Here is a 72,089-nt window from a genome sequence, read left to right on the forward strand (position 1 = left end):
TTAGGGTGTATTGGATGGGATTTAAAGGTATTGATGGTGTTGCCAGTGGAATGTCTTAAGATCCATGGGATTGGGATCAGATCACCGACTCTGTTGGGCACGCCAGTCCAATCCTGGGATTTAACATCCAATTCCTTCCAATACCATCCAATCCCTTCCAATCCGACCGGCCAAACGGGCCCTTGGAGGTTATGTGAAGCTTTGAACAGGCTGGATGGGAAATAATGCGGTAGGCTCTGGAGAGGTTTGAACAGTGGGCGTCATTACACGGCTGCTTCCTGCGGTGTGGTCAGCTTTAGCCTTCAATATACCTATTTTTAGGACCGTGCAAAATGACGTAGGGAAATGGATGGATAGAAATGTACGGTGAGCACTACATAGTCCACAAAGATGGAACATACTTTAACCATTATCCACCATTAGTTTTTCGTAGGGCCCACCGTGTTGTTCACAAAACATCCAATCCGTTCATCTAATATTTCTAGTCAGTTGAAATATCTGCTAAAAAATCGCAGTATTCAAAAACTCAGATGCTCCATACGACGCCAATATAAGGTTTTAAGCATAACTTTTTGGAGTGGCTAAGAAGATTGTTGAATCAGCCTCAAATATTTTTATAAAGATCAATCAAGGGATGAAATAGATGATGGATGGGGCGGATTTCATGTAATTTGAATTTCTTCCCTAAAGTTAGAGAAAGTAACCACGGCAAGAATCTTGCGCGATGTACACAAGCTTTTTCAGTAAAAATTAAGGAGCATTAACATCAGCTCCCTCCCCAACGGCCTAAAAAAATAAATAAAACAATGCATGTCTTGTGCAAATCATTAGTTTGCTCCTGCTTCACAACTAGACTTACGGGAGAGCAAAGCCTATGATCCAAACCTTTATCTTCTGGGCCCATCTTGGAGATTTGACCATAACAGAAATCTCATTCATCATACAATCCTAGCCACTTAGTTACATGACTTACGAATCGACGGCTGAGAAAGAAAATGGCTAAGAAATAGTGTAATTCCATGAGCCAAACGTCTAGAATCATCCAATCAAGAGTTACAAGGTATGATGCATCGAACCTCACTGTGTCCCACCAGATTAACTGTCATGATCAGCCCACAGCAGCCCGACATGTACAACGACCAAGCACCTGTTCAGCCCCACCTTACATCCTTAGGAGACATGATCATGTGCATATCTCGTGCTTCGTCTGAGTCACGCGTGTAGTTGGAGAGTATTGATGCTGGAGAAAAAAACATAAATGCTCTGCCAGAGTGTGGATCGATAAGTCCGGATCTATACACGTGGCATAGGTTGACATCAGATCCAACCGTCCAAAACCCACTTTATATAATGCATGGCCCTACAATTAGATGGAAAAGCAATGATTCTAACCTCGCATGGGAGATGATTGTTTATTTAATTAATTATAACCATTAACTACTTTTGATTTGATCCGTTCATTGTATGGCTATCGATTCGACGCTTATGATTGTTATTTCATTTTAATTTTCATTTTTCTAATATATTCTATAAGAGGTCCATCATTTCAACGGTTTGAAATGAATTAATTATATTCTACATATACTTAAACATGTTGCAAGTGTATTGTAATTTAAACTCTACCAATGTATCAAATACCTCCGCCTGATGTGCAGGTATGGAGTTCCCAGAAAGAGGAGTCTTTGGTACACGCGCACGGTATGAGAGCCATACGCCTGCCCTCGTTCATCATACACGTGGCATGCGCATACCTAAATCCAAGCCGTAAAATAGTGGGAACCACCATTGATGGGGAAAACCCTAGATCAGACTGAGCAGATAATCAATCTCTGATTAATTGACATGTGTTTGTTAATTTCAAGCCATTGGCTATTTCATTTCGGCAGTTCATTCAATGTCCACCAGTCGATAATTTAAGATCACCTGTCTGGTGTATGTTTTTCCTTACAAACCTATCTATACTTATGCCTAGGTTTTGGACGGTTTAGCTTGAGATAAGTAGGACAATGGCTGTGTGCATGAGTACGGAAAAGAAAAAGTCCGCCTATGTAAAGATTTCCACTCCCCCATAAAAAGCCAGCTATTGGAGGCTGCTTTGGACCCCACCACACATTCACACACATTCAATGCCACCAGGACCCTCGGCAACACCAGTTTTGAGTAAAACATCTAAGCTTGTGGGGTTCACCATATATAATATGTAAAATCTACTCCGTTCATCAGGTTCTATACTCGATTCTAGATCATTAGGAAAAAATTCAACAAGATGAAAAACTGGTATGGGCCACACCGCATGGGAAAAACGAATTGGGATGCCAACCATAGGTTTGTGGGTGGGCTCATCGTGGTGTTTATATTTCATCAAAACCGTTAATCAGATTTAACTAACAAGTATGAACTGAAATTAAAATAATCAGCTTTATCAAAATATGAAACGGGCCACACCGTGAAAACTTACAGTTTTTAGTAGCAATTTCACAATTTTCTCATTGGTATGGCCCATCATACTTTCTAATCAGTTTTATATTTTTAATGTACGGTTTAAATAATTATTCTCACGTGATGGACGGAGTGGATTTCACATATAGAACTTGGTGGGCCCCACAGAACTTTAGTGTTTTACGCGGCTACGTAAAACAGGTGTTGCAGACGATTCCGCTCCCATTCAATGGCATTGCTGCTACTGAGAGCTCTTTCTGTTTCCGTTGCACCACCACCACCACCACCACCACCTCTCCCTTTCTTTCACTGCCTCTATCATCATCACCACCCCCATCTTTTTAACAAACACTCCCTAAAAAAACACAAATACCAACAGCGACAGCAACATCAAGAAACCCTCCAAACCTTTTTCTTTTCTTCCATACATATATAAACATGTGTGATTTTCCTTAATTATATCATATCATTGTTATTATTCCCCTTGTTTGTAATACAAGCTTCTCAACATGAGAAAACATGGCCTTCTCTTCCTCTGCTTTCTCTGTGAGTATCTTTGTCTTCTCCATCGTGGATTTATCTTTCTTGCTTTTCTGCCTCTTTATCTTTTTTAATGTTTTCCTCACTTGGGTTTTCAGTGAAATTGCTTCTGGTTATGTGCTCTTATTGGAGTTTTGTTGATTTTGGGAGTTGGGTCTCTTAATTTGAAGTGTATTACTGCCTTTTGGCTCTTTATTTTGGTTTGGATTTGGAGTTTGTTAGTGCTTGGTAAAGGGTATTTTTGAAATTGTTTTCTTGGGTTCCTTCAATATGGTGGCTAGCTTTACAGTGAGGTTGAATGACAGGCACAAAATGAACATGAGTAATGCTAATATGAATGTAGCTGTTTAGAAGTTCTAGGGAGGTTGCTCCTCACAGTACACATGACAAACATATCTGGCAAAGGGGACTGTTGATCTGGTGGGCCATGGTGTGGATGGGCTATAGCCTGAATATCACAGTGATTGCTCTGGTTGTCCAGTTTTTGTGAGATTTGCCGGTTGAATGTGGACTGCTGCTCTAATCGTTCCTCCTGCGGTCCACTGATTGAATGTCTATTGCAGTCCAATTTCCTTGCCTTTTGTTGTATGGCAGCCCATTGGGATAACAGTTCTGATCTCCAGATATGTTTGCCATGTGTGCCACGAGGAGGGAGTTGTTATTTGATGGAGTCAGAAATGAAAAAGAAAGGGTTGAGCAGCATGACAATGTTGATATTTAAGGCGATATTCCCCCTTGCTAATGATCAAATCAGTTTACAGGACACATAATCAGCAAATCCTACCCTAGGATACAACACCCCAACCTCTTGAACAGAGAATTCTGCCCTTCGACTTGCGAAGTAAGAGAAAGTACCTACCAAACACAATAACCTCTATTATGACTAGACTTAGAAAAATCCGTAAATTCTGTTATATAATGGCAAATTAGAGACTAGCATGAAAAGAAGGCTTTGTTTAAGAATATGAGAGAGAGAGAGAGAGAGAGAGAGAGAGAGAGAGAGAGAGAGAGAGAGAGATTGGGTTTTGGTCAATGAAAGTTTTGTAGGGTTATGTTTCATATAGGCCTGGATGGGTTACTTTGGTGCCCCTTGAAGCGATTCTTCAGCCACCTTGAATAGTCACATTCTATTTTAGAAACCTGTTGGTGGCTTTCATGGTAATTATTCATCCTGGTTTAGATTAATTCTGGTAAAATTTCAAGGCTTTGGAGCTCCTTGCTATCATGTGAAGTGCAAAGTGCATGTCATGTGCAGCCGTGACGCCTGAAGCACTCAAGCCCTTGAAAACACACACATGTACATGGGGTTGTGAAGCACCCTAGCCACACACTCATCAGCAAAACCAAAGAGGGTCTTCTTTAAACTGCATTTTTTCTCACTATGTGAGGCTAAAATTTTGGCAAGGCATTGTGAAGATAAACACATGTAAGACAAAACAATAAGGTAACATCATTTTCAATCCGGCTTGAAAGTACTGTTGTTGTAATTCGGAGCCCAGGTCTTCAATATGAGTGCTAGGAAATTGTAATTTGGTGATTTTACACTATTAGTTGGTGTTTTGTTAGAGTACAAAATTTTAAGTGCACTTGCTTTGTAGTGTATACGAGTGTGAGAGTACACATATTCAGTTGTCTTGTGGTGCACCATATCCTTGGAGATAATGGTGCATCTTTTTCAATATGTTGAGGATTCCGTTAGTCATCCTTCGAGCCCACAAGGTTCTATTAAGTGTTAGGTCTAAGATTGTGCCATTGGCTTCATCTTCTTGGTTGATCTCCCACAACTAGGTCTCGACACTTATATAGATTGAATACAAGAAGATCGTCACATTCTTCCGACAATGATCATAGGTGCTCTCTCTGAGGAGCACACTAAGTGAGCCGCCCAAAATTCCTATGCATCTCGTTGACAATCTCCCGATTGCTTGACAACTTCATGAGGATCGTCGGCATCTAATCCATGAGGTGTCCATCATTGAGCATGTTCAAAACTAAACTTAGCAAGCACCTCATCTTTATCAGCCTTGAATTGTATTTGTCTACTAAACATAGGTCGAAGATAGTTGCAGCAACATACTTTTTAGTGATTGAATGGCAATTTTCTAAGATGCATGTAATAGCCTTCATCCCGTCTTGGTCACAATCATCGATCTTAACCTTGGTGGAATCGAGGATGGATAACATGAAAAGGGTTGCATCTTGACAACTTTTTGAGGATTGTCATCATCTCATCCACAAGATGTTCGATGCTGAGCATGTTTAGAACTGCACTATGTTAAACAGACTAAAGAAAGAGAGAACATACAAAGGCTTAAATTAAAAGAGGGGCTGGGGCACTCTTACTAGATTATAGCTTCTAGGTGCACGGGGTGCTACATCGCTTCCACACCTCTCTCACTAGACTCAATGACTTGAACCCCTTTATATAGATAGGAGTCAGTGTTCGAAGTATCGGTATCGCTACAAGTTTCGTTGGCTGGGGATACAAAAACAATATCAATATTGTCGATAATATCGCCGATAACTGGAAATGCAGGGAAACATGGGAAAAAAAGTAGATTTTTTCAATGGAACTTTAGGCACATATTTGCATATTTAGGAATAAAAAAATTGAAAAAAGAATGCATACATAATAAGTTTCCAATTAATGGGAGGCTAAAAGCATATGTTATCATAAGAAATTAGTCCAATCATCCCATCCATCCCATCTATCCATCCAACCATCCCATCTATCCATCTAAACATCCAACCTTCCATCCAAACATCGATCGATATTTTAGAATATCGACAATTCACAATATTTCACCAAGAAATCGTCAACAACTGGAATTTAAACAATTGAAAATATTGGCGATACATTGGTGATATCGATACATTAGCAATACAAGCGACAAATTGATTTTACACAATCGAAAATATTGGCGATACATTGGCGATATCAATACATCGGCCATACTTAGTGATACATCGCAAATACCTAGGATTTCTAATACTACCAGTGTTATCTGTTTCATTACCAGTGTTATTGGTATTGCCGAGCTGGAGATACAAATAATGTTGGGGGTACTTCAAACAATGATAGGAGTTAAAACATGTGGGACTAAAGTTATAAGACAATAAACATAAGACACAACACAAGAAAAGATTGAGTTCATATTCTCAACAATTCCCTTCAAACTCAAGATGGTGGGGTTCAAGATCCTCAATTGTAACTTGTCTTTAGAATGAGCTTTCAATGTCCATTTAACCTTTTCTTCAAATAATAGGCCATAGACAAACTTGACAATTGTTGAGCCACAAATGATGCAAGACAATTAACCACTTGCTCTAAAAGCTCGAACTGTTAGAGTATGGCGAATTAATCCCTTTGTCTCATAGCCCAGGCCCCACATCTCATGTATGAGGACCTCGGCCGAACCCCCCTTGTGGGCCCCAAATCACATGGGTACCGCCTTAGACGGACCGCCCACCCCAAGTGTGTCCCTGCATCTCGTAGGCTACCCCACTCGAGCCCAATGTGAACTGCGCACTAATCACCCTCGGTGAAGAGTCTCGAATACGAGACCTCCCTCGTGGGCCCCGCCCACCCCGAGTGTGTCCCTGCATCCCATAAACGACCCCACTCGAGCCCAGTGTGAAAATGCCCCTGCATTAACAAGACTGCTATTCACATGCAAAATCCTCTAAAAGACACAAGTGCAATACAACACAACAAATGAGTGAACTTGATGCAGGACATGGAAATTAAACATGATATGCAAAAAAAATTCAGGCCTAAGATCATACTAAATTAGAAACAATCACACAAAATTTCACACCCCACATAAAGTCAAGCACTCAATGATGGGTAATCTATGCGGGTCCACTCCAACGAACCAAAACGCAGTCCTCTAACTAGGACACTCTCCCTAGACGTCGTCATCGACCAGATCGATAGTGGGGCCCTCCTCTTCCTTGCGTACGTGCGTAGGGGAGGTGTGCGTGTGCGCATGATGTCCCCATCAACTCTCCCCGACTGCAAAGATTTCGCCACTGGCGAAACAAAACTCTTGAACCACTCCAAGATGTCATGATCAAGTCTTCGAAGTTCCTCCTCGGTGAGTCACGTACTGTCTGAAGCTGAGCGTGACTTCCACTTGATCGGGAACTTTTAAAATTTGTCGTCCGATGTTGATCTATCTGATGGTCCAGGATAACCTCTCTCTTCTCTGGGTATGGGAAGGGTAGGTATGAGAGGTAGAGGCTGGGAAGATGGGTCGAGAGGGGGCCATAGATCAAAGGAAAGGTCTGAAAAATCAGGATGGTTAGGTGAAAGGCCGGACAACATATCAGTGGTCCCCTGAAATGCAGCTAGATCCTCCACATTGAATGTAGAACTAATTCCCATGGAAGGTGGAAGATCTACCATATACGCATTGAGACCGTTTCGTTTTATAATTTTGAATGGTCCAACGCTACGCGCCCATAATTTACGAACGACTCTCTGAGGGTACTACTCTGGCCTGATGTAGACCATCATAGAGTCCCCTACATTGAATTCCTTGAATTGTTTATGTTGGTTTGAAGAAATTTTGTAATGTTCATTACTAGTAGTAATCTTTCACCTGATTTCTTGATGCAAGGAGTGAATATGATGTGCAAAAGACTCTACAGACTTTGATGGCCTATGAGACTGACATAGGGACAAGATCAATAGGTTTCCTAGGTTTATAACCAGTAACGACTTCAAAAGGATTTAGACCTATGGTATCGACAGAACTATTAAACGCAAACTCGACTATAGGTAGTACGGTGTCCCACGTCCTGGTGTGCTGTATATGAAAACAAAGAGAAGACAAATGATTTTCTTGTATTTGAGACAACCTTAAAGGGTTGAATATATAGAGATCTATAGTCATTTATACAAGGTAAATGATAAAAATAGAATCATCTATTTATGGAAATTAGCTATACATCATTTATCTATGAAAAGTAGCTATACATGGCATGTGGCCTGTCTAACATCCCCCCTCGAACTAATGCTGGTCATCGACAAGTAATAGTTTACCAACTAGAAATGAGTGACGTGCAGAAGTGAGGGACTTTGTGAGAATGTCTGCAATCTGATCATGGGATGCCACACGTGGAAGAGAAATGAGCCCAGACTAAAACTTCTCTCGGATGAAGTGACAGTCAACTTCAATATATTTTGTCCGTTATGGAAAACAGGGTTAGATGCAATCTGAATGGCACTTAGTTATCTACATGGAGTGGAGTAGGATTCTGTAGATGAACGCCCAAGTCGGAAAGAAGTCCACGTAACTAGACAAGCTCATACAAGTAGCTGACATCGCTCGATACTCGGCTTCCGTGCTTGATTTGGAAACAGTGACTTGCTTCTTACACTTCCAAGAGATGAGAGAAGTGCCGAGAAAAACACAGTAGCCAGTGGTAGATCTTCGTGTGAGAGCGCAACCGGCCTAGTCAGCATCTGAATAAGCACGAAGGTCTAGAGTTGCCGTGGAGGAAAAGAACAATGATCAATCTAGAGTTCCACGGAGGTACCGTAGGATGTGCAACACCGCAATCATATGAAGAGTCCGAAGAGCAGAAACAAACTGGCTGACTATTTGGACAGCGTAGGTAATATCAGGGCGAGTCATTGTTAAGTAAACCAGACTCCCAACCAAACAGCAGTATAATGTGGGCTGCGCAAGGAGATCACCATTGTCACGGCCATATTGAACGTTAAGTTCTAAAGGAGTCTGAACTGTTTTCTGATCCATCAAGGAGGCCAAGGTGAGAAGATCTTCGGTATATTTACGCTGGCTAACCAGGATCCCACGTTTAGAACATGAAAATTCAAGCCCAAGAAAGTATGTTAGATGGCCGAGGTCCTTCATCGTGAAAGATGATTTCAGAACATCCTTTAATGCCGAGATGCCAGTAGCATCGCTACTAGTCAGGAGTAGGTCGTCAACATATACGAGAACAATGACAATGTCAGGATCAGTGGTGCGCAAAAATAAGAATGGGTTATGACCACTTTGAGTAAAGTTAGCACCCATAACAACATCATGAAAGCTTTGGAAGTATGCCCGAGGTGCCTGTTTGAGGCCGTACATAGCTTTCTTTAGGCGACATACCTTATTGGCAGGGATTAAAGAGGCAGGAGGAGGTTTTAAATATACTGTCTCTTGGAGGTCTCCATGAAGAAAAACATTTTTCACATCCATCTGTGCGAGTGGCCAAGAACGAATGGATGATATTGTCAGAAGAGTATGAACAATTTTCATCTTGGCCACAGGAGCGAATGTCTCATCATAATCAATTCCGTGTTCCTGTTTGTATCCCTGAGCGACAAGCCGAGCCTTGTATCGATCCAATGATCTGTCAGATTTGAGCTTAGCAGAATAAATCCATTTACTACCAATTAACTGTTGGTCAGTGGGTCGAGTGGCAATGTCACACGTATGATTATCATCCAATGCTTCAAGTTCTTCTGCCATAGCCTTTTTCCAACAATCATGAGTGGTTGCCTGAGGGTATGAAGTAGGAATAGATACAGTATCCAGAGTAGCTTTCATGGCAGACAGAGTATATCAAGCGATCAGGTTGTTGATGTACACGAGCAGAATGACGTATCAAGGTGGGTGCTGGATCGACAACAGGTACAGTAGGGAGAGTAATAGGTGGTGGATTTGTACGTATTCGTCGTGAGTAAACCTGCAACGGACGAGGGAGAGTACTCGAAGCAAAAGGAATGTCAGGAAAAGCGGTAAGATCAGGAGAGTTTGGTGTGTGCGGAGGAGGAACAGATGAATGAAAGGCAATATGCTCAAGAAAAACAACATGTCGTTATACCCGAACACGACGAGAGACCGGATCATAACATCGAAAACCTTCTGAGTTTCTTCAAATCCCAAGTATATACATCTGATTTTGGGGGGAGTTTGTTACGTTCACGTGATGCCAGGTGAACATAACATACACAACCAAAAACACGAAATGTGGAATATATAGGAAGTAAGCCGGTGAGAACAAAGTAGGGAGATTTACTGTTCAGAACTTTGGTTGGCATCTGGTTAATCAAGTAAACTGAATGCAACATAGCTTCTACCCAAAAAGAACGAGGAACACTCATAGCTAGCATCAGGGTGTTGGCAGTTTCAACAATATGGCGATCTTTTCGTTCAGCCACCCCGTTCTGTTGTGGAGTATGAGAACAGGTGGTCTGATGAACAATCCCATGACCTTGAAGATATGTACGAAAATTTATTGAGAGATACTCTTCCTGAGTCAGAGCGGAGAGTTTGAATTTTTACCTGAAATTGAGTGTCCACCATAGAGTAAAATATCTTGAATTTTTCAAAAACCTTTGACTTAGAGTGCAGAAAGTAAATCTGGGTGTAATGTGTGAAATCATCAATGAATATAACATAGTATCGTAATCCAGAGAGAGACATAATTAGTGAAGGACCCCAGAAATCCGTATGCACAGTTCAAACTGATTTTGTAGTACTTAGAGGAAAGAGAATACACTTACTTTTTGAAAGACAACGGGAAGAACAAGAATAATCCAAATTACTTTTATTAAGAGAAATATTCCCTAACATGCCAGAAGAAAATAACTGAAACAACCGATCTGAATGTGGATGATCCAGGCGAAAGTGCCAAAGTTTCCACATTTTATTTGCCGAATAAATATCTGATGAAGATGGAGAAAAGAAACAACAAGCCAGAGTGACAGATTGGTTAAAGTCCAGCACGTACAGACAACCATGCCGCCTACCCATCCCAAGTACCTTCCCCGTTGCCAGATCCTGCACAAGACAACAGTTTGGAAGAAATATGACTAAGCAATTATTGCATGAAAGTTGACCAACATAAATTAAATTTGAGGAAAGTTTAGGGACATGAAACACATCACGAAGGGTGAACTGGTGATGGGTAGAAGGAGAGAGTCAATGAACCAATGAAGTGAATGGGTAGTCTAGTGTCATCCGCAGTAGAAATAGCCTGATTTCCAGTGTAGAGACGAATGTCGCGAAAATGTGATACGTCACCAGTCGTATGATTAGAAGCACCCGAATCGAAGAGCTATGTAGAAGATGAGGATATACCTGACATACCGGCAAAGGGCCTGCATGATCTGCTGGAGCATCATAGGAGTCAAAGGTGAGGAAAGTCCTTCAGCAGAAACAATAGATGCAGTATCATTAACAGAAGGCTCGGAAGAAATAATGGTGGAAGTAGCAGAAAGAGCACGACCACGGCTACGACCTCGACCACCACGGCCGAAAGAGGAAGCATGGGCACGTGAACGGCAGTCCTGAATACCATGACCAGTCCGTCGATAATAAGCGCACCAATCTTTGTACTGAGCAACGACATGTCCCACTTTGTTGCAACCGCAACAAATTAAAGGAGTAGAATCACGGGTTGGTGCAGAGGTGGATACAGCGGGTACGAGATCAGATGGTCCCTGAGTTGGGGACGTGGGAGAGAGAACTTGCAGTTGTTGTTCCTCAGTTAATAAATCATTAAGAACCGAATTCAATAAAGGAGTTGGGTTACGGTTCAAGAGAGCAGCCCTATAATGCTCAAATTCTGGACGCAACTTCATAAGAAACTGTCGAACTTGCGCATTATTTGGAATATCTTAAATTCATGAGGAAATTTCGGATCTATCATATCCATTTCCGTCCAAATTGCAACAGTTGTAGAGTAGAATGTTTGAATACTTTTGTCTCCCTGAGTAAGGTGAACCAGATCTTGCTCCAGGTGGTGTAATTGAGCCGCATTACTCTGTTGATAAATTGTCTGGAGATGCTCCCACATTGCCTTAGCAGTGTGATGTGGCGTGAGGCTAATAGCTATTGACCGATCGACCGAATCGAGAATCCAGGTAATATCCGTCCATTTTTTATTTCCCACTCTGCCATTTTGTCGGCATCTGTGGAAGTGGGGACAGTAATAGATCCATTAATTAGTCCCCACAAACCACGACCCTTGAGGAAACTCTGAAAGTGGATGGCCCATAGATTGTAGTTGGTACCATCGAAACTACATCGTGGGGCCTCTGGACGGAAAAAGTCTTTGTCCATATATCTGAAGTGAGGTAAACCACGCCGAGGAAGGAGGTACCTTGCAGCAGAAGAGCTAGTCGCAGCGACAGCAACAGAACAGCAACAACAACAGCAACAGCAACAAAACAACAACAACAACAGTAAGGGTTTGGGACGGAGGGAGGCGGTCGGACTGGCTGGGTGTGGTTGCAGGAGTGGTCGGACGCAACAGCAAGGGTGGTCGGACGGGGCTATGTGACGCGGCAAGGGCCAGATCTGTTAGGAGGTGGTGCCGGTGACGAAGGAGGTGCCGAATCAAGATTAGTATGGCTCAGGGTGTCCCAAAACGGTTACGTATCGGCCGTAACGGCCGATACGTAACAGTAACGGTGGTACCTGTTACACGATACGGGGCCGTATCGGCCGAGTCCCTTTTTTGTACACGTAACGGCCGTTACGGGCGCAACGGCCGTTACTGACCCGTAACAGCTGTTACGGGCCTTGGAAAAAAATAAAATAAATAAAAAACCCTTACCTTTTTCCTTTCTTTTCCTCTTCTTCTTCTTCTTCTTCTCTCTCTTCTTCTTCTTCTTCTTCTTCTTCTTCTTCCTCTTCTCGGCCCGCTACGGCTGCGGCCTCCTCCTCCTCCTTCTTCGTCTTCTTCTTCTCTCTCTCTCTCTCTCTCTCTCTCTCTGTTCTTTCCCTCTTTCCCTCTTTTTTCTTCTCTTCTTTCCCTCTTTTTTCTTTTCGGTTTCCCTCTCTCCTTTTTTTTTTTTTTTTTTTGGGCAGGCGTAAGCTGCGGTAGTACGTGTCACGCTGAGACGAGCGCTGACACTCCTCGAGCTCCGAGTTGTACGAACGGTTCAAAGGAGATCAAAGTTTTCTAGGCTCCACAGTGATGTATTTATTATATCCACACCGTTCATCTATTTTTAAATATTACTTTAGAGCATTACCTTAAAAATGAATCGTATCCAAAGACCGTCTGGACCACACCAAAAATAGCAGCGGAGATGATGATTTTCACCGTTAAACAATTCGTAGGCCCATCGTAACATTTATTTTCCATCCAATCTGTTCATAAGGTCAAAAAGACCTGAATGAAGAGGAAAAACAAAATTCATATTGAGCTAAAAGTTATGTGATCCCAAAAAACTTATCAATGGTAGACGTTCAATCCCCCACTGCTTTTTGCAGTGTGGTCCACTTGATAATTAGATCTGTATTATTTTTCGTGTCAAGCCTTAAGACGATCTCGTCAAATGAATGGACGGTTTAGATATAACACATTCATCATGCGTGGGGCCCAAAAAACTTTGACATGTGTGCTACACTTCACAGTCCGAGTCCTGCCTAATTTGGAGCCTTAAAAAATTGTACCGAAGACATATTAACTTAAAATTTACCAATTAAATTATAAACTGCAATTGCTAACTCACAATGCCAAAATCAAATTATTTGAATAGTTTTAATTGTTATTTGGTGTACTCTTATTTTTTAAAATAGGGCCTTTTGATTTTTTTCATGATTCACTATCCAATAAATGTCCACTAATACACAAGTGGGATAATGACAATAAATTGCATGAATTTGAGGCTAATTTGGGGCATAGATTGATCCTCCAAGTCAGCCCGAAATTGGCAACGCCATCTACCTGAATTTAATTTCATTTTTTTAAAGAACTACTAGGAGAAAGATATTAAATTGTTAAGTATATAAATTAGATATTTAGAAAATTAAATATATACATTTTGTAGTCAAATTCAGGTTACCTGGTTCAAAAATTAATCAGACAGTCCGATACAGCTTCTCACCTACACCACCATAAACATGTTCCAATTTATAAATGAATGCATATTTGGAATGCTTAGAATATTCCGGATTTAATACATATTTTTTTATATTTTTTTGACAAAAATTTTTTTTTACGCCGTTACGGGCCATTACGCCCCCGTATTGCCGTTATGACCCCGTATCCGTATCAGTTTTGGAGGTCACCGTTACGCCAACCGATACCGATACGGGACACCTTGGTATGGCTTTGATACCATGAAAACAAAGAGAAGATAATTGGTTTTCTTGTATTTGAGACAACCCTAAAGGGTTGAATATATAAAGATCTACAGTCATCTATACCAGGTAAATGATAAAAACAGAATCATCTATTTATGGAAATTAGCTATACATCATCTATCTATGGAAAGTAGCTATACATGGCATGTGGCCTGTCTAACATCCCCCCTCAAACTAATGCTGGTCATCGACAAGTAATAGTTTGCCAACTAGAAATGAGTGACGTGCAGAAGTGAGGGACTTCGTGAGAATGTCCGCAATCTGATCATGGGATGCCACATATGGAAGAGAAATGAGCCCAGACTGAAACTTCTCTTGGATGAAGTGACAGTCAACTTCAATATATTTTGTCCGTTATGGAAAACAGGGTTAGATGCAATCTGAATGGCACTTAGATTATCTACATGGAGTGGAGTAGGATTCTGTAGATGAACGCCCAAGTCGGAAAGAAGTCCACGTAACCAGACAAGCTCATTACAAGCAGCTGACATCGCTCGATGCTCGGCTTCCGTGCTTGATTTGGAAACAGTGGCCTGCTTCTTACACTTCCAAGAGATGAGAGAAGTGCCGAGAAAAACACAGTAGCCAGTGGTAGATCTTCATGTGAGAGTGCAACCGGCCCAGTCAGCATCTGAATAAGCATGAAGGTCCAGAGTTGCCGTAGAGGAGAAGAACAATGATCACTCTACAGTTCCACAGAGGTACCGTAGGATGCGCAACACCGCAGTCATATGAAGAGTCCGAGGAGCAGAAACAAACTGGCTAACTATTTGGACAGCGTAGGTAATATCAGGGCGAGTCATTGTTAAGTAAACCAGACTCCCAACCAAACAGCAGTATAATGGGGGCTGTGCAAGGAGATCACCATTGTCACGGCCATATTGAACGTTAAGTTCTAAGGGAGTCTGAACTGTTTTCTGATCCATTAATGAGGCCAAGGTGAGAAGATCCTCGGTATATTTACGCTGGCTAACCAAGATCCCACGTTTAGAACGTGAAAATTCAAGCCCAAGAAAGTATGTTAGATGGCCGAGGTCCTTTATTGTGAAGGATGATTTCAGAACATCTTTTAATGCCAAGACGCCAGTAGCATCGCTACTAGTCAGGAGTAGGTCGTCAACATATACGAGAACAATGGCAATGCCGCGATCAGTGGTGCGCAAAAATAAGAATGGGTCATGACCACTTTGAGTACAGCCAGCACCCATAACAACATCATGAAAGCGTTGGAAGTATGCCTGAGGTGTCTATTTGAGGTCATACATAGCTTTCTTTAGGCGACATAGCTTATTGGCAGGGATTAAAGAGGCAGGAGAAGGTTTCAAATATATTCTCTTGGAGGTCTCCATGAAGAAAAACATTTTTCACATCCATCTGAGCGAGTGGCCAAGAACGAAGGGATGATATTGTCAGAAGAGTACGAATAATTTTCATCTTGGCCACAGGAGCGAATGTCTCATCATAATCAATTCCATGTTCCTGTTTGTATCCCTGAGGGACAAGCCGAGCCTTGTATCGATCTAATTATCCGTCAGATTTGAGCTTAACAGAATAAATCCATTTACTACCAATTAACTGTTGATTAGTGGGTCGAGTGACAATGTCACACGTATGATTATCATCTAATGCTACAAGTTCTTCTGCCATAGACTTCTTCCAACAATCATAAGTGGCTGCCTGAGGGTATGAAGTAGGAATAGATACAGTATCCAGAGTAGCTTTCATGGCAGAGAGAGTATATCAAGCGATCAGGTTGTCGATGTACACGAGCGAAACGGCGTATCAAGGTGGGTGCTGGATCGACAACAGGTACAGTAGGGAGAGTAATAGGTGGTGGATCTGTACGTGTTCATCGTGAGTAAACCTGTAACGAACGAGGGAGAGTACTCGAAGCAAAAGGAATGTCGGGAAAAGTGGTAAGACCAAGAGAGTTTGGTGCGTGCGGAGGAGGAACAGATGAATGAAAGGCAATATGCTCAAGAAAAATCACATGTCGTTATACCTTGTTTTCCATATATCTGAAGTGAGGTAAACCACGCCGAGGAAGGAGGTACCTTGCAGCAGAAGAGTTGGTCACAGCGACAGTAACAGAACAGCAACAACAATAGCAACAATAAGAGCAACAACAATAGAAAGGGGCTGTGATGGAGGGAGGCGGTCGGACGGGCTGGGTGTGGTTGCAGGAGTGGTCGGACGCAGTAGCAGGGGTGGTTAGACGGGGCTGTGTGACGCGGCAAGGGCTGGATCTGTCAGGAGGTGGTGCCGGTGACGAAAGAGGTGCTGAATCAGGATCGGTATGGCTTTAATACCATGAAAACAAAGAGAAGACAATTGGTTTTCTTGTATTTGAGACAACCCTAAAGGGTTGAATATATAGAGATCTACAGTCATCTATACAAGGTAAATGATAAAAACAAAATTATCTATTTATGGAAATTAGCTATACATCATCTATCTATGGAAAGTAGCTATATAAGGCATGTGGCTTGTCTAACAGTATATCCCTCATAGGGGGAACTCATCCGATAGATCATTAGGAAAGACATCATGAAACTCATCCACTACCGGAATGGCCTCAGTGGGTAACTCTACACTAGCCTCTAGTGCACTCTCTCTAACTACAAGGCCGTACATGTCGTACCACTCAAAATAGTGGTCCATGTCTACCAACAAATCTAGAAAACCTTTCGGGTCCAAGTGGCCATCAAACATAGGGGCATCTACTCTAAATCCTTTGAGAAGTTGCGCATCGGGGTCATAGTAGTCTTGATGTCCCTCACAGGGTGGGTGCACCATAACTGATTCCTTGGTCACCTTCATTCCTTGTTCTATCCTCCTGACCACCTGCCTAAGATTGGGCATCTTCCCCAATGGTGGGGTTTGCCCTGGCGGAGGCCTCTAATTGGGTAATGCGCACATCATGCTGTTCAAAGCATTGGTCCATACATTGTTCCAAGCGCCTACCCAAAGACCCAAATTGTTGGGTTAGCTTATTCATTGACTCTTGCAATTGCTCCATGTTTAGTGTAGGGTGCAAGCCAAAACCACGACCTGTACATGTAGGCCTACAACTACTAACTCAAGGACCTAATATGACTAGATGCGCCTAGATGGGGCTAAATGCTCCTATAGGACTCTATATGGATGAAACAACACAATACTACTCAATTTCCAGCAACCTATCTACCCAAAGAATCTATCAACAGAAAATCCAGCAAAGAGATATGGGGATTTTCTAATAGCAGAAAATTCAACAGCTTGTATTAGGAATTATGGACCTCTAAACAACTCTATATGATGATACTTGATGCATAATGGACACAAATAAACTAAACCCTAAACATGCAATGCATTCCCTTACAAGAACCCTAAGCTCTGATACTAAATTTGATGTAGGACATGGAAATTAAACATGATATGCAAAAAAAATTCAGGCTTATGATCATACTAAATTAGAAACAATCACACAAAATTCCACACCCCACATAAAGTCAAGCACTCAATCAAGGGGAATCTATGCGGGTCCAGGCGTACACATGTTAGGGCTGAATCAAAGGAGAGTAAATTCATCCACACATGCACAAAAATATTTCCCCAATCCAAGGGATTCACGGATTCCAATACGGGGAACCCTAGGGTTTAAAAAGGGCATAGAATTAAAGATTTAGGACAATCTAGGGTTAGGGTTAGGGAAATAAGGTGAGAGAGGAGCAAAAGAGAGGAAAGAGAGAACTTGGAATCGATTCCGCACGTGTGGACAACTAACCCGCCGGACGCATGTGCGCTGGTGGTGGCCCGCACGTGTGTGGGGCTCGCAAATCAGAAAAAGGTCAGCTTGGCACTGGTCGGCCAAGGGTGGGCCACCTTCCATCCAAGTTTCAAGCCAAACGGATGATCGGTTTGATCACAGTGCTCCGCTGAAGTTTCGGTCCTCTTGCAGGGCCAGATTTCGAAATTCTGCTGTAGGGGGGAAATTGTCCCCGGACGTCGTCATCGATCCAGATCGATGGTGGGGCCCTCCTTCTCCTTGCGTATGTGCGTAGGGGAGGCGTGCGTGTGCGCGTGATGTCCCCATCAGAATTGTACTCACTCCCAATAGCACGTCAAAACACAATTGTGATACTATATAGCATGTGAGTTAACTACGCCCACAACTGATAACAGAGGCCTAATAAAAGAAGAAACAATGAATGAAAAAGGAAATCTCCAATGCCTATAGAAATCTTCCAAGTTAGGTTGGGTTGAGTATATTGTTAAACTGTTTGTGTCCGTCTTAGTTACATTGTCCTTTAACTAGTGTTGCTCCTTTGTATCGCAGTTTGAACTTGTGCCCTGCTTCTTCTTCCTACTGGGTTATACTTGAAACCATTTTGAAACAGACACATCATAGCTCCTGCACCTTACTCTTCCTTCTCACATGTGACATTCTTGTATGGCTATTTTGGCCATGTAAATTGTGGGACTCATTGTGGATGGAGCGTATCTCGAAATCACATGTCCAACTAATCCTAACCATCCAATGGATGGTTGAAAGTAAAATAGTGACTGGTTCAAATTCTGAGGGCAAAATCAGGTGGTTACTATCGTTTTCTCAGTTGAATTTTTGGGTTATGCTCCATCCACAATTGGGCCTTTTATTTAGACAGTGTGGATTGCCATACAGCTATGCCATATGTATGATGGAAGACTTGCAAGTACCTTATACAATGTTGGTGAACTATCTTATGGGTCTTGCCCAAGCACAGATATAGGTGGAGGTTTGCCAGCCACCCTGGGACTCCTCTCCATGTACTTTGCCTGCATCACACTTGCCAATGTGGCACACTTGTAGGATGTGTGAGGCATCCATTAAGGGGGCCCCACTACAAAGTTCAGTTCTATGTTTGGCTGGCCACTTTTTATAAGATGAATTTTTACATTGACACTCAAAAAATATTGTAAGAGAACCAAAAGAAAAAAAAAAAAGGAAAAAAAAGGGAACAACATGATCCAAATGATGATAGAATTAGTTCTGGAAAATGCATTCTCAAAACAGCATTTCCCTATAATGGAGTTTTCTGAAACTAATTTCTGAACTATCATCCAAACATAGCCTAAGTTGTTTAGTTATTATTATCTTTTGCTTTTTTGTATATATATATATTTTTTACGTATGAATAATTTCATTTTCTGATAGAATATTAAAAAATAATTACTATTTCTTGGTATTCTTGTACATCTAAATATGATGAACTATTAAAATATGATTTGTATTATTATTATTATTTTTTGTTGGTGAATCCGACTGTTAATGCCATCATATCTTACACCCTGAATCCGCCTGTGTCTGACACTGACACACGTCCCATGTCCAAGTTACATGGCTTAAAGCTGATAACAGGCTGTTCTGAACCTACATTCTAATTTTCATCTATACAGTGATAGAGTTGTCATTCCAGAGTTTTAAACATGGGATGGCTGGGAAATATATATTGGTTTGTCTCGTAAATGATTATTTATCAAATGCATAAAGAGATATTTTAGTCACCTTTATACACACACACACACACACACACACACACACACACACACAAGTTTCGCGTAACTTAGGAGTTGGAGTGGCGATGGACTGACATGCTTGGAGCACTTTTGCATCTATGGGATTATTGACTTTGATATGTACTTCTGATTCAGTTACAGGCTTGCACGAATCTTACTGCAATGTATTGCATGCTGCTGATTTTAGGAGTCATAGCCCACCACTACCACGGCATCTTTTGTTGTATCAGCAAGGTTCCGCCCTAATGGAGGAAAAGGCAACTGTTCTTTTGCCCGATACTTCTCCCAATGTGTCACCTCAACCCTTTATTCCTCTTCTAGCACCTTCACCACTTGCATCTTTTAAGAATAATACTATACCAAGGTTATCAGGTATGGTGTGTATATAGCTAAATCATATCTTGTAAACTCGAATAATCATAGGGTCCTTGCCCTTAGCTAATGTTCAGTTTGCTGAGGCCCCCAATTACATACATGTGGGGTTTGGTGGTACCCATTGCTTTGATGGGCCTCACCATGGATGAAGGATGCATAAAAAAATGTTCCAGATTTGAAGATCCTCTTAAACCTTCGTCTGTTGGCCTACAAGTAGATAGATATTTCAGGAGAAGAAACCACAACGTTCCACATTCAATTGCTAAATGGCCTAGGATTGAAGGGTTAGGATTGATCTTCCAATCTGGTCAAATTTTGGGGTCTCCTACGAATGGTGGGGCGCATCAGACCCACTGGCTGGATCATCAATGCATGGGTCACACGTGTATGGAACAGGAGACTCAGAAAACTGTATATTTGCTGAATCTTTGGATCCTATGATTCGTTGTAAGTCCAATTGAATTTATTCAGTCAGTGCCGCTTTCTTTCTTGCAGGACTTTGTACATTAAATTTTTCTGCTGTTGAAACTATGATGAGCACGACAGCAGTTGACTGCTGGGCTTTCTTTGCTCCTTTTCTGGCCAATGTAATTTGCTGCCCGCAGTTGCATGCCACTCTTGTGATTCTCATTGGGCAATCCAGTAAAGATACTGGGACCCTTGCTTTGGACGTGGATCAGGCCAAACACTGCCTGGCGGATGTGCAGAAGATTCTGGCAGGCCAGGGAGCAAATGAACGTCTTCAGAGGATTTGCTCAATTCATCCATCGAACCTCACAGAAGGCTCTTGTCCTGTCAAAGATGTTAATGAGTTTGAGAGTGTTGTGGATTCATCTAAGCTTTTGGCTGCCTGCGAGAAAGTCGATCCTGTGAATGAGTGTTGTAGCCAAATTTGCCAGAATGCTATATTTGAAGCTGCAAGAGAAATCGCTTTGAAAGATGGTGGTCTCTCAGGCATGAGTGGTATCCGTGTATTGCCTGGGTACTCATCTAGACTTGATGATTGTAAAAGCATTGTCCTGAGATGGCTTGCAAGTAGACTCGATTCACTTTCTGCGAAGCAATTCCTTAGGCGGATTTCTAATTGCAACTTGAATAAAGGTATGTTTGAAACTCTTATGCAGTCCGTTGTAAGGGGGAAAAAGAAAAAAGAAAAAAAGAAAAAGAAAAAGAAAAAAAGAAACTGGATAACTTTGCTTCATTCCTGCATGATGACTTCTCAATTGTGCTAGTAGCTGCAATTCAATGCGGGAAGAGATTCTTGGTCACGGGATTGATTATAATCATTTTCAAATGCCATTTGAGGTCCTAAAGATGCTATGTTGGGTAAAAACTGAGATGTTCTTCGAACTCCAGATATCATACTCCTACTAGCTACTGCAATGAGGAGCCAGATACTTTTATTGGTTTATTTTCAGTTCTCTCCTGCAGAGCTTTTCTCTAGGAGTTTGGAGCTTGACCAAATCATGAATCATGCTCAATAGTTCTGGGAATATATCTCGCTGAACTTATAAATGAATTTTGATGGATTTTGGATGCCATTCTTGAATAATTTGCATTGCTGGCAAAACATTTTTTTAAAAAAAATAATAAAATAAAATAAAATTAAAATTAAAATAAAAATTAAATTAAATTTCATTACCATCGGAGTATGTACCTTTTTAAATCGTCAAGAGGTCGGGTCCAGTGTGCTTCCAATACCATTTAGCAAATGGTTATCAATGCTAGACTCAATTACTCATGAGATTGATGTGTCGATGTATCTGGACTGACCAATATATTGGACCACCTCAAGGAGGGGCCATTGGTAAGTGATGTGCTGTTTCTTACCATTTTCGACCTATAGACTTATTTCTAGACTGATACCCTGACCCTTCTTGAGCATCCAAAAATGGGTGGCGGTCTGATGGATCATATAATTATGAATTTCTGATTGGCACAATGTTTTGGCTTTGTTTCTTCCAAGAAGTGGTCTACTAATTGGATGGTCTGGATCAGTTGCTGAAGCATATCAATCAAGGGTTTGCTGGGTTAATACCATTTACTAAACGGAGTAGCATGCAATTGGATCCTAAATCAATCATCAGAAGCTTTTTTCCCAAAGTTGTGGATTTCATGGTCAATAATCATGATTTCAGGATCAACAATAAGAAATCTTTGGTCAGTATTTCAATAATCATGAATAGGAGCTCTAAGAATCACAGTGCTAGTGTATGACTTTTTCCACATTCCCCTTTGCTTTCCCATATTAGGCATCCTGATGTAGGACCGATACATGAACTAAGTAACATGTAAGATCAAATAGCCGAATTAAGATATTTAACAAAAAAACACAAACATCATTATAATCATCACAAATATCATGAAAATCAAAAGAAACCATGCATAATCCTAACCTAAGCTATTAACATCGTAACTCAATATCATTAAATAAAAAAGAAACTAAGATGTAATGGATGTAGGGACATCCAAGTAGCATAGGATATAGTCTATTTCAAAATAGGAAACCTAATACAACCTAGGGTGAAAGTTAGGGTTTGGATAATTTGGGAAAGTAGGAAAATTAGAAATTTTAGGTTTCGGGGAAGGAATAAAGGGGTTTTGATATAATGATGGTGGGAAACCAAAATGAGTATGTGGGATTCACACGTGTGGCGTGAGAGAATGGGTTTAGGTCGGTTAGGGTTTGGATTGTGGATGGGTATGGGAGAAGACGATGATTTGTAATGGAGAGAATGAAGAACCTGAAGAAAATATCAGGATGGGGAAGGAAAAAGAAGATGGTGTGGGGATTGATGGATACCTTGCACCTCTGTTGATGAAGATTAGCCTCGTACCAATCTTCCTTCCAAATTGCATGAAAGTATCTTCAAATCGCATGAAGATGGGAGAAGAAAGCAAGAGGTTTTTTTTTTTTTTTTTTAAATTTTTTTTTATAATTACGAAATTCAATGGGAGAGAGGTCACATGCCCTCTTTTTTATAAATCCAAGAAGTTTCAAAAATTATAAAAACCCCCGTCTTGTGAAATTTGACGAAAATAGCCCTAGTCTAAATAAAATCAACTAAAACACTTATAATGTGTCCAAATATAAAATAATAAAAGACTAAATACTAAAATATGATAAATTCTAAAATTGATGTGGACGATCAACGATCAATGGCCCGATCATGTGATCCATGCAATCCAATGGCCCAATCGTCATGTCTCTTTGATCTAACGGTCTGGATACTCCATAAAGCAGCCCATGTGCATTTTCCCGGTGTGGGGTCTTCCAGATGCTCGCACATGCACATGGGGTCTTCAGCACGATCACGGGTACTCGCCTGGCCACATGAAAATCTGCGCGGCCCGCCTCCTCCTCTGATACGTACATAAGGGTATACATGACGTGATGTCCTCATCACATCCTTTTTGGAAGAGAAAGTTATTCTAGCCTTACCATATTAGGCATCTCTGCTTAGTGACCGTCCTTTTATCCTTTTCCTATGTCTACCATTGGCGTTTGACTATTATCATTCCAAATCTGGTGATTGCAATAGCATGTCATTAGCTTCCCTCAAAATTTCTGGGTTTTGTCTTTTTCATTGTCTGTTGATAAAATTCCATAAGTAGACCAAGGATTGGTTTTAGTGTGAAATCTGCGTTGGGATTGAAAGTGGTGCTACTCATTCCAAATCAGTTGGAATCATTCTAACTATCACAATATGCCTGTTTTGGGCTGCTGACTTGTTTCATTCTCCATGGATATGGAGTCGAGTTGGCCAAGTTAACTTGGTACCAGACTATATTTAAAAGCATGACACGGTTTTATTCTCCTTGCTATAAGTTACATTCTACCCCATGGGAGGAATCATCAGCTTGAGATCTTATCATATTATTTAAAACTCCTTACAGTTGACAACCATTGTTTCTCATCATCATTTCCCTCTTGCTGTTCCTGTGTTTTCTGTGTCATCGTTGAGTCAATAGTCATTTTCTCCAAATTGGGAACATATGCATGGTCAACGAGTTTTTGGGCAAATTTTCAGCACCATCTTCTGTGAACGCTGATGTAACTAGTTTCTTAGCACCTTTCAGTCACAATATCCAAAAGTTAAGTCTTCATACACATCCAATTTTGCTTAAGGATTTACCATTCCAATCATTCACAGATGCCCTCAGCTGCAATGCATAATGCATATCAGCATCTTTTTCTCCCATTGAATATTCATTGGGTTTTTTTCTTTGTGCCCATCTCTTAGCATAAAAAATCCTTTAATTGGTGGGTAGGATCACCCGTGAGCATGGTATCCAAAAATGGTTATGTAACGGTAACAGTGGGTACAGTTACATGTTACAGGGCCGTGACGCCTGTTATGGTTTTTCTTCGTAACAGCCGTTGTGGCCGTTACATTTTTTTTAAAAAAATCTGGCCATTACGGCATGGCCATCATAATGGTAATGATGGCAGCCATTATGGCCACTAATAGTGTTATTGAGTACCTTGCCTGTGAGTGTGATTTTCACGGAATGGCCCATCTGAAGGAGTGCCAGACAGATAAACGGTTCAGTTTTCGTAAATGTATGTGGCATGTACAATCATAGAGTGCTTGATAACTAAATTAGATATAAGTAATAGCACATGATACTTTTCCATATATACGGAGACATACATGCATGATGTATAGCCGAGACAAGGCTATGATGAAGATTATACAATGCTCAAAGCAACAATATCTACTGTACACCTAGGTTTCCAGTTTGCACCAGTGAGGCCCATGGTTCAATGATCCAAACAAATGATTTGATGGTCCTAGTATGGATAGCTCATACACCAAAATTCTCACAAATCAAATGGGGAAGTCTTAACTCTTCTATTACTGGCCAACAAATGGATGGTTAGGAAACAAAGGTCCACATACAATATAAAAAGAAATGAAGCCAAAGGTTTTTTGATGTCTAGGATCTTCCAGTCTGGGAGATTTTTAGTGCGTGGGGCATCGATGTTGGGGCCATAATATAAATGGTTGGCATCATTCAACTATGGGTTCTACGTGTAGAAACTTAAAATCCAAGCTCTTGTAAAATTTATAGTTTGGGCATTCTATATTTCTTCCCACTTCTATACGTATGATTGTGGTTGTCTTCATTGCATTCCAAACAAAAAAGATTTTGGTTGTCTTGTGTGTAGTGAACAGTTTTCTTCTTTGTAATGTTTCTGAGGGCATGTTTCGGAGCATAGATTCATGTTTGGGATGAACAAATTTTCCAAGAAAAGAAAAACACTTGACTTATTTTGGATTCTTTGGAAGAGTAGAGAGGTGTGGAATATCTTCCATGGGTCCTCTGTTTTTTTCCTCGAGTGGTATGAACCCTCATTTTCAAAGATAATTGTATAAAAAAATTTCACACCTTGTACCAAAATTATTCTCTCAAAGATTCTATTTTGTTTCCCAGAGGTTCTATTTGAGTGAAGCCAATTGGTGCAGCTGACCCCCATAGCATGTGTGCCAAAGGAGAGCATAAGATACCCCACTTGATCACACATGACTAGAGGCCTTTATATATATGTCAACCATATGGATTGTGGGACCCAAAGGTCCGTATGGTTGTCAGTTATCAGTTTATATTCCCCAGCAGGAACTTGATTCTGATAGGATCCAGGTCCTGGATGTCAAATACAGTACCCAGTCTTGGTAGCAACTGATCAGACAGGACTGGGGCCTGATTTGTCCAGGTATGGGTTCACCTGAATCCGACTTGAACCCAACCCATTGACAGTCCTATTTCCAGAAATTTTGTTCAATTCAGTTTTAGTTGCATCACCTACGCGCATAGTGGATTCCACACGGGGAGGATGATGATGACTGGTACATCCATCCATCTAGTCGGTCTTAACTTTGGATGGCTTGCAGTTCAAAAACCCAAAGCTCGAACATGATCCCGGCCACCAGATATTCTTTATCTTCAAAATTTTAGATTATCCAAGAAAATGTTTCCAAAACAATATAATGGAAACGGCTGCTTGCTTCTAAAATTTTGCTTCCTCTCAAACAGGAGGGAACGCTTTTCTTTTCACCTTCTAGTCTTCTACTAACATTTCTTTACAACAACCAAACAGGCCATAAAGTTTTCTCAATGTTTGTTAATTGTGCCATATCTTCTTTTCCTTTTTTGTGCTGTTTTCTCTGTATTTCCTATTTTTTCTGTCATATTACCCTAAATAAACAATTAATACCCCCTAAATCTGGTGTCATTGATCTTATGGTTTTTGAGATGCAGCTTGTCCACTGGTTTTCCCTGACACTAAAAATGTTTCGAAATACTGTCGGAATGGGATCCGTAACAAGACAATTTGCTGCTATGCTATGGAGAATTACATATCTCACCTACAAAAGCAGAGTTTCATAACCAATTTGCAAGCTTTGGATTGTGCTGCATCGCTTGGTTTGCAGTTGCAGGCAGTGAATATTACCAAAAATGTTTATGGCCTATGTCATATAAGCCTCAAGGATTTTTCTCTCCAAGGTTAGTTATATATTATGCATCCTTCTCCCCTCAGCAAGAAAAATGGTTCTTGGATTTTTCTATATGAAGCCATTACATGGATTGCATAGTGTTCTGCACCTTTGAATTACTTAAATAGCATGGATGATATTGATATGTGGTGTTTTTATTGTTTGGCTGCGATGGAATCTACAACTGGCTCATCAGTTGGATCGCAAGGTAATGTTGGTATTCATATCCTTTATCATGTACAGTTATGGTCTGAAAGAAGAATTATATGATCGCCAACCTGATGATATGTTCAGCATACTCTGGTTTTCAATCTGTCCAAGTGGGACCAATTATTCAGTAGGCCAGAGCATGGATCCCTTGGTCTCTATCATGAATAGACCATGCCCTGATAACCTCCTCTATAGGACAATTCTAACCCATCAATTTGTGGCCTGTGAGTATATGGTCAAGAAGAGAATCCAGACAAGGTCCACATTCAACTGAAAAAAGGCCCAAAATTGGTTGCTAGGATATTCAAATATGGGAGCATAGTGACAAATCTTGTTATCAGCAATTTCCCAGCATGTGAATTTCTCGGGTGATTTTCAGATTTTGGCTTTTTCTCACGATATTATTGATATCTCGCTGAAAATAAATATTTTAAAGTATCTATTATAAATTAAGAAATAATTTTGAAATTTTACGATATGGGTAAATGGATTAATTTGAACTTATAAATATTTATTTCATTAGAAACCCAGTAATTTCTTGATAAATTTGTGAAAAATTAAAAACCAACAAGATTTTGAAAATCTCACAACATTCTCATGACAATATCATTTCATGAATTTCATGAAAATGTCACGATATTTGTCACAATGTATGGGAGACTCTCGTGGATGGCTCCGTCCACAGTGGGTCCTAATGTACCAATTGTCTGGATTGTAGAACTATGGGGTGCACGTGCACAAACTGAAAACCTGAGTACATCGTGCATATTCTTAGGATGAGGATCCTATATTTCCTCATTCTTAAATGTTTTCTTTGCCTTTATGAAAGTCTCAATACAAGTGCCTCTTGTTCTTGTACATGTTCCATGATTTTAAAAATTACATCCTGAAAAGCTTAGATTTGTAAAATTTATGGGTGAAACCATGTACGTAAAAAGCATGAATATATGCTTGCAGAAACTGTGTGTCAAGCTTTGTTCCGTACAAAAAAAAAAAAAAAAAAAAAAAAAAGAAGAAGAAGAAGAAGAAGAAGAAGAGGAAAGAAAAATAGAGGTTCTTAGTTTACATTTGGCACCATGAAAAAGTTCCTTTATGTGGTACTGATTTTTATTGGTGCCTTCCATTTTTGTACCAGAATCTGGATGCCTCCTGCCAAGCTTGCCTTCAGATGCAACATTTGACCAATCTTCAGGAATCAGCTTCACTTGTGACCTGAACGACAACATAGCAGCTCCTTGGCCATCTGCATCTCAACAAGTCACTGTATCTTCCTGCAATAAGAGTATGTCCCTAATCACTGATAAAAGGAAGTCCCAAGTGATGAATTCTATTCCTATGTGCTATAACCATTGGGTGCCATTGGTGGTCCTTCCACTCTTAATACAAGAAGGCAGTCATTTCAGAAATCCTGACAGCACCTTGGAGGTTCACTGAATGGGTTTTTCCCATTAAATGACTTCCAAATTTCCATCGACCTCTGTTTCTACATAACAAGAGATGAGGTGAATGACAATTTCTCTGAGCAGCCACATTTCCTTGGGGAAATGTTTCTATTCCCTATGGCACCCCGTTATTTTCCTACCTTTACTCACAAGGACTTCATTTGCTCAGAACACATTCCCATTATCAGAATAATCTGATTCTCCTCGTTATTCATGACCATAAATGTGAAAGGTTTATCAATGTTGACTAATGTGTTACAATGTTCAGGCATCCCTTGCATTCACTTCATGGTAGTATCTTAGCATGGTTAATAGTGCAGGTTAGTTTCAATAAGGAAGCGTTAGAGTTTTAAACTACTGTTATCATTTTATTTAAACTAGATATATTCAATATTTGAATGCTAAATAATTACATCCGTAATATGAATTTTTTTTTTTTTTTTCTTTTTAAATGGAGAATGGTATGACAGCCTTATCACTGACATCTTTATAGGTATCTTGATCCCTAACAACTATGTTTGATGTTATGTTTATTTTAGGGCTTCTTAAAATACTTACCATTCACTGAAAGTGATGTTTTTAACAGCATTTCCTCATATGGTTACTGACATTGCATAATTGTTCAAAACATGTTTAAATATTCTGTGTTAGAGATTGAGTAGTATTAGATGGACATTGTGGACTTGTTCAGGAAGGAGGCATACGGAGCTGCACTAAAATCAGTTTGGTTTCATGCCAAGGAGGCCAGTGAAAATGCTTTCCCACTAGACAGTTGATGGAGAAATATAGGGAGAGGAGAAAGGATCCCCACATGGTCTTTTTTTTTTTTTTTTTTGAAAGATGAGAAGATTTATTACAATTGAAAAAAAAAAAAAAAACCCAGAGAACAGAACAAAAGGAAGAAAGAAAAAAACAAAACCTAACAGAACCTATACAACAGACTTGAAAAAAAAAAAAAAAGAAGAAGAAGAAGAGAAAAGGTCACCTATAAACAGACTCGGAAGATAAATACAGAAAGAGTGAGAGCGAAACAACAGCCAAACCCAAGTCCGGAGCCGCCCCCAACCCAAAACCCTTAGAAAATCCAGAAGAAGAGAACTTTATGGAGCCCAATCCCTGAATAGCATCAGGACTCTAGAAAAGATGCCTGTCGAAGAAACGCTTCTACTCCTAAAACATCAGTTGTTTCGCTCAGCCCATATAGCCCAGACAACAGCAAACAAAATGGCTCTCCATTTCCTCTTTTCAATGACTCCTCCAGAATCTCCATGCCACGAGCAGAAAAGATGGTCCACGGAATTGGGCATCACCCACGAGATTCCTGCCAATCTAAGGACACTCAACCAATTATCAATAGCAAACTGGCAATGTATGAGGAGATGGTCTGTAGTCTCCTCGTTATTGAAGCAAAGAAGGCAGACGTTGGGAAGTGTCATACCTCGTTCCTTCAAATTGTCGATGGTGAAGATTCGGTTCCTTCCTAGAAGCCATCCAAAAGCTGATACTTTAGGAGGGACTTCATATGTCCAGGTACTGATAGTAAGACTTTACCGAGAAGAAGCCGGAGGTAGATAAGGACCATTGTAAAGAGTCCTCCTCAAGAATGGCTGGCATATACTCCTGCAAATGAGATAGGAGACTCGTAAGATTTTCAAATTCAATATCCAAAAGATTTCTTTTAAACAAAGGTAAAAAGATTCCTATACTCTCATTACTTTCAAAATGGTCTCCTACATACACATTAGGGGGTGATAGAGAAAATATTAGGGTAGCTTTCAGCCAATGTGGGGGACCCACACCAGTTGTCAGGCCAGAACCTGATCCTGTTCCCATTCCCTAAAGAGAAGGATATCTTATCAAAGATCTCAGGGGCCAATTTCACCATGCTTTTCCAAATGAAAGATGCTCTATACAAAGAAGACTCTTTAGTTCTCCATCCGAAGACGTTGGTTCCATACTTTGCAGCGATAATTTGACGCCATAAACTATCTGTCTCTGCGCCGAATCTCCATACCCACTTACGAAGCAGAGCTTTATTAACAAGCTCTAGATTTCTAACCTCAGCCGAATGGGGTGCAAACCTCCTTCCAATTGAGGAGAGGAAATTTGCCGGACTCGGTGCTTCCTTGCCATAAGAAATTCATGCGCAGCTTATCAATCTTGATAATAATGGATTCTGGGCATTGGAATAGTGAGAGATAGTAAATGGGAAGATTTGAAAGAGATGTCTTTATCAGATTGAGGAGTCCTCTGAGGGATAAAACATTCAGTTTCCAATTTGACAGCTTTCTTTCATTCTTTCCACGATTTTGTCCCATAGAAAAATAGGAGGTTTTCCAACGCGTAAGGGCAAACCCAGGTAAATGGTCGGGAGACAACCTACCTTACGACTAAACGTATCTGCAAGAGTGTTACTTGCCTCTGTTTGGATGTTGACACCAAAAATTTCACTTTTTGACAGGTTGACTTTCATTCCTGAAATTACTTCAAACCAGTAAATGGTCATACTCAAGAAAGTTACCATGATCTCGTCAGCTTCACAAAAGAGCAATGTGTTGTCAGTAAATTGAAGATGGTAGCGTACATAGAGAGTTAATCTGGTGGGTGTTGGAAATAAAGGAGTTTCAAGAGGATATATTGACATGATTAAGGATATCTACGGCTGAGTGGTAACAAATGTGAGGATCATTAATGGAGAGATAAGTGAGCTCCCAATTACTGTAGGCTTGCACCAAGGGTCGGCATTGAGCCCCTACGTTTTCTTATTGGTTATAGGTGAATTAACGAATCATTTGTAGGAAGAGATCCCATAGTGTATGTTATTTGTAGATGACATAGTTTCAATTGAGAAAATGGGGGGGGATAAACACAGCTAGATTTATGGATGGTTCTTTAGAATCTAAAGGATTTAAAATTAGTCAGACTAAAATATACTATATGGAGTGCAATTTTAGTAACAGTAGGAGTGGAAATGAGGAATTAGTTTAGATTGCTGACCAATAACCTTTCCCAAAATATCATTAAAAAACGAAATTTCCCAAATTGACCTCCTTTGATATCTTGGGTAGATAATTCATGAGAGTGCAGCCCATAAAATTCAAGCTAGGTGGAAGAAATGGAGATATGCCTTCAGAGTTTTATGTGATCATTGTGTACCTCTCAAACTGAAAAGGAAATTTTGCAGGATTTCTCTAAGACCACCCGTGGTTTATAAGAAAAAATATTGGGCAGTTAAGGAACATGTACGCAGGATGAGTGTAGCTGACATGAGGATGTTGAGATGGATGAGTGCCAAGATGAGGAGAGATAAAATTAGAAATAAATGCATTCAAGGGTAGGAGTAGCACCAATAGGTAATAAAATGAGGGAAAGTAGACTAAATGGTTTGTTCATGCACAACAGAGTCCAAGAACTATGCTGGTTAGGAGTGAGTTGGTACAAGTTGAAGGCTCTAAAAGCTCAAGGACCAAAAAGACGTGAATGGAGGTAGTAAAAAAAAAAGGGAAGAAGACTTGGTTACTTATGGTCTAACTGGAGTTATGACCCTTGGTAGAGTGGAATGGCTGAACAGGATTCATGTTGCAATCGGTTGGGATAAGTCTTATATGATGATGATGATTGTGGAATTGTTCAGGATCTGATTAAAATTATTTGTTAGAGGTTGAATATTATTATTGCTTCTAAGATTGAACCAACACTTTCTGATTTAGAGTTTACAAAATTAAGGTTTCCTTTCAAAGGTTTTGCTATTGTATGAAAAGCACCTCTTTATACACATTACTGCTTATGTTTGCCTATTTAGTAATTTTGAAGCTACTGAATTAACTGCTCATTGAAAGCAAGCTAGCACCTTTCTCATTGCCAATTAATGGTGACTTCCTTAGCCATTGAGGGTGCTTCTCATGCCTGGCTTGATTTGTTATTACCTTCTTCTCATTAAAGTAATTTCCTCAATTGTCAATAAAGTCTCATTACATGTATAAAATTATCAAACTAGCATGAGAGACTGAAGCATTGTAGTTTCTTCTTTTTGGAGTGATAACTTGTTATTAAAGAATTGAGGTCTCTCTTTTGGCAGTTGGAAAATGGTTTATGATAATATGGATTTATGTTTTTATCTTCCCGTTCCATCCAGTTATCTTAGCTGAATCTGACAGGCTTATAAATCTTCTAAAATTGCAGCGATTAAATTGCCTGCACTTCCAGCTGCAACACCTTCACCGAGTGGTAAGAATGGTAATTTTCTTTGGTTTCCAGGGACATTCTTGTAATTCTGTTTCATTCTTTCATTGGATCAAATGGTTGAGATTCAAGCATACTCTACTGAGTAAGCAGAAGCTCACATGCATTTTAATGTTTTAAAAAAAAAAAAAAACACATGAACCAGAACACCTACTTGGATGATGAAGTCTCAGTCTCATGCTTCGTAAATAATAGAGATAGATTACTCTAGTTTTCATGGAGAACGTGAAGAAGAAGATTGTTTTCTTCAAAAATTAGAGAATATTTTGAAGAAAAGAAAGGAAAGAGATGTTCTTTTCAGGATGGGTGTCTTCCTCCTACGATCCTCTTTTCTTTATCTTCTAAGCCCAACATCCTATATACTACTCATATGATGGGGACATCTCGCGCACACGCACGCCCCCCTTACGCACGTATGCAAGGAGGAGGGCCCCACCATTGATCTGGATCGATGACGACATCCATGTAGGGCTTCCTAATTAGAGGATTGTGCTATGCTTCCTTGGAGTAGACTCGATCAACATGTGGATCCTACCATTGGATATCATGATCGTGGCTCACTACCCTAGATAATCTAGGACTTTGATTTTTTGCTTATTATCGTTATTAGGAACATCATGAACAGTTTAGATTACTTTGATTAGTTGTTATTTTTGTTACTTCGTCTCTAAGTAATAGTGTGCGCACATGGCGCGGCTTTTGGGGTATAGGGTTTTCTTATAAATAGGCAAACCCTTGTAGGTTTTTCCTCATTGAAGTTTATGAATAAATTTCTGCGTTTTTCTTCTTCTCTATCTCTCTGAGTTGAAGGATCTTATTGGGTGCGAAACCCTCCCTTCCTCAAAGGGCTAACTACCATGGTGTAAATCCACAACCATCCAAATCGTCCCCACCTCGTACACCCCACATCCACCATCTTCCACAGCCCTTCATCGTCAGATTTATCCTCTTTTTTTTTTTTTTTAGCATCCAAATCCTCTTATACAGCAAGTTTCCAGATTCTGGCCCACCAGGGGGCCGAAACTTCTGCAAAGCACCGCGCATACACCGTCCAATGAATCGCCGCGAAACTTGGCATGTGAGTGGGCGACCCTTGGCTGACCACACCCTAGTTGTCCCTTTTTGGATTCATGGGCCCCACACACGTGCGGAAAGAATCCCACGCACGTGCGTCTGGGCCGGCTGTTGTCCACACGTGTGGAACGTTCCAGGTTTCTCTCTCTTCTAATCATTTCCTCTCTCGCCTTGAATCCCTAACCCTAACCCTAGATAATCCCAAATTCTAAGTTTTTCCACTTTTGCAATCCCTAGACTTTGCCCGAATTGCAATATGGTGAATCTCTTGAACTAGGGAACAATCCTTTACAAGAGTGGATGAATCTTACACTCCTTTGGGCATTGTTTGATTTATAATTTTATTTGATCCGGCCTTAAACAAGTGTAGGCTCGGACCCCCATAGATTCCCCTTGTTGAATGCTTGACTTTATGTGGGATGTGGAATTGTTGTGATTGTTTCTAAATTAGTATGATCCAAAGCCTGAAATCTTGCATATCATATTTAATTTTCATGTGTTGCATCAAATTTGGTATCAGAGCTTAGGGTTTTCATAGGGGAATGCATTATATGTTTAGGGTTTAGTCTATTCACGTCTATTTTGTATCAAGTCTCATCATATAGGGCTGTTTAGGACCCATCATTCACAACATGGACCGCTGAATTTTCTGTTGTCAGGAAATTCCCAATTTTCATGGCTGAATTTTCTATTAACGAACTATTTGGGCAATTATGTTGCTGGAATTTTAGTAGCGTTGTGTAGTTTCCCTCATATAGAGTCTTATAGGATCATTTAATCCCATTTAGACGCATATAGTGTATTAGAGGGTCTTTGAGTTGAGTGAGTAGTTGTATGCCCACACGTATTGGTCGTGGTTTTGGCTTGCACTCTACACTAAACATGGAGCAATTGCAAGAGTCAATGAACAATATAACCCGGTAGTTTAAGTCTTTGAGTAAGCGCTTGGAACAACGTATTGACCAACGTTTTGAACAGCTTAATGTGCGTGTTACCCAACTAGAAACCACCATTAAGGTGGATGTCCAATCGCAAGCAGGTGGTCAAGAGGATTGACCAAGGAATGGAGGTGGCCAAAGAAACAGTCATGGGCGCGCACCCATGCACCCACCCCGCGAGAGACATCAGGACCATTATGACCCAGATGCGCAACTCCTTAAGGGAGTTAGAGTAGATGCCCCTACGTTTGATGGCCACTTGGACCCTAAAACTTTTTTAGCTTGGCTGGCTGATATGGACCACTATTTTGAGTGGTATGACATGTCGGATGCTCGTCAGGTCTTATTTGCCAAGATGAAGCTTGTGGGCCAAGCAAAGAGGTTTTGGGCTACTGTGGAGCGAAAGAAAGAAAGGTCGAGAGAGCCCCCAATAGTCTATTAAGGAGAAATGAAAGAAACTCTTAAGGAAAAGTACCTCCCTTTCTCTTATCATTTGAGGTTGGTTGAAGAATGGCAGTCTTTTCGACAAGGTTCTATGAGTGTGGCTGAATACATTGAGAAGTTCGAAGAGTACTTGACCTGGTGTGAAGTTGATGAGGATCCCGTGCTCACTCTTACTCGATTCAAGATTGGCCTCCGTTCCGACATTAGAAGAGAGTTACTCGCCAAGGACATAGACATTCTTGAACAGATGTATCAAGTAGTGTTGGAGGTCGAGCAATACCTTAAAGCAAATGTGGGAAGGCAATTTGAGTTTCATGATTTTGGTGCTAAGGCCAACCCTTCTGGGGCTAAGCCTAACGCTGGATACCAAAACAAACCTTCCAGTAGTTCTTAGTCTAGGCCCAAGGATGATAAGGGTAAAGGAATTGTCGGGTCTAACTCGCGCAGAAGTGATGCAACTAGGTGTTTTAGATGTCAGGGGTTTGGTCACTTTGCCTATTAGTGCGGCACGAAAGAGGGCACCAAGGTGCTCCTTATTGATGGACAAGTAGAAGTAGTGCCCCCAGAAAATGAAGGTGAGGAGGAAGAGTATGAGCCAGTAGAGACCCCTAGTGATGAGGAAGAGGGAGCGCAAGAGTTTGCGACCCTGGCAGTTCTGCATTGCACCTTTGCCCAAGCAAAAAATACCGACGATTGGCGCCGCAACACGATCTTCTATACCTATTCAAAGTGTGGTGATAAAAGTTGCAAGATGATCGTGGATAGTGGTAGTTGTGCTAATGTGACATCAACTAGCACTGTGAGCCGTTTGGGCTTGAAGCTCGAAGCCCATCCTCAACCCTATTATATAGTGTCTTAGGTTGATGAAACTTCTATTCCAGTCTCGCACCATTGTCTTGTTCCTATTCAGTTTGGATCATATAACGACACACTTTTGTGTGATGTTGTTCCCATGGATGTTGGCCATATTATTTTGGGTAGGCCTTGGCTCTATGACAGAGATGTCACCATATTTGGTCGTTCAAATGTGTGTACATTCTGGTTAGAGGGCAAGAAAGTCAAGCTAAATCCACTTCCACCCATGAACACGGCTGGAAAGGAGTCCACCACAAAGAGTGGTGTGAGCGGCTCGAAGGAATTAAAGGAGTTGAAGTCCAGGTCTAAGCGTCTCTATATTCTAAATGCCAAAGACTTTGAGCGAGAGACTGAGTCGGACTCGGTGGTGTACGCCTTTGTGGCTAGGGAGAATGCACCAGAGGTTAGTGTAGAGTTACCTACTGAAGCCATTTCGGTAGTGGATGAGTTCTGTGATGTCTTTCCTGCGGATCTACCGAATGAGCTCCCCCCATGAGGGATATACTGCATGCCATTGATTTAGTCCCTGGGGCGACTTTACCAAACCTCCCTCATTACAGAATGAACCCAAAGGAGCATGTAGAGTTGAAAAGACAGATTTGAGCTCCTAGAAAAGGGTTTCATTCGAGAGAGCATGAGCCCATGTGTCGTGCTCGCCCTTCTTACACCTAAGAAGGATGGCATATAGGATGACACATGGAGGATGTGTGTTGATAATAGGGCCATCAACAAAATAACAGTCAAGTATCGGTTTCCCATACCGCGTCTTGATGACATGTTGGATATGATAGCCAACGCTACTATCTTCTCAAAAATTGACCTCAAAAGTGGTTATCACCAAATCCGTTTACGCCTTGGTGATGAGTGGAAGACAGCTTTTAAGACGAATGATGGGCTATACGAGTGGCTAGTCATGCCTTTTGGGCTGACTAATGCCCCAAGTACTTTCATGCGTGTGATGACCCAAGTGTTGAGGCCCTTCATGGGGAAGTTCATGGTCGTCTACTTTGATGATATCTTGATTTATAACATGACCAAGGAACAACACCTCAACCATTTGAGGCAAGTTTGTAGGATCCTTAGAGCCGAGAAATTGTATGCCAACATAAAGAAGTGTGTGTTTATTTCTAGTAGTGTTATCTTCTTAGGTTTTGTTGTGTTAACTAAGGGTATGTCGGCGGATCCCGAGAAGGTCAAAGCCATCGTCAATTGGCCTGAACACCGCAATATTCACGAGGTGCGCAACTTTCATGGCTTGGCCACCTTCTATAGGCAGTTCATTCAAGGTTTGAGTTCCATTATGGCTCCCATCACGGATTGCATAAAAAAAGAGAGTTTCAATGGACGAAGGCTGCCTCGAAAGCCTTCAAGGAGATAAAGGTCAAGATGATCGAAGCTCCAATCACACGACTTTCGGATTTTTCAAAAGTTTTTGAAGTCACATGCGACGCGTTAGGAGTCGGCATAGGAGGAGTACTTAGTCAGGAAGGGCACCCTATCGCCTTTTTTAGTAAGAAACTGAATGAGGCAAAGCAAAAATACTCTACCTATGACAAAAAATTCTATGCGGTAGTACAATCACTGCGCCCCTGGCGTCATAATCTATTGCCGCAAGAATTTGTCTTGTTCTCAGATCACGAAGCCTTGAGATATCTGAACTCTCAGAAGAAATTAAACCCTAGGCACGCCAAGTGGGTCCAATTCCTTCAAGAGTACACTTTTGTGCTTAAGCACAAGGCCGGTGTAGAGAATAAGCCTGCAGGCGCGTCGAGTCATCGAGTCACGTTACTCAATTCCATGAGTGTCGAAGTCACGGGCCTCGAGCGTGTCAGAGAGGATTATTCTGAGTGCCTAGATTTTTGAGTTGTGTACGCGTCGTTGTTAGAGAGTTCGTTAGGAGCTAGCTGTGAGTACTTGATTTTATATGGATATTTGTTTTGTTTAAGAGTGATTGCTTATGCATATCGCGCACCTCCCTCCACGATTTTCTTTTCTGGGAGTTACATTCAGGAGGGGTCCCGGGTCATTTTGGTCGAGATATGACCATTGCCCTAGTGGAGGATAGGTTCTATTGGCCAAGCCTCAAGTGAGACGTGGCCAAAATTATAAGGCAATGTCGTACTTGTCAACTAACAAAGTAGAAAAAGCAAAATACGGGACTATACACACCTTTGCCAGTTCTATTCATCCCTTGGCAAGACATCAGTATAGACCTCGTGCTTAGGCTCCCGAAGACTATTTGGAAATACGATTCCATATTTGTTGTCATGGACCGTTTTTCTAAAATGACCTACTTTATTCCTTGTTCTAAGACCTCCGACGCATCTCATGTTGTCAAGCTGTTCTTTAGTGAGGTCGTCAAACTTCATGGGTTACCAAAAACCATAGTGTCTGACCGTGACGTGCGATTCATGAGTTATTTTTGGAAGACACTATGACAAATGATGAATACTAGGCTCCAATTTTCTTCTGCCTACCACCCTCAGACTGATGGTCAGACTGAGGTGGTCGATAGGAGCCTAGGGAGTTTGCTCAGATGTTTAGTGGGGGAGCATACCAGGATGTGGGACACCACACTACCTATAGCCGAGTTTGCATTTAATAATTTTGTTAGTAGATCCACAGGTTTAAGTCCTTTTGACGTCGTTGCTGGTTATAAACCTAGGAAGCTTATTAATCTCGTCCTTATGTCACTGTCTCATAGGTCATCAAAGTCTGTAGAGTCCTTTGCGCATTACATTCATTCACTGTATCAAGAAATCAAGTGAAAAATCACTACTAGTAATGAACATTACAAACTTTCTGCAGACCAACATAAACGTTTCAAGGAATTCAATGTAAGGGACTCTGTGATGGTCCGTATCAAGCCAGAGCGGTACCCTCAGAGAGCCATTCGTAAATTACACACTCGTAGTGCTGGACCATTCAAAATTATAAAACAAAACGGTCTCAATGTGTATGTGGTAGATCTTCCACTTCCATGGGAATTAGTTCCACATTTAATGTAGAGGATCTAGTTGCATTTCAGGGGACCTCTGATACATTGTTCAACCTTTCACCTAACCATCCTGATTCCCCAGACCTTTTCCTTAATCTATGGCCTCTTCCCAACCCTTCTTCCCAGCCTCTACCTCTCATACCTACCCTTCTCACACTCAGAGAGGAGATAGAGAATATTCTAGACCATCAGATAGTATCAACGTCGGACGGTGGGTTTCAAAAGTACCTGGTTAAGTGGAAGTCACGTCCAGCTTCAGATAGTTCATGGCTTACTAAGGAGGAGCTTCAAGGAGTTAATCCTGATATCTTAGAACAGTTCAGGAGTTTTGTTTCGCCAGTAGCGAAATCTTCGTAGCCGGGGAGAGTTAATGGGGACATCTAGGGCACACGCACCCCCCTACGCACGTACGCAAGGAGGGTCCCACCATCGATCTGGATCGATGATGACATCTATGGAGGGCTTCCTAGTTAGAGGACTGTGTTATGGTTCGTTGGAGTGGACCCTATCAACATGTGGATCCCACCATTGGATCTCATGATCGTGGCCCACTACCCTAGATGATCTAGGACTTTGAGTTTTGCTTATTATCATTATTGGGAACATCATGAACAGTTTAGATTGCTTTGATTAGTTGTTATTTTTGTTACTTCGTATTTAAGTAATAGTGTGCGCACATGGTCCAACTTTTGGGGTATTGGGTTTTCTTATAAATAGGCAACCCCTTGTAGGTTTTTCCTCATTGAAATTTATGAATAAAATTCTGCATTTTTCTTCTTCTCTATCTCTCTGAGTTGAAGGATCTAATTGAGTGTGAAACCCTCCCTTCCTCGAAGGGCTAACTACCGTGGTGCGAAGCCACAACCATCCAAATCGTCCCCACCTCGTACACCCCACATCCACCATCTTCCACAACCCTCCATCGTCAGATTTATCCTTTTTTTGGCACCCAAATCCTCTTATATAGCAGGTTTCCAGATTCTGGCCCACCAGGGGGCCGAAACTTCGGCGGATCACCTCGTACACAGCGTGCAATGAATCACCGCGAAATTTGGCGTGTGAGTGGGCCACCCCTGGCCAACCACACCCAAGTTGTCCATTTTTGGATTCGTGGGCCCCACACATGCAAAGAGAATCCCACACACGTGCGTCTGTGTTGGCTGCTGTCCACACGTGTGGAACGTTCCAAGTTTCTCTCTCTCTTCTAATCCTTTCCTTTCTCGCCTTGAATCCCTAACCTTAACCCTAGATAATTCCAAATTCTAAGTTTTTCCACTTTTGCAAACCCTAGACTTTCCCCGAATTGCAACATGGTGAATCTCTTGAATTGGGGAACAATCCTTTGCAAGAGTGGATGAATCTTACACTCTTTTGGGCATTATTTAGTTTATAATTTTATTTGATCCAGCCCTAAACAAGTGTAGGCTTGGACCCCCATAGATTCCCCTTGTTGAATGCTTGACTTTATGTGGGATGTGGAATTGTTGTAATTGTTTCTAAATTAGTATGATCTAAAGCTTGAAATCTTGCATATCATATTTAATTTTCATGTCATGCATCATCATAGCTTGTCCAATTACCATTTTACAGCAATGCATGGCAGTAGGGAAAATGGATTTCGTTTGCTTCTTACCCTGTTTTGGAAACAAAACTGAAGTGTAACAGGTGGGATTTTCCTTTTCCACAGGTGGCTAATTGGCTACCCATGATGGACTTTTACTTGAAGTACCAATGTAATACCAGTGTTTTGAAAAGCGCCCGTAGTGTAGCTACAACACTACGTAGCATTAGCAAATAGAGTAAATCCCTTGTAGCCTACACTATAGGGGTCATGCCATGTGTAGCACATGTATCGTACACTTAGTTTATGTAGCGTCATCTCATGCATAGCATATGTAGCGTGTGTGTAGTTACACTACGCCTTTTTAAAAAATAAAAAAAAATGGTAATTATATTTTGTATTTTGTACTTAATACTCTCAACCTGTGGGATTTTAAATTCTTTTCATTCATTTGACTTGTGGTTTCAATTAGATATTATTAATTATAGTTTGCTTAAAAAGTTGTTGATGTGATAATAATTTGATTTGGTTTATGTATGTGAATTGGCTTTTGATAAATGATGATTAATAACTTGTTTCAATATGCTTATACTTGAAAAAATGAATAATCTTTTGGGCGCGCGCGCGCACACACACATATATTGTTTTTTCCCTACTATTCATCACTTTTTTTTTTCTATTTTTAAATTAATATTGTGTAGCTTACGCTACACACAATGCTACTTATGCTGCACACTACAGAGGGCTGAACGCTACACAATATGCTACCGCTTTTTAAAACACTACGTAATACTACCAAAAGTACTAACGCATGATAATACTCACCCTCCAAGGCACTTGGTGCAAGTTTCAATTCTGGGCCCCTACTGAATAACTTTTCCATCCTATCAATAAAAAATTAAATAAATAATCAAGGAGAATGTAGATAAGACCAGCCAGATAGTAGGAATCTTGTAGCCTTAATGCTCTGGAATGGCAGATAGACAAGTAAGACGAATGGGCAAGGACACCAATTTTTTTAGCTTTTCATATCTTTAAGTTTCATCTCAGTCATAAAATGATTCCCTTAATCCAACGACTAGCAACAAAGTAGTGTGGTCAAATGCCACATGAGGCTACATCTTTCAAATAGTTTCATATATGGGGAGAAAAATGCCAGATTCATTCGTTGATCCCTAAAGGAATGGCAATCTCTTTTGGGTTAGCATATCTTTTGTAGAGATGGTACTCCAGCTCAACGGTCAGGATGAGCTTGTTGGTATCCCTTGAAAGTCATTATCAATGGCATAAGCAAAGGAAGTGATTTTATCATCATCACTGATTGCAGTCGCTTTTCCTTAGCCAGGCATTGCTCAGTAGCCTTTCACCCTTAACTAGTTTTGGTTTATGAACTTTGATATTCTCATTTAACATTTTCAGAAGTGTTGCAAATACTTTTTGTTCTCTTATCAAGAAAGCCCTAAGCTTTTGATTTTTCTCATTTACCATTTTCAGGAATGTTGCAAATATTTTCTTTTTCTTTTTCAAGCAAGGCCCAAAGCGACGCGATGTTTTAATTTCTAAATATTTGAAAATTTTATATTGGTTAGCAATGGACCTCTAATTGTGATTGGATCCTTTGGAGTTATGAGTCAAGAAACCCAACTCGATAACCATATCGAACCATATAGTGAAAACCTTGAAGGATAGAATTATTTCCTTGGTTGATCATTGGAATGAGTATAAAGGTACAGTATTTGTTTACTTCTCAAGTCTATTTGGGAATATTCTAGAAATATTTTCAAGCTTAACTAGAGAGATCCTGTGGATCCTCTCAAGCCTATGAAAATGTTTTACAACCTAGGAAGCTTCTAAAGTTGTATAGTACAAGTAGAAGGAAATTGCAAGAATATCCTCATGCAAACATTATCCTTGACACTCCACTGAAGCATCTCTAGAGATGCAACAATCATTATGCTTAATAAAGCTTTGGTGAAGATGTTAGCAAGCTGTATTTGAGATGTCATAAGGAGAAACTTCACTTCACTGATGGAAGCTTTCTCCTGAACGAATTGATAGTCAAGTTGCATGTATGAAAGACCAGAACCGAAGCCAAGCTGTGTATGCAGTACTGATATTAACAAAGTAGAGTGATCGGGACAGATATCCATGTTACCAAGAAGAAAATGGATCTGGGTTGTGTGAGCTGCTGCAGAAGCTAGAGATTGGTATTCGGTGTCAATAGTAAAAGCGAGAAACAGTGGGTTTTTCTTGACACTGCTAAAGATGATATTCGGGCGAAGATAAACACAATATCCATTAGTTAATCTCCGATCAATAGGATTGGCAGCCCAATCAGCTCCACTATAAGCCATAATTGCAAAGATGGAAGAGGGAAGAACGTAGCATCCATGATCATTCCCATTGAATAATGGAAAATTCATTGGATGACTGTAAAGTTGGTTGTAATCTGAGCATGTATGAGACATCCATATGTGTGAGACAGATCCCAAAATGCCGCAATAATGAAATGACAAGGATATGAATCACCTCATAGGTACTGAGCTTCGTACCAGTTTAACATGTTCTGAAACTGGATTGGCATCTAAAATCTTCGATGTGGAGAGAAGATCTGAAGCATTTTTTGTTTGAGAAAGAAAATGACTTCTATTCCCTGAAAATAATACAATGGGCTGAGGTTTTTCATGTCGAACCAAGAGGCGGGAGTGGAGATGAAGGATGAAAACCAAGAGTCATCACCTGTGAGGTTTATGTTATCAACATATAGAATTAATACCAAATGTCCACAATCAGAAGAGTAAATGAATTAGCCTGATTGCACTGAAACCCATTCTATAGATGGAAGGAAAATTGGAACCAAGCGTGAGAGGCTTGTCTTAAACAATCGATAGTCTTGCGCAAGCAACGAACATGATTTAGTTGAGTGATATACTTGAAGCTGGGTAGTCGTTGTCGATGTACACATCTATAGTAAAGAAGCCATGAAAACAATGCTGACGTCTAACTGACATATAGCCCACTGGTGATTGATGGCAAGGGATGTAATGGTACGAAAAGTGGCGGGCAAAGTAACCGGGATAAAGGTTTCATCAAAGGCCCTGTTGATGATTGCAACACTTTGGCCATGAATCATACTTTGTAAGAGAACCATCTGAGTGTTACCAAACAATTTGCATGTCTCTGCAGTCATTCTATGTAGTTCTCATCTCACTGCAATTATGGTATGTGGATGCCAGGCATGGACGAGAATGCCTGACAACATACCTGTCTGCACTTGTTATGCTTCAATCCAACATCATAGCCCTGTGACCCACAATCCAATACTGTGTGTCCAGCTTTCACAAATTTCTGAGCTTTCGATCTGGATGCCATTGAAAGCAGAGCCAGGTTTCTACACATCCTTCTCACCGCAACTTGTTCTAGTGTCTGCCTCTTTTCCAAATCCACTCCCGTAGTAAAGGTCAATCTGGCTATCCATCACACTGCTGAGGCATGTTTCAACATTTCCTTTTAACACCAACCCATCATCATCAAGCACACAGATGGTGTACATTTTGTGGCCAGTCCTCCACGAAAGATGGTGTACATTGTAAACACTTTACAGGTTAGGCATACACAATAAACTGTCTATATGGTAAATACTTTACCACTTGAAAGTCAAACATGACATAATGCTAATAGATCACCTGTGAAACTCTTTTCAGGTGTAAAGTGTTTACAACTTAAAATTTTACGGGCATCCGAACAACCCTAATCGATAGAATCCTGCCTCAAATCCTTCTACCACTTAAGATCCCAATCCCCTTGTTTGCTTCATCTAAGAATTTGAACTTTACGAAGGTGATCTCTCAACATTTTTCCAGACGATCTATCATAGGGAATTAGTGGCATTGATCAACTGGCCATTGGCTCTGAAGACTGCAAGGAGATCCTCTTTGCTCCACCCAGAAATCTACCTTGTCCACAACAGTGGAGAAACCATCCTTCCCTTTTCCTGATAAAGCCATATAACTCACATATGAATTCTTAGAGTCATCACTGACCTCAAAGCATGGCCTACCTTGAGCCTCCCCTGTTTCTTCCTCATCTCCTGAAATCAGTGGGTTTCTTAACACTGTTAAAGATGAGATTCGGGGGAACAAAATGGGTTTCGTACCAATTTCACATGTTCTGAAACTAGGTTGGCATCTAAAATCTTCAATGTGGAGATATCTAAAGCATATTTTGTTTGACATAACATGAGAGTCTCAAACAACTTTTCTTCCCTGAAAATAATACAACGGGCCGAGGTTTTTCATGTCGAACCAAGAGCCGGGAGTAGAGATGAAGGATGAAAACAAAGAGTAATCACTCGTGAGGATAATGTTATCAACATATAGAATTAATGCCAAACGTCCCTGATCAGAAGTTAGATGAATTAGCCTGATTGCACTGAAACCCATTCTATAAAAGTAAGGAATGTAGGTGAACCCAACATGAGAGGGTTGTCTTGAACGAGTTGATAGTTTGCTCAATCAACAAACCTGATTTGGTTGAATGACATGAAATTGCGTGGAATGGGATACCATGACTATGCTTGCGGAACCATATAGAAGCTACAGAATGATGGTTGTCCTAGAGGGAGGTGATTAGGAATTTAGGACCAAATAAAATTATGCATTTTTCAAACACAATTACCGAACTTAAACTGATATGCATTCAAGCTAAGTAATGCAAGTAACTATAAGGCTTCCAAGCCAATAAAGGGTCCAATCATATAGACTACAAAAGATGTGGCAATCAATCAAGTAGTCTATAAACAAGATAGTGTACATGTGTATGTGGGATGTGCTACCTATCAAATCCTAACATTTATCTAATCATGCATACATATAATTCATCAATTCATCACATAAGCATAATTGAACAAGTGCCCAAAGACCATCATCCCAAACACAAGCATGTGTAGTGGTTCGATTTCCTTACTCCACTCCCAACGGACACACTCAATCCATGAGTGTACCAGATTTCACCATTAGAGTTTTTAAATCAAGTTCACCTCTAACCTTTATAATCCTACACAAGGACAGGCTCCCTTGGAGACTTGATTTTCTATAGGCTCATCACAAATCTCAGTCCTAATTTAAAGACCTACATTTACTCCCGTCGAAGGTTCCCTCGGAGACTAACACGTATATACCCATGTCTGGTGCCCTACACAAGGACTTGATTTAGGTCCTATATAAGAACATAATCGAGTTTGGCAATCAAACTCTTACACTTAATCCTACACAAGAAAGGAGTGTACATGGACTCACTCAATAACACTTATCGAATTGAGTCATGTTGATGCGCCGTCTTGGTTTGCTTGATTGATACTCTCCCGTGCTTCAATCAGCTCCCCTTTGCTCCCGATCATGATGCTGATGCTTTGCCATGGCTTCAGTTCGAAGATCAAACACCTTGCATGTAGTGCTCCTTTAAGGTGACCAAGGTGATGGGAGGTGGATAGAATCTCCTACAACTAATGAGAAACCTAGGGGATTCTACTTGATAGACACTCTAAAGGTTGATAAACATTAAAATTTGCTAATAAAAATGGTGTTTAAACCCTAGAGAAGGCTTGATATTATGATCTTCTTGTAGAGGAGCATGGAATGCTCATCAGAGTGAATAATCACTAAGAAGTGGATAGATCCTAGGGGGTTTGGTAGAGCTTGGAATGCACTAGAGTTTCTAAAATGTCAAAATCCATAATTTGCCCAAAGATCCAAATGCAATATTTATAACAAAAAGGTTACAACAAATCTCTAATGGCTCGGCTCGATCGATCAAGCTTGGCCTTCAATTGATCGAGCTTTGCCAAAAATGGTCCAGTGAACTCGCTGGACTGTTTTGGCTACGTTCGATCAATTGAGCTCAATCACTCGAGAGGAATTGAAGATTCCTTGATCGATTCAACTCGTGTCTTGAGCGCCCAAACTAATTCATATTTTAGGTCAGAGCTTGTTGAGCGTTTTTTTTGCCATGTTCGGTCGATCGTCTCAATTGATCGAGCTTTGCTCGAGCACACCACCAAGACTACTAGTTTGGGCAGCTAGATTTACATCAACTTAGGACCTCTTACAGCCTATCTTATCATGTTTCAATAAGGCTCCTAAGGCTAAGAGATGATCACATAAGGTTTACCTATTAACGTTAGGATCATCTAGAAGTTTAAGGGGTTGTTTTAGGTCAAGGGTTAGGGTCACCAAGGCACATTATTTACCTGTTCTTTACTCCTTGATACTCATGTCCTCTTGTGTCTTCAGTCATCAGCTTTCAAGGGCTTAACCGAGTACATGACACATGGACTCACGTGATTGAGAAACAAGGTGCACAAATCAGTGCACTAATATGATAGACTTGAAGCTAGGTAATTGTTATTGATTTACACATCTTTAGTCAAGAAGCCATGAAAGCAATGTTGACGTCTAACTGACATATAGCCTGCTGGTGATTGATGGCTAGGGATATATGGTAGAAAAAGTGGCTGGCTTAGTAACCAGGCTAAAGGTTTCATCAAAGGCCCTGTTGATGATTGCAAACACAGTGTTTACTATCCGAGTGTAAGTAAACAATTTCCATGTCTCCACAATCGCAGTATTTAGTTCCCATCTCACTGCAATTATGGTATGTTGGTGTCAGACATGGACTAGAACGCTTGACAACATACCTGTCTGCACCTGTTATGCCTCAATCCACCGTCATAGCCCTTGTGACCCACAACCCAATACTGTGTACCCTGCTCTCACAAATTTCTGAGCTTTCAATCTAGACACCGTTGAAATCAGAGCCAGGTTTCTACGCATGCTTCTCACCACAACTTGTTCTAGTGTCTGCATCTTTTCCAAATCCACTTCCATAGCTCCGAAAGACCAATCAGGCCATCCATCACACCGCTGAGTCATGTTTAAACATTTCCTTTTAACACCAACCCATCATCAGTAGGCACACAGATGGTGCAATTTGTGGGCAGTCCTCCATGAGAGATGGGTCTGTTAGATTTGGCAACCCAGGTGAAGTTCCTGACAGGCCCCATCTTACCAAATTCTCCTGAGATGTCCCCCTCCCATAATGTGCATCTGTTGATCCTTTCTTATGGCCTCCAAAAAATCAAGTCCATAACTGATTTGAAGATTTTTGCAGGACTTCCCACTCCAAGCTCTGTGTGGTGTGAATATCCACGTTTTACATGGTAAACGCTTTACAGGTTAGCCCCACACAATAAACTGTCTACGTGGTAAACGCTTTACTGCTTGAAAGCCAAACATGACGTAATGCAAAGAGATTACCGGTGAAACTCTTTTCAAGTGTAAATCGTATACAACTTAAAATTTTACAGGCATCCAATCTGCCCTAATCGATAGAATGCTGCCTCAAATCCTTCTACCACTTAAGATCACAATCCCCTTGTTTGTTTCATCTAAGAATTTGAACTTTACGAAGGTGATCCCTCAACGTTTTCTGGATGATCTATACGAGCGAATTAGTGGCATCAATCTCCTGGCCATAAGTTCTGAAGACTGCTAGGAGATCCTCTTTGCTCTACCCGGAAATCTACATTGTCCACAACAGTGGAGAAACCATCCTTTTTTCCTGTTAAAGCCATATAACTCACCTGTGAATTCTTGTTGTCATCACCGACGTCACAGCATGGCTTGCCTTGAGCCTCCCCTGTTTCTTCCTCCTCTCCCAGAGGAAGCTCATCTGCATTCTTCTGGTTTTGTTGCCTGCATTTTACCCTTTGGGCTTCAATCAGCTTCCATTTATCAGGTGGCTAGCATGCAGATTTTGAATGGCTGTCTTTGCCTCAACCAGAAATTTTCAAGTCTCACAAAGGTGAAACCTTGATGTTCAAGAGACGCCTTTCTCCTTGGGATGAAAGCCTTCAACAATCTTTTGCAAATCCTTCTCTATCATCTCCGGTCAGATATTTTGTAAACACAAAGAGACATTAATGGTTACAAAAATCCCACGTCTGGTAATGTGGGGGCATTTTCACACCGGGCTCGAGTGGGGTTACCTGTGGGATGCAGGGGCACACTCGGGGTGGGCAGCCCGTGTGTGGTGGGTGGCTCGTGGGAGGTGATACCCATGTGATGTGGAGCCCATGGGGGGGCCCGTGTGAGGCGGGTGGCTCGTGGGAGGCGATACCCATGTGATGTGGAGCCCACCCAGGGGGGAGGGAGGAGATTCCAACCCATGCGATGTGAAGCCTGGGCTATGAGATAAATGGATTAATTTGCCATGCTCTATCAGTTTGAGCTTTTAGAGCAAAGTGGTTAATTGTCCTGCATCAAAGTGGTATCAGGGATGCAGGGGCACACTCGGGGTGGGCAGATAAAGGGATTAATTCGCCACGCTCTATCAGTTTGAGCTTTTAGAGCAAGTGGTTAATTGTCCTACATCATCTGGCCTCTTCTTCATCATTCTTTCTTACTCCCATGCAGCCCTTTGCCATTTTCTTCCCTGCTAACACATTAGGTTTCTCACCATCACACTGAATGGAGTTTTGATGAACTCCTTACTGTCTGTAACCTACTCAATATAGATACAAGTGAAGATTGTGTACTCCGGTAGAATGTATAAGTGACACACCAAGAACTTGGCGTCTCTGTTCTCCTATGAGAGTTATATTTCATATGCTAACAACATAAAATCCAATAATGGCTACTCCTGTATGTCATTTGTTTTATACATGGAAAAATTAGGTTGGGAAGTGCCAGTGAAAATTAGGTTGGTAAGTGCCAGTGCCAGTCCCAGGTATCTTATAGTTCTAAGCTAGACAGTCACACGAGAAAATTATCTGACCCCAACTTGCATTGACTGTTGAGGAAATGGTGGAATCAATTGGGCAAGTCCCACTTCTGTCACTGCCCACAAGTGGTGGAATCAAGTGAGTGGGTCCCACTTCTGTCACTACCCAACTAGACAGTCAAATGGGAGAACTGTCTGAGCTCGACTTGAACCGGCTACTTAGGAAGGATGGTATCCTGGTCTGATGGTGATAACCGTCATGTCATGTCTGTAGGACATTGAAATGGTGCATGAGGTGGTCCACACCATAAAGATGAACATAAAAAATCAGGAGGTTTCATCATCAGGTGATCCACATGTCCGTTGAATGTGGAACGTTGCAAGTTGTTTTATAGCTTCCATTCTTTTCAAATAGGGGGGCACACCTGATGAGGGGGCCAACCTACTATGTTTGTTGGGCAAGCAATCATCTTGAGATTATTAATAGTATTGTGCAATTTGTCATCTTTCTATCCAAAAATTAGCACCACTCTTAATTTTAACCAGCTCTTTGAATTGCATTTTCTTGTTTTGCAGGACAAAACTTAAAAGATATGATATTGCCTATGCTTTTTGCCTCCTGGATGGTCGCTACCATGCTGATGTAATCTAGATTCGCTCCGTGCTTGGTCCTGTAATTACAAGGGGATTCTATCCCTCCCACGATCCAAATCAGCGGTTTTGAAACACGGTATGTACTTCATCACAGCAATCCACGATCCAAATCGGCCGTTTTGAAACATGGCATGGCATGTACTTCATCACAGCAATCCACGATCCAAATCAGCTGTTTTGAAAAATGGTATGTACTTCATCACAGAAATCCACGATCCAAATCGGCCGTTTTGAAACACGGTATGTCATCACAGCAATCATTCCATAGTTCATGCTAGTTATGTAATAATTATTGTTTTTTGTAAAGAAATTCTTCCCCGAATGAGGAAGGGCATGTGTAAGTAGAACTAAGGCTTTTCCTCAAAGTGCTTGTGTCCAAATCAGTCCAACAGCCCCCCTCCGTTTGGGTTAAGAAAAAAAATATAAAAAAGCTGGCCTAAAGTTCCAAGTCAGGAGCTGCATTATAGCGTATTTCATAGGAATGCTATCTGTAGATACATGAGCCAGATGCAAGCACCCTAAGTATGCCAGCATAGTACATCGGAGTGTCAACAGGCCCGGTTAAGGCTGGGCCTGCTCTGTCCAAGCCCGGCCTGAAAGTTTCAAACTAAACCCAAACTGTGAGAGGCCAAGAAAGACAAGCCCGAGTCTGTCCAGAATTGGTTATACGGCCCGGCTGGAGCCCGAGCCCGAAATTTCCCCATTTCCTGCCTTCTATAGCATTTACCATATTTCAACAGCAAAGAAAATAAGAAGAAGAAGAAGAAGACTTACAGAGAAGGAACATGTCCCTTTCTTTCCTTCGAGAAAAAAAAGGGAGAGAGAGAGAGCTATCTTGGACAGGTAAGTCTAAGCCCGGCCTGATTCTGGAAGGCCGTCGTACCAGCCAGTCCATTGACAGACCTAATGGTACAAGAGTGCATGTTATTGGAGGAGAGGGGAGAGAGAATTCGGGAAGTGTGTATTGGAGAGAGTCATTTCTCTAATCAATTTTATTAAGAATATCTACCCACACATGTACTCTAACACTCCCCCCTCATGTTGGAGCATAGATGTGGCACATGACTAGCTTGCCCACAAGATCACGAAGGTAAGAAGAGTGAATGGCCTTGATAAGGATATTAGCGATCCTTAAGATTAATATGAAACAAAAATCAACCCATATGATATATTCTCATGGATAAAATAGCCATCCACCTTGATATGCTGTGCTTTGTTGGTGTTCATAGAAGACTGGATTAGAGGCAATATGAAGCACAACTTTATCAGATTTCCCCAAAAGTGCATGTCTTGTCCTAAAAATCAAGCTGGTCTACTCTTTAGGTGGGCGACATATGCATGTCAATGAATAGTATTTGTTATCGTTTTCTCTAACCAACCATTTCTTTGTACATGTGTGGTACACCTAATAAATGAAGTGGCTGGATCTTGGGTTATAAGGAGCATTCACCAATGGGACTGCCTATGAATGGCTGGATCCCTTGTCAAGGCAAACATAGGGCATTTGTATTTTGTGCTTGAAGGTTGAATCTACATGGTTAGTGGTTAGGGTGGTGGGGAGCTCCGGAATGCCTAGATGATGGACCTACAGCTGATGGAGCATAGCTCCAAATTCTTCACTGGTTGGGCAACCTTGACCATTGATTTTACCTGGTGAGATTGGACGAATAATCATTTCATGTTCAACCATTCATTTTATAACAGACGATGGATAGGATAGTTCAATAAATTTTGTTTTCCCGCTATCCCAAGTATGCTTGCAAGTTGGATGATGTGGATCAAATTTTGTATGCCATGTATACATTGAATGAGAGCCTGTCTTATACTATTTGAAATAATCTGTCGTTTGGCATGCGTGTATGAAATATGGACCATTTCTCCATGGGGCCTAGAGAGGATTGGCTGTACTCCAAAAGTCATATTGGCTGGGTAATTGTGTCAGTTGATCATATAACTTCATGATTGTAAATGATTGTAAATTGGACCAAAGTGGGAAAATGTAGATTTTGACTTCTGCGCTGTACTCTCATAGCCTTGGGGCTGTTTGGATGCCCATCAAAAGAGGTGTTTGATGCCTAAGGACCTCTTTGGATGCACCTAGCAAAGGGCATTTGAGGCCTAAACACCTTTATTATTATTTTTAAATCCAAAATTGATAATATGCATTCGGATGCACTTTGCAAACCCCTTTGCAATTGTTTCACAGGAATGATTTAGTGACAATTGTTTATGCAAAAGGTGGGATAAATGAACTTGAAAAAACAATTTCTTTACTTCAAGAACTGTAGAATGGATTTATAAGATTTGTTTATTGAGAATTGCTTGTACAGGTTCATGGTCGGCAAATTTAGATGAAAGAACATTTTATTGCAAGAAGTTGCTTTTGCCATTAAAAAAAATGATGAGTTTAAGAAATAGAAAAATGAAGTGTTTTTATTTAGGCTAATTAATTAAAAAAAAAAACAATATTTATCGATGACTACTGAGCCTCACATGTTTGAGCTCCATTGGCAGTTGGGTCAGCAATTCGTATGCCAGGGATTGCCTTATACCTATGCCACATGTATATTTAAAGAGCCACTGCCATTTTCTGAGTGTTGCAGCACGAATCTAGCCTCTCATATAGTATCAAAGGATAGTAAATTGCCTATAATCAGGGGTTGACGTGGCCTAATGAAAAAGTGCCACGTGTGTGAGTAGACTTGCAACACTGATTATGCAGTGCATAAACATATAAGCCCTGTGGGCTCCACCATACTGTATATGTAAAATCTACTTTGTTTGAGAACTATTATTTGAAACTTAAGTACAGAAGATAAGCTTGATAAAAGGTCACATGGGCCTCGTAATGGGAACAATTTATAAGGCTGTGTTTTGGATTAACAATTATAGCCCTAATGTGCTTAAATGGTTAATGATTATCATTACCACCGAAATTGGAAGTAAAACAAGGTATTTGTTGCACTCAATACCACTCAAGTAGGTCCACTTCCGACCACTGATATGCATGTAAAGTACGTACGGTGGTTCCATGACAAAAAAATAAAAAATGAGGAGCTTGAGAGTAACACACCACAAAAAGCATTGGGACAATGATGCCCACCATTAAAACCTTCCTGTGGCCCGTCATGATGTTTATTTGTCATCCAACCTGTCCATAAGGAAACACAGACCTCAACGAAAGGAAAAGACAAATATCAGCTTGATCCAACAACTTCTATGTACCCCCAAGTAATTTTTTTAATGGTAAGCGTTCAATCCCCGACTTTCATGATGTAGTCCACCTGTCTCATTTGTTGGCTCATTCTGTAATACCCTGAATTTTTGAGCCACTAATCAAATTAAAATTTTAATTTTGTAGTTAATAATAAAACAAGACATTTAGCTCATTGGTAAAGGCACTCTTATTTGAGGGTAAGGTTAGAATAACAATTCCTATTACAATTTTAGAAAAAAAAAAACTACGTTAATAAGTTCCTAAATTGATTCTTTTAAGTTTTTTAATATGTTTTTTATTAAAAATTCTTATATCTACACCAATAATTGGGCAAATCGGCCTTATGTTCATTGTTTTGATCTATGGAAAGTTTTGGAGAAAAGTGAAAGTCCATGGACGAAATCTCGTCATAGAGATCGGTTTTAGACTCTCTAGCAGTATCAATTCAAATTAGTTCAAATCATAGGTTTCTTAAGGTGAAAACATATCAAGGCCTCAAATTCTAGAGTGATATGCCTGTTGGATCATCCACAACGATTTATGGATAGCATTAATAATAAATTATGCTGTAGGATGATTGTAGATCTCAGATGGTCTGGATCTAAGCAATCCTTTGGTTTTTTAAAACTTGGTGATGGAGAAATCATTGGATGGATTGGACCTAGCACATGAATGTAATAAATCCATGAAAACTAAGGAGATAGAAAAATCCCTAAAAGTTTCGAAAATTGAATTGTGTAGCAGAACTCGTTCGACTTCAATCGATCAATCGATCGAGTTAATTTTTGCCCAGCAACTAAAAAGTTAATTTTCAAAGCTTTTTTGATTGATCGAAAATTGTTTTCGATTGATATAGGAGGCCTCAAGCAATCTCGATCATTTGAAAATGTTGAAAATAGTCCAGCAACCAAATTGAATTAATTTCGATTTATCTCGATCGATCGATGATGGGTTTCAATCGATTGAAAATGTCAAAAAAGTGTTAAGAGACTTAATTTGCAGAATTTGGATTTCCTTGATCTATGTCCAATCGATCGAAAGTCTTCGACCTAACTTGATCGAATGTATCGATCGAAGGTCTTCGACTTAGCTCGATTGATCAACAGGTTCGATTGACGGACTCCTATGCTGATTTAATAGATTCGTAATTATGATGATTGATTAATAAGTTATAATATGCATAAATCACTTTGACTTAACTACTAATTTGTGAATGAAGGTGGGTCATCTTGATCTAATTAAAGGTGAGCCCATTGGATGGAATAATTGGATCAATTTATGATTTGGTGTAAATTATGTATTAGGGATCCCATATTTAAACCTATATGAATGTTCGATGGATTTATCTCTACCGAGTACAATTGAGTGAATCCTAACATGTCTTATATTTATACGATTAAGATGGATTGTTATAATTGTTATGTTGGTTATATTGCCGTGCTAAGTTGAATTATTGATATATGATGATTATGATGAATGAATATTATCATGAATTGCGTATATAAAAATATGCATAATTACAATCATGAATTCATAAACTTCCTCTCATATAGAGAGATGTATATGATAATTGCGTATGTCGATGCATTTTGCATTGAACATGCATTACGTACATTACATAGTGTTTCTGTGCTGATTCCTAAATGTTTGCTCTAGATGACTGCATGCACACATTTTGCCTAGGTTCCAGGGCGGTCTCCCTCAATGATTTTCTGATAGATTCATTATCGCATGCCCACAATTAGTGAAAGCCTACTCAATGAGTAGATGCAAGTCTTGCCCATGCCTACTTGATATGGTGGAAGCCTATCAAGGTGCAAATGCGGGTTGACGGGTATCCAACCCAAGCAAGTGGATGATTAGCCCACTTGGCGTGCATTTGATGACATTTATGTATTTATATTTATATTTGCATATATGTATTCTGAATATTATTTGCAATATCCTAATTGTGCCATGTATGAACCATGATAGGTTCATTCATTGGGCCTGGCCTGTTGACGTTTATTAAATGACAACTATTTAGAGGTAATCAAGACATGAAATATAAATCAGATATCAGATAATAAAGCCAAGATGGTGGACGAACCCTAAGATCAGTGGCCATATCTATTGGAGGATGAACTAGCTACGCTGAATTGATGAATTATTAATATGAATAACTGCTTGGGTAATTAGATCTCTTCATTTTAGCAATTGATAGTTAGGCCTTGTTACGATGCTTGTTTTATAAACATTTTATGCTGATTGGTATTTGACATTACGATTGAATAAAGTCCCCAATGAGTGGACTTAATTGAATTTTAGATTAGACAATGTGGTTTTGAGAATGTTATGGTGGTAGTAATGAAAAAGTGTAAGCTTACATGGAAATATGTATATGTATGAATGTCAAGATGTGGTGTGAACTTAGAATACAATTAAATTATGCCTCTAAGCAACTATATGATGAGTTAGTTTATGTACACTTAGTGTATGGGTCATGGACTGAAACTCAGGTTTGAGGGTGCATACTTTGTATCTGAATTACGGGACGTGATAGAATTATATCAGAGAGAGGCTTTCATTAAACATAGAGTGACTTTTAGGTTATGTTCTCATACACACTTACATAATTGGTAGATCCCTAGAATTAGAAACTTTATACTTAGGATTACCCCTTTGATTATGATGGCTGATAAAACTTAGGAACCAAGTTTAGATGTCACCTATACTCTAATTTGTGTATGGTCACTTAAATTACAAAAATAAAATTATTTTTTCTTCCACAATGTTCTACTGAATAAAAATAGAAAACAAAGACTGCTCATGTTAAACCTTAGTCTTTTTATATATAAGACATTATGGCTCGAAGAAGACGCACAGTATTCGCGGTATCATACCATCAACTAGTGTTACAGTCTCTCGTGAACTGATAGTAGATCATAATATCCTGGTTGAATCTGAAATAGCGGATAGAGATCAAGATGAGAATGTTATCGAAGGGAATAAGACAAAAAGTCCTGCACCACCCCCTCTAATAGTTAATTTGGGTGGTGCTGGGCCAAGTACTTAACTTCCATTATCATTGATGGTTATACGTGCTCATTTCGCTGGATCTAGCTCACAATCGTGGAATGTCACATTCAGATTGATAACTCAGATGGAAACTATGATGAAGCAATAACATGATCAGTTCGCAACTCAATAGAATATGATGGAAACCTTAAATCAAGGATCTCAAGGCTAGCGGAACCCAACATTAGACACGAGCAATCAAGTGGAGTAAATTTACTTTAGAAGTTTATAAAATTGCGACCGCTGTGTTCAAAGGCGCCTCAGATCCAACATTAGCAGAAGATTGGCTGACGTAAGTTGAGAAGATACTTGAAGCTATAGCCTTTCCGAAAAATCAGATGGTTAGGTTGGTAACATTCATTCTCTACGGAGAAGTTAATATTTGGTGGAGATCAGTTAAGAGATTCATTCCAACAGAGCATGTATGAACTTGGAGTGAATTTAGTAACAAGTTCCATGAGAAGTACTTTCCTAAGGCCTACTGTAGTTAGAAGATGGCCGAGTTCATGAAGTTAGAGCGTGGGGCTATGACAGTGGCTTAGTATAAGGCAAAGTTCATTGAATTATCTAGATATACTCTAAAGGTAGTGGAAGACGAGGACTATAAAATCCAGAAGTTCGAAGAGGGTCTTCACCAGAACATTAGGACCCGATTCTGTTGTGTAGATATCAAGAAGCACTCCAAAATCATCGAGAAAGCTCTACAAGCCAAAAGAGACAATGAACGGTCTCATGCACAGTTGAGAGAACATCAAAACATAACCTCACCCATTCTGCTATAGCCTTTAAAAAGAAAGCAGCGGACCAATGCCCCGACCATGACACCAAACAGTCAGAAGCGACCTTTTGCAGGGAATTGCACCTATTGCGGAAAGTACAGCCACAAGGCACAATTTTGCAAGACCTAGCTCTAAGACATTGGACAAATGCTGTCACTTCAGTAGACCTCCCCTCGACTACTATCTCCTGCATCGACTCAACAGTCTGTCCAATCGCCCCAGATGTCCTTACCTTCGCACTCATATCCTTAGGTATCGCATTCTATGCCTCTTTGACCATCACAGAACCAGCAGAATTAACCTTAGCAAACCTCACGACCTACAAATTCCTAAGGGCAACCTTTCAGACAACAACCTATACAAGCCAAGGTTTACACCATCGCACCTGCTTAAGAATTTGAAGCCAATAATAATGTCATAGAAGATACAATCATTATGTTCGATAAGCCTATTGTCATATTGTTTGATTTTGGAGCTTCGATATCATTTGTTGTAATTGCTATAGTTGAACATTTGGGGGTAAAACCAATAGCTCTTAGTAAAATGATTTCGTTACATCTTTGATTTGGATAATCTTGTACTTCAGATCATTTTAGGAGTTAATCCCAAAATTAAAGCATATCCAAAGCTTAAATAGACCATACCACAGGAAACAGTGGAAGCATTGATTTTCACAGTTGAAACCTTCCTAAGGCCCACCGTGATGTTTATTTGTCATCCAACCTGTTCATAAGATCACACAAACATGGATAAAGGGAAAACACAAATATTAGCTTGATCTAAAACTTTTGTAGCCCCCAAGAGCTTTTCAACTGTAGACATTCAATTCACACTATTTCAAGTGGTGTGGTCCACTTGAGCTTTGGATATGCTTCATTTTGGGATGGAAACATAAAATTATATAGTAAAATGAATGGACGGAGTGGATAAAATGCATGAATGACGGTGGGCCCCACAGAGTTTACTCAGTACGCAATCTGCTTCCTTTAGGCGTGGTCGCATGGTTAGAGACGGATGATACTCTGAGGAGCTCCGTGGGGCCTACTGTGATGGATGTAGTTCATCCATGCTATCCATTCATTTTGACAAGTAGGGTTAGGGCTTAAAAACAAAAAATGAGGTAGATCAAAGGCCCAAGTGAACCACACCACTCCCAAAAAACTTTCAACGGTAAGCACTTAATTTCCATTATTTCCTACAGTGTGGTCCACTTGAGCCTTCAATCTGCCTCCTTTTTTAGGCTCATACCCTAAAATGAGCTGTCAAAATGGATGGACGGCTTAGATAAAACACATACATTATGATGGGTCCTATAGAGACCCCCATGAGATCGTCAATCTCTAGTTTTGTCAAGGTGGGTAGTAGCTTTCAGCTACAAATTAAAGTCATAGAAATATAGCTAGAGATTAAAGTTGTAGCCAAAAATCTCTATAGTCCGTATCCTTTACTTTTTTTTTAGTTAGTGATATAACCCGAGAAGTATTGTTTGTGATAGATCATCAAGTGATCATGTGGTGGGCCATATATATTAAAAGTACTCATTAAAGTGGCCCCACCACACAATCATCATTGATGTGATAGGTCATGTTAGACGTTGCTTTTTTACTTGTGTTTTATAATATTATCTAATATATAAATGTCTCTCCTGACTGTTTTTATTGATGCATCTAAGTCATATGTTAGCTTAATTTTTTTAGACATGGATGTAACTCGAATCGAGGCCCGCATACCACTCTCCACTGTTCCAAAAAAAAAAGAAGATATTTTTACTAACACATCAAAAAATTCACCCTCTTGATTTTTAACAGGGCCACACCATGATTTATATGTGAGATGCACTCCATCCTTTAGATTTGTAATCCAATGTTACGTCCAGGGCCAAAAAATCATGTTGACTCGTGGTTTAGGTCGGCCATACCAAAAGAAATAATTCGGGAGAAAGACATACACCCTTTTTTTTTTCATAGCGCCCACCATTATAATTATATGAAATCCGTTCCAACCATTATATGTCACACCAAAATTTACGCTTGGTGCCCAAAAATCATGCTCATACATGATTCAGGTGGGCACAACGAGGAAAATTGTTTCGAGGGTGAGCATGCCCCTTTACACTGTTTCCATTCGGTTCACCTAAACGATGGACCTGAGTTTTGGAGTCGGGCCTAAAGAGGATGATGCACACTTAGTAGCCCCGGTGGATTTAACATAAACATCAGGGTGGGGCCCACCCAAGGCACCAACCCTTCAGCCAACTTGATGGCAAGGTGCTCTAATAATAATTGCTTCACTTAATGGCGCACCTTATTGCAAATATTTTCAATAATGAGGCGCCTTATCACAAATGTTCTCAGACAGGGCACAGGAATGCAGGTTCTTATCTATTACGTAGGTAGGTTTTTGTACAATTCCCAGTGTCAATCCATGCCCTCATTCGTGCAATTGATGAATTGGATCACACTGCACCAAAAAACTTTAGGGCGTGTTTGGCCTGACCAATCCCATGGGATTTGGTGGGATGGAATGGTTTTTAAGGTAATGATGGTGGTGTCAGTGTTTGTCTGTTGATCCCATGGGTTTGGGATAGCCCATGGGATATCCAGCAGGGTGTTTGGATGGTCACAAATGGATGGGTTTGCATCTCCACTGCTTCTCATGGTGTGCCCCACTCACTGCTTTATAGCTGCCTCAAAACAACTTCATAGCTGAATGTAGGCAGGTGAAAATGATGGAGGGAGTAGATATCTCATTGATATCTTGGTGGGCCCTACACAGGGGTGAAAACCTATATCTCGGGATTGGCGGAATCCAAGTGTTGTTTACGAGGGTGCGGTGGAATGGTTTTTATCCCGCCGTCCCAAACAGAAAAGGGGATGGGATGTTAACAGTATAACCCTCGTAAAACGTCTTTATCCCATATCCAGCGCCCGGCCAAATACGCCCTTAGGGGGTGTTTGGCTCATGGGATTGGGAAGGATTAGGTGGGATGGGATTCAAAAAAACATAATTATTACACATGGCAGGGATTGTCTCCTGATATCATGGGATAAGCTTAATTCCATTCTATTATTGTAATACGGTGGTACATTGAATGGATATACCCACCATCATTTGAAACTATTGAGAATAACACGTATTATATCCAAAACGTTCATTTATTTTGTAACCTCATTTTATGGCATGAGCCTAAAAATGAGGCAGATTGAAAACTTATGTGGCCCCAAAGAAGTTTTTAATGGTAGGTATTCAATCCCCACTCCTTTTTATGGTGGGGTCCACTTGAGCTTTAGATCTACCTGATTTTTTGGCCCATGCTCTAAAATGATCTTGAAAAATGGGTGGACGGTGTGGATATAGCCCACACATCATGGTGGGACCTACACAACTTGCTAACATTGAGTGTAATTGGCACGAGACCCAATGCAATTCCATCTAATCTAATTCCAAGCTTTTCCATTCATCCCAAACATTGAGTGGAATTGGCATGGGACCAAGTGCAATTCCATCCCACCTAATTCCATCTAATACCATGCACCAAACGCCCCCTTCATGTTGCAAGAACATTGTCCCATGGGGACACAGCTGAGAGCGGACGGTCATATCAGGGGCTTTGAGGGGCCAACCGTGATATATGTGTTTATCAACGTTGTCTATCAAAATTTGATAGATCATTTTAGGGCATAGGCCAAAAATAGAGTCAGATCCAAGACTCAATTGGACCACACCACATGAATTAGTGGGGATTTAAAGCCTACCATTGAAAACTTCTTGGGGGCTACAGAAGTTTTGGACCAAGATGGTATTAATGTTTTCTGAGCAAGTTGGATGACAAAGAAACATCATGGTGGGCCATAAGATATTTTCAACGGTAGGAGTTTAATCCCCAATTCTTCATGTGGTGTTGTCTACTTGAGCCTCAGATAGGCCTCCTTTTATTTCTAATTTCCTAAAGTTAATTATCAAAATAGATGAACGTAATGGATCAAAGATATAGATCACGGTGGGCCCACAGAGCCCCTGGAATGATCGTCCTTAGCTACGGACGCGTACCTCTTGGTGGGGTAGTATGGAAACAGATTGGCTACTCCTAGGGGTGTACATCAAGTCGAACCGAGTCGAGCTCGGCTTGGTCCTCGAGCCTGACTGGCCAGCTCGGCTCGATTTGGTCAGCAGCTCGAACTAGTTAGAGCCGAGTTCGAGCCAAAATCGAACTGAGTTCGCCATTGCAGCATTTTCACAAACACCTGGACTGCACATTCAAAATCTCACTGTATTTGAGATAGCAGAAATAGTTTTACAGGTATTTTATCAAACACCTTCTAAGTAACATAAAAATCAAGAAAAAAAAAAAAAAAAGGTATTGGTTTCATATACATACCTTCCTTGCCACCAGCCACACTTCTTTGAGTCATTCATCAAACACTTGGTGAGTAACATCATTATCAAAGTAACCGAGTCACTCAACTGGTTCGATCCAAGTTTGATTCGAGCTAGGTTCGATCCGAGTCAAGTCGAGCTGGGGCTAGCTCGAACTCATTTTTTAGCTCAAAAAATCAGCTCAACTCGGCTCGAACTCAGTTTTGAACCAAGTCGAGTCAAGCGAGCTAACCGAGCTAGCTCGGTTCATGTACATCTCTAGCTACTCCCCCTGCCACCAACCAATGGCTGGTGGTCAGTGCTCTGTGGGCCCCACCATGATGCATGTGTTTCATCCATGTCGTCCATCAACTTTTATAGATCATTTTATGGTATGAGACAAAAATGAGGTATATCCCAATCTCAAGTGGACCACATTACAGGAAACAATGTTGAATGAACGTCAACCATTAAAAACTTTTTAGGGGCCACAAAAGTTTTAGATCAAGCTAATCTTTGTTTTTTTATCCTTCATTTTGGGTCTGTATGACCTAATCAATAGATTGGATGTCAAATAAACAGTACAGTGGACCTCAGAAGGATTTTAACGGTGGATATCCAATCACTATTGTTTTCCCGTGGTGTGGTCCACCTGAGATTTATATTTCTCTCATTTTTGGGATCAAGACATAAAAGGATCCGTAAAAATGGATGAAACGTCACCAAGTTTCATGGGCCCCAACATGATGTATGTTTTGTATCCAAGCCTTCCATACATTTGGAGAGATCATTTTAAGGCAAGATCCAAAGAATGAGTTAAATCTAAAGCTCCACTGGACCCCAGCACAGAAAACGGTGGGGACAGTGACGCCCACCATTAAAAACTTCTAAAGACCACAAAAGTTTTAGATCAAGCTGATATTTTTGTTTTCCCTTCTTTCATGTCTTTTTTAACTTTTGAACAGGTTGGATTTCAAATAAACATTATGGTGGGCCTTAGGATATTTTCAACGGTGGGAATCACTCTCCCCACTGTTTTCTGTGGTGGGGTCCACCAAAACTTTTTATCTACATAATTCTTTGTCTCATACCCTAAAATGATATCTGAAAATGGATGTACGGTGTGGATACGACACATACATCATAGTGGGCCACATAACTTAGTGACTTCATCAGTAACTGACTCGCTACTCAACCTGTTTAGTGTCTAATCCGCGTCCGCGGCCGAACCTGGCCGGCAAGGAAGTACGCGGATTTCAAATAGCCTTTCCCAGGAAGTTCTTGCCCGCTGGGACCCAGATGTAGCCACTATGATGTGTGTGAGAAATTCACCCCGTCCATCCGTTTTAAGAATTCATTTTTAGGATATAAGATCAAAATTGAGAAAGATCCACCACTTAACTGGGCCGTACTAAAGGAAGAGGTAGTTAGGAAAATTCCTACCATTGAAACCGCCCTGGGATCGACAGTGATGTTTACATGTCATCTATACTGTTCGTAAAGTTATTCCTACCGTGATGAACTGAATAAACAAAAATAAACAGGATTCAAAACTTCCGTAGACCCACGAGTATTTCAACTGTGGACGTTCAATTCTCACGTTTTCGGCTCACTTGAGCATTGGGTCCGTTTCATTTTTTCCCTTATGTCTTAAAATGAACTCACAAAACGGATGGACAGGGTGGATTTCTCACAAACATCACAGTGGGCCTCGTCTAGGTTCCCAGCGCAGGAAATCCGCATCAGCAAGGCCTTTGGCAGGAAGTTCCTGCGCTGTAAACTTACGTGGGGCCACCGTGATGTTTTTTAGAAATATGCTCCCTTCTTACGTTCTGTGAGTTCATTTTAAGAGATTAGATCAAAATTGACAGGATCCAAGACTCAAGTGGGCTGTATTAAAGAGAAAGGCAGTTAGGGAAATTTCTACCGTTGAAACCTCCCTGGGTTCGACAGTGATGTTTACGTGCCATCCAAACCGTTAGTAAAGTCATTCCTACAGGGACGAATTAAAAACACAAACATCACAGTAGACCCCACCTGGGTTCCCAGTGGAGGAAGCCTCTCGCGGGAAAACCGCGTCCAGCAAGGAAACTCCCGAAAAGAAACTGGAAACGGACCGGCCACTCCCCTTGCTCTGTGTGCCCACCATGATGTATGTGTTTCATCCACGCCGATCATTTTAGGGCTTGATCCAAAAAATGAGAGGGATATAAAGCTCAGGTGGACCACACCTTGATTGGATATCCACCATTAAAATCCTCCTAAGGCCCACTGTACTGTTTATTTGAAATCCAATCTGTTGATTAGGTCATAAAGACCTTGATGAAGGGTAAAACAAAGATCAGCTTGATCCAGAACTTTTATGGCACCCTGAAAGTTGTTAATGGTCTACGTTCAATCAATACTGTTTCCTGTAACTTGGTCAACTTGAGATTTGGATATACCTCAATTTTGGGCTCATACCATAAAATGATCTAGAAAAATAGATGGACAGCATGGATGAAATAAATACATCACTTGTGGACCCAATGAGCACCGACCACTAGCCATCGGCTGGTGGAGTAGCAGCCAATCCGTTTCCAAAGAAACTCACGTCCGGTTTGAACTGTACTCAGAACTTCTATTAATGTAAAGGACCCGGAACTTCTACTAATGTAAAGGGACCCGGATTGCGTGATGAGTCACTGTGGGTTCCACCGTGCTGTATGTGTCTTATCTATGCCCGGCATCTGTTTTACCATCTCATTTTAGGGCATGAGCCCAAAATAGAAGCATATTCAAAGCTCAGGTGGGACCCACCGTAGGAAACAATGGTGACTGAATGCCCACCATTTAAAAATTTATCGATGGTTACAAAAGTTTTGGATCAAGCTGATATTTGTGTTTAAACTTTAAACAGGTCTTTGTAACCTAATCAAAACGTTGGATAGAAAATAAACATTACGGTGTGCCCCGGCAAATTTTTAAGGGTAAGTGTTGAATCGTTACTGTTTTCTGTGGTACGGGAGTTCCAACGGGGGAAAGCCCTTCACAGGAAGTTGGTGCTCTGGTAAGCCAGGTCCACTGTGATGTTTGGCGAGAAATCGACCTCTCCTACGCATTTTGCGATATCATTTTAAGCGGCAGGCATTTGTTTCCCCACTTTTTCACTTTCGTATGACGGGACGCGGATTAGCCATGGACAGGTTGAGTAGCGTGACTTCCTACTGAAGCGAAGTCACCAGGTTTCGTGGCCCTAGTATGATATATGTGTTGTATCCACGTTGTCCATCCATTCGGAGATATCATTTTAGGGCATAAGCCAAATAATGAGGCAGATACAAAGCTGTTTTGGACCCCCATCATAGAAAACAGCGGGGAGAATGATGCCCACAGTCGAGACGTTCACGATGCCTACCATGATTTTATTTGAAATCCAACCAGTTCAAAAGTTAACACAAACACGGAAGAATGGACCTTTAGAAGTTTTTAATGGTGGGCGTTGCTCTCCCAAGTGTTTTCTGAGCTTTGGATTTGACTCATTTTGTTGCTCTTACACCTGACATGAACACGGGAGGACGCGGATTCACCGCCAAAGCCTTTAGCAAGGAGTTCCTGTACAGGGATCCTGGGTGAGGCCCATTGAGATGTTTGTGAGAAATCTATTCCGTCCATCTGTTTTGCGAGCTCATTTTACAACGTGTGGCCAAAAATTAGGTGTATCCAACATTCAAGTACGACAGACTAGAGTAAACAGTGGAAATTTAGCGAGCACCATTGAAGCATTCTTATGGCCATAAATTTTTTGTATCAGACTATATTTTTGGTGTTTTCACTTCACCCTCATTGAGAATGACCTTAAAAAGGGATTGGATAGCATATAAACATCAACCTAGATGTCAGGAAGGTTTTAACGATAGAATTTCTTTCCAAAATTTTCCCTTTAGTGTGACACTCTTAGCTTTGTATTCACCTCCTTTTGGTCGAACCTAATAAAATGATCTAGCAAAATGGATGGATGGTAGATTTCTCACAAACATCTTGGTGGGCCCCACCCAGCATTCTTGCGTAGTAACTTCCTATGAAAGCCTTTTGCAGGATATCCGCGTCCCCAAATGGATAGACGGCATGGATACAAAATATACATCATACATCATGGTAGGGCCCATAGAACTTGGTGATGTCACTAGCCAGTCTCACTACTCAACCTTTCAGTAGCTAATCCGCATCTCGTATGACCGGCTTCGTGAATTTCTCACAAGCATCACGGTGGACCCCTAGGGGTGTACATTGAGTTGAACTGAGTCAAGCTGGCCTCAACTCGACTCGGCTTGAACACTGGCTGACCTCAGCTCGAACTCGGCTCAGCTCGGTCCTCAAGCTTGACTGGCCAGCTAGCTCAGTTTGGTCAATAGCTTGGGCCGAGTTCGAGCCAAGATCAAGCCGAGTTTGTCATTGAGGCATTTCCACAAACTCATGAACTGCAACTTCACAATCCCACTGTTTGTAAAACAGAGGCAATGGTTTTACAGGTGTTTTATCAAACACCTTCTAAGTAACATAAAACCAAAAAAAAAAAAAAAAAAAAAGAGAAAAAAAGGTATTTGTTTAATGTACATACCTTGCTAGCCACCGACCAAACCTACCTTGCTACCAGCCACATTTGGTTGAGTCATTTTATCAAATAGTTGGTGAGCAACAGCAATGGCAAAGTAACCGAGTCACCAAACTGGTTCGATCCGAGTTCGATTCGAGCTGGATTTAAGCTGGATTCGATCCGAGTCGAGTCAAGCTGGGGCCTGCTCGAACTCGGCTCGAACGCAGCTTCAAACCGAGTCGAATCCAGCTTTTTCGAGTCGGAGCTAGCTCGGTTCGTGTACACCCCAACCCCACCTAGCTTCCCAGCAGCAACTTACTGCGAAAGAAATCCGCGTACGTGGGAAGGATACAGGGTATATATTAGTCGCAGAAAAGGTAAGTCGTAAATCAATCTTTTCTTCTCCTTCCTTTCTAGAGAGCTTTTCTTCTCCTCCTCCCTTCCTTAGAGAGCTTACCACAAACATGGCCTGTGATCACACCACAAGTTATAAGATTTCCGGCAAAATAAAGATAAGTGATGAAACTCAAGAACCAATCGCAGCCATCGAAATTCGTCGAAAGAAGAAGCATCAACTGCTAGAACTGTCCGGAGATGATCTCACTTTTACAGTTGCCGCTGAAACGGAGATTCTGACCAGAACAGATGACCAGCTTACTCAATCCGCAGAACCTTCAGCTCTTCATTCCGACGATGCTTTCCGACCTAGATTTACGTTCCTGTACACTTGGAAACTTGAAAGAATCCATTGCCGTCTCTCTCCATTCTATGGTAGAAGAGGTGTTTAGAAAGGGACGTTACTCGCTGCAAGTTGTCTTGGAGATTGAAGATATTACGTCAGATTTCTACGATGAAGATGAAGTGATCCATCAGGCTACTGCAGACTCGATGGGCATGGATGGGGAGAGTGGAGGATTCGGGGGACGCCTGCTTCAAGATCATCGATTGAGGAGGCTTTGAGAACAGAGAAGGTCGGAGACAGAGACTGGATGGAGATTTGTAGAATTTGTTTGGATGAGTTTCGTGATGGTATGGAAGTCAAGTGCATGCCGTGTTCTCATGTTTTTCATGGAGCTTGCATTACTTAGTGGTTGGAGCAGAGTAACATGTGTCCCTTGTGCTGGGTTAGGGTATAAGATGGAGGATAGACACTGTTCTTTATTTTTCTTTTCCATTTTTAATATTTTTTTATTGTTTCGTTTGTTTTTCTGATGCTATATTTTGTATTTGAAACTAAATTTGAAAGGATGGAATCAGAATAATTATATTATGATTTAAGTCAGTAATTTTTGGGGCTATTTGAATTTGGGAGTGAATAAGGTGGGGCCTGACTGTGGGCCCCACCTCGATTTATATACTCATGTCGTCCATCCTTTTTGCCCGGTCATTTTAGTGCATTAGCCCTAAAATGAAACAGATCCAATTCTCAATGGACCATACCATAGGAAATAGTGGCGAATGCTAGTATTAAAAACTTCCTAAAGCTCACTTTAATGTTTTTGTAATGTTTAATTGACATCCAACATATTGATAAGGTCACATGAATTTGAATGAAGGGGAAAAATAGCAGCATGATCTAAAACTTTTGTAGCCCATTAATACTCAATCACCACTATTTTTTATGGTATGGTCTACTTGAGAATTGAATTTGCTTCATTTTTGAGCTCCCGCTATAAAATAATCCGGAAACTATATGGACAATGTGGATATAAAACGTATGCATCGATCAAGGTGAATATGTGCGTCAAGGTGGGCCCCACAGTAAGAGCTGCACCCATATGCATCAAGGTGGTCTCCACAGTAAGGGCTGCACCCATATGCATCAAGGTGGTCTCCACAGTAAGGGCTGCACTGTCTTGGGTGAGGTAGGGGATGCACCTAATCCACTCCCTTTGAATTTACCATGTGCTCAATTTATTGATGGATACATCAATCTGATTTAACATGTTTGTGTTCAATTTTTTTTTAACCCATTAATAAATTTGTCGAGTCCAGGTCTCCTCTTTTGGGACCCAGTTTAATTCGGGTCAGGTCGGGTTTAAGTCACATGACCCGATTAAAATAGAGTTGGGTCTTGCCTATTCTATCTAAATTTATTGATAGCATACCGGCTTAATTAATTTGCACCTTCATTACTACCTAAGTCTAGATCTAGTAAGGCACCCATCACGTAAAGGGAGATGGAAACTAGACATGGTTAAGGCATAACGTTGATCAGACTGGGGTTTCTAGTCTTGATGCTAGTGCTTAAAATCTTAGGATTTGGGCAGTGTTAATGTCCTCTCATGTTTCCCCTTCATCCATGTCCGTGTGATCCTATGAATAGTTTGGACAATAAATAAATATCACCGCTAGCCATAGGAAGGCTTTAACAATGGACGTCAGTATCCCGCCATTTCCTGTGGTATGGCCACTTGAGCTTTATATATTCTTCAATTTTGGGCCCATGCCCTAATAGGATTGGGTAAAATGGGATGGCATGGATAAGACACGTACATTATGGTGGGCCACAGAGAGTTTATATATCCCATGTATGTATGCTATTTCCAAGTAATTCCTACGTGCCTATGTATCATCATCTTTTGCATCCAGAATATCAAAGCCTTTTCCCTAAACATTTGCAACACATTAAATGGATCCTTTATACAATCGGCAGGTAGTTGTTATTTGTTACGCATGAAATCAAACAAGATCGTTCATATCACTTGTCACTGCCCATTTACAAATTGGGCTACCAACACACCCGATCGAAGACTTGCAGGGCATCCAAAGATATGGCCACAACCATATATTAAAGAACATACAAGTTCAGAAAATCCTAGCTTTCCTGTATGGACAGACCAGCCGGTCGAATGTGGATCATTGTGTATTTGTGTTGAAGTCTGCGGCTTTCCAACTTTTGGGCTATGGCCCATCCACAGAGAACCAAGCACAAGCGGTCTAGATCATAGTTTAAAAACTCAAAAACTCAACTCAATTTCTAGCAGGGTTGGGTTAATTTGAGTTTTTTACTTAAATCTATGTTACAATAATTAATTTTAAAATATTTAGGGCGGAGGAAAAAATTTTAATTTGTTGGGTAGATATTAAATAATGAAAAAAGAAAAGCACAAAACACAGCTTAACTGTTCATTACACCAATGGTAGGTTATGCCACTCAAAGAAAGAGATTGATGTTTGAATCGGGTCTAGTTTTTTAGCCGACTCAATGAGTTTTATAGATTTCCAACTGAGTCAGGGTTGGCAGCATGTTTCTAAGATACTCAACTGGAAATGTTACTGTCACTGAGTTTTAGAACTATGATCCCGATCTCATGCAAAAACCAACATTTAGGGTTTTACAGAAAGGACAAATATTCTACTTCCACACTGCAACAATAGAAACTCTCTTTGGTCATAAGACAAAACAAAACCCAAATTGAGATTTGACGCCTTCAATCGATATCATATGCTTAACACACCTTGGTTAAAAATGTCATAAGCAATTTCATTGCCTATACTTGTGTTGCTACCTCGGATACATAATTCAGTCACGTGTATATTTGCAGGCATGCTAAAGCTGACTGTGCAGCTTAATTCCAATTGAGCAACTTTGAACTCAAGAGCTGAGATAGGCCGATGCGACAAAATTAAGCATATATGACTAAGATCTGAGGAGACCGGTTGCCTATTCAGCCATTGGCAAGATATTTAAAACGATCAAGCAATTATTAGAGGGTAGGATTCGTCCTCTGAGAATGGGTTGCACCTTGCCTTCCTTGAGAGAGGGACTATTCAAATTATTATTTTTTTTTAAAAAGCAAACAAAAAGGAAACACTTACAGTCAACTGCAGGGAGTTAACTACAAAGAACATTTCTGAAAGAAGAATTGCTTGTATTGCAATGGAAATCATCTGACGTATGAGTATAGACTTCAATTACAGTTAAGGATTACAACTACTGGATTACTGTTACTCCTAATGTAAGATTAGACTATTGGGTACGCTAAGGAATGTAAAGAACGGTTTATGTTAAGGAACATAAAGGATAATTGAAATATAGAATTGATTTGTTTGACTGAGTTGGTATGAGACATTTTTCTTCATTAAACTCCTTTGCTATTTATACATCACCAAGCGATAGGTATCTTGATGCTTCTTCTCACATTCAGTCAATTATAGCAATTGTTTCGACACTACTCTATCTTCTGGATCCTTATTGGACACCTGTCTTGGTAACCATCTTAGCATCGTCTTTCTCTCGACCACTTCCTGCTTTCAAATTTCTCGGTAACGCTCTGTGTGTGGATGACATGTAACACTCCTTGATTAACGCCATCTATAATTCCGTAAACAGTGCTCGAAATATCCTTACAAATCTTATGTATGTTATATATCTTCGTTCAATGATGCGTGCCCCTTCCTAATTGGTTGTTTTAGGAACGGTAAAAAATATAGTACAACATTTCCCCCCATGTCGCTTCGCCTTTGGTAAAAAGGTGAAAGTGGCGGTGGTCCGTTGTTCAATGCAATAAATATGATTGACCTCTCTTCCACGTGTCAACTCTCTATTGTTTTTCTCGACCGAGATGAAAATTGAATGACTATTTTCCTCCTTTTTCATGTTTGTCATTGTGGTATATTTCACACAATTGAATCGTACAAGGAGTCATGATTTTATATATATATATATATATATATATATATATATATATATATATATATATATATATATATATATATATATATGCAATTTTGAATCACTTTTAAACTTTTCTTTTCTACAACTCTTGCTCTTTAGGTCTCTTCTTCCTTGTCTGAAATCTTTTGTTATTGTCATGCCTTCTTCTTCATCTTCTCAACCTCCAATCTTCCATCAGGAAGACTTCTTGAGAGAGCTAGACACTCTTTCTTCTAGGTTCATCAGTGACATCTTCACTATCCCTATGGAAATAGATAAGGCATATCTTAGGCTCAGACTAGCCTTCCATCCTAAGATTATCCATGAGCAAATTCGAACAGTGAAATAATTCTTCCCAGACTGCTCAGGTGAAAAACTTCTTATTAAATCCGATTCCATTTCAGACCTTGTGAACACCTTTAAAGCCTTAAGATCTTGGTCGAGACCAATGAGAGGATGGGCTGAATAGTACAACCATGTATCTGAACAACATGATGATACATGAAAATAGGTTGGCATCTACGAATACATCAGTCTCTTTTTGCATTAATATACGACAAACAACTCCCTCATCGCTGCAGCTTTAGCTTTTTGGAGCTGATCGACCAACACCTAGCTCTTTAGATGCGGTCCCATAAGTTTGATGGTCATGGATATCTAATCTTTCACTCATCTTCTCCCTTTCAGTGATCTAGTCTATCTTAGCTTCACCCAGGACGGCGAGTGCTACTTCGTCTTTCCAGACAAGAATGACAAAGCTTATTCCAATTGTATGCTACTCCATTGCAAGACCCTTGCCACTGTTGACAATTAGGAGCACACGACATTTTTATTGATTTAGATTTTCCATTATTTACTCTACGTGAGTGTTGTGCAGATCACAAAAGAGTGTCCACTTGGCCGAGGTGTTAGCCCAAGGACGACAACTAGTTCTTACTCCATTTGTGCTTGGTCATCCATATCGCAATATGTATGGAGCAACTATTGGTTTTTACCACAATGGAGGGCCTTTATAGCTTCTTTAGATCCGGCTTTGTAAATATTTTTATCCTACCTTTGTAAATCCTATTATTCCCTACCATTCTTATACTTCCTTCAGCCAACGCAACATCCTTTACCCTAAGTCCACTCATTTATTTGTAAACTATATGAGCTACTTCTTCTCTCTTGGCTTAAATAAGCCCTAATTGTTCTTTTTATCCTTTTAACAATAAAGAATTTGACCCCGCTTGGTTCACAGAGGAATATGGTACAACCAATGTTAGGATGGCTAAACTCGGAGACAAAGCTCGGGAGAGTTATCTCATTTAAAAGAGATCTCCCCTACGACGACAACGTGAAGACATGTGTCAATGTTAAAGCTGGGGTCGAATAGTACTATCCCAATCTTCTTGCTCTTCAATTCGGCTTAGCTCAATGCATTCCTTACTCATTCACCCATAGAACTTGTAATCAACCTCCAAACCATCATTTGCTTGTGGATTCAGTTGGCAGTTTCTAAATTCTCCACAACAACTTTGAAGCAGTGAGTTCTACTTTCGAACCTCCTCTCTTCCCTAGTTGTCCTCATTAGATGCTCACTTTCTATAAATGGTGAAAGAATTATTCTGAGCTATTGGTTATTGAATCTAACAAACTCATCATCGCCCGACTCTTTCTAGATTCCAAGGCCTCAATCTTCCTTATGAGATCCGCCAACCTTTCACTAAAATCTTCCTCATCTTTGAGCACGTGTA

At 40.6% G+C, this 72,089-nt stretch overlaps 1 protein-coding gene across 6 annotated transcripts; it reads left to right on the forward strand.

The window, feature by feature from the left end:
* Positions 1-2,653: 2,653 nt before the first annotated feature.
* Positions 2,654-50,073, forward strand: LOC131221294 (uncharacterized GPI-anchored protein At1g61900-like). 6 transcript variants are annotated; one of them, XR_009159181.1, is made up of 9 exons: positions 2,654-2,985; positions 19,773-20,009; positions 20,508-21,113; positions 26,277-26,522; positions 26,709-26,720; positions 27,858-28,004; positions 28,433-28,484; positions 32,347-32,391; positions 49,631-50,073. XR_009159181.1 is itself a non-coding variant. In XM_058216500.1 (8 exons), exons 1-8 carry the CDS (start codon positions 2,949-2,951, stop codon positions 49,699-49,701), a joined length of 1,404 nt encoding a protein of 467 aa, XP_058072483.1. In that variant the 5' UTR covers positions 2,654-2,948; the 3' UTR covers positions 49,702-50,073. The 6 variants fall into 6 exon arrangements, 5 of the variants coding, with proteins under 5 accessions (XP_058072483.1, XP_058072486.1, XP_058072482.1 ...); XM_058216500.1 differs by lacking the exon at positions 28,433-28,484 and having other exon boundaries at positions 19,779-20,009; positions 32,347-32,400; XM_058216503.1 differs by lacking the exon at positions 49,631-50,073 and having other exon boundaries at positions 32,347-32,392.
* Positions 50,074-72,089: the final 22,016 nt, after the last annotated feature.

The sequence above is a fragment of the Magnolia sinica genome, chromosome 12 (assembly GCF_029962835.1).
Source record: "Magnolia sinica isolate HGM2019 chromosome 12, MsV1, whole genome shotgun sequence".
Taxonomy (NCBI): Eukaryota; Viridiplantae; Streptophyta; class Magnoliopsida; order Magnoliales; family Magnoliaceae; genus Magnolia; species Magnolia sinica.

Bases quoted from the DNA above. Each gene is read 5' to 3' on its own strand.
- LOC131221294 (XM_058216499.1), top strand. From the start codon at position 2,949: ATGAGAAAACATGGCCTTCTCTTCCTCTGCTTTCTCT. The intron at 2,986-19,772 runs GTGAGTATCTTT...CTTCTGATTCAG, and splicing joins TCTCTTCCTCTGCTTTCTCT to TTACAGGCTTGCACGAATCT. The intron at 32,401-49,630 runs GTAATTTTCTTT...CTTGTTTTGCAG, and splicing joins TTCACCGAGTGGTAAGAATG to GACAAAACTTAAAAGATATG.